This window comes from Phoenix dactylifera, unplaced genomic scaffold (assembly GCF_009389715.1).
Source record: "Phoenix dactylifera cultivar Barhee BC4 unplaced genomic scaffold, palm_55x_up_171113_PBpolish2nd_filt_p 000444F, whole genome shotgun sequence".
Taxonomy (NCBI): Eukaryota; Viridiplantae; Streptophyta; class Magnoliopsida; order Arecales; family Arecaceae; genus Phoenix; species Phoenix dactylifera.
The window spans coordinates 147,376-219,464 of NW_024067877.1; the positions used below are offsets into that span (position 1 = coordinate 147,376).

Here is a 72,089-nt window from a genome sequence, read left to right on the forward strand (position 1 = left end):
CAGTCATTCTATCAGGTAAATTCTAACCTTCAGCCTTATTATCCTTCATACAATCATATTTAATGCATTCACGTTGAAACATTGGGGACAATGTTGAATTTAAGTTGGGGGGAGAGATTACTGTATTTTTCTATATATCATACCAATTGTCATATCATTTCAAAAAAAAAATATTAAAAAAATAATAAAAAATAATATATATATATATAATAATAGTAATAATAATAACAAAAATATATTTTGTTGCATTTAATTACCACTTTAATTTTCTAAGCAAATAAACATGTGCAGCTATTAAGGCAAGGAGCGCATTATGACTTATCAGAGACCTATTACTAGATCCCCACATAAGTATTCAATGACAATAGGAAGGCCTCAGGAGTTCACTTGTGTTATCTATTTGTTTGTTGACCTTATTCGCAAGAGAAGTACGAGTGTCCTTGTCTTAAAGTTCATGATTTGGTTTTCACATAAAGATAGAGTTTGAAATTTCCGGCTAGATCACCTGGGTACCTTATGTTCTGACCTTGGTTGACCTATAGTCACAATACAGTCACGTTACATAAAAAAAGAAAAAGAAAAAAAAAAGAGAGAAATAATACAGTTTGTCTTCACTGAGTAACCGGGCCTCTTGCCTACAAAGCAGCGAGTGTTCGCGTAAAAAGGTGAAAATGACTGAAATAAGTGACTAGTCTGGCCTCGTGGCGTAGTTTGGTTTGAGTAATTAAGTCCGAGGGGTGTTTCACCTAATGCCTTGAGCAACTGGATCAAGAGTCATTGACCCAAAGCTCGTTACATGGACCTTACTAGAGCCTAATGGAGTTGGACTGTTGTAGTCACTGTGCGGAAAAAAAAAAATATTTTAAACATGAGTGGGTTAGTTAAATTAAAACCAAGTGACTTGTGGATGACTGGTTTGACTCCATTGTTTTGGAACTCTGTGTACCTGAGATGTCTAGTTGGGATTGATAGCTTCATTTTTATATGCGAACCATTCTGGGCAAATAACATGTGATATTCGGAAAATTTAGTAGGTCGGGAGCTAACAAATGGTAGTTAACACTTGTGAATTTGAGTAGTGCACCTAGAACTCAAGGGGTACCCAATTGTGGTGGAGGTATAGGTATTCTGAAACGTGACATTTACATTTGCCTTAAGGATTGCTATGTCTTAGAGTATCTTTTAAAATGATGTTTGTGGGTATCATCACTGCAAACCCTCACGAGACAACACTCGTCCACTAGGGTAACCTAGGGGTTTAACGGCTTGTTGCACGTGCTAAGTGCAATCGTAATGCTCTACGAAAGTGAGTATTTATTTTAATTCATGCATATTGATATATAAAAATGAACAATACTTTTGCACTCTCATTTTATCATTTTCACACTAAATTGCTAGAAACTAGCAATAAGCTAGTTGGGGGGTGTGATGAGAGCACAAAAAGTACAATTTTCATACCATTTTAATTAGCATTATAGCTAATCATTATTGATAAAATTGATTAATTAATATTTTTTTAATGTTTGAATGCAAGTATTCCAAGAAACCCAATAACATTGGGTTTGAGCCCAATGACCAGTAGCCCAAGCTCAACAAATTCACAGCCATCCGAGTCAATTCAAGCATCTCCGAGCAGGCATCTCAACTCCCCAAGCTCTTTGACTCAAAGCAAAACTTCCCAAAAGCCATCCATCTCACCTCCTCTGTTTCAGAACAAAGCTTTCATGCATCAGAACACGTCCAATCCGATGCCAAGAGGAGTCATCCCAACGGTTCACATTTTCTTCCCATTCCAAGCCGAGTTCTCCACTTCCTTTACAGCAAATGAATTTCAGCCATCAGAGGAGTCTTCTCAACTTCCCAACATCAATGTCTCCCAAACTCCCAAACCGGCTCTTTCATCCGTGAAAAAAACTCCCCGACGAACAGAGCATGCGTCCGTGAGGAGCTTCCCAACGTTCGTCATCTCCGAGCGTTTCTCACCCGCGTATTCCATGCATTCCAAGCAGCGTCTCATTCGTGGCTTCCGTCTCCCCTGTTCCAGCAAGGGAACTTCGAAGCCAAACCGTCCGCGTTCAAGCCATCAGCCGAGTCACCTCTGCTCTCCACGCTCCCCATCCGTTCCGTGATCTCTCAGCATCAGCAACCATTCGTCTTCCACGCGTTCCAGACTTCATTCATCCCACGTTTTAGCCTCCTTCCAGACGTTTCAGCCACGTTCTCCATCCATTTAGAACGGCGATCTTCCAGCGTCCTTCCATCTTCCCAGCCACACCTTCAACACGCTGAAAGTGTCTATAAAAGCAGCCGACAAGAGGTGAGAGTGAGGGGGGAATCACCGAAGCACAACATCTACACCTTCTCTTCCGATCCGTCTTCTCAACCGAGCGAGGGAGGAGAGAAGACAGCCGGCCGAATTCATCCAAGTTCCCAATAGCCGTTTGACTTCCCATTCTTCCCCGCTTCGGAACGAAGGATCCCAAGTCTTTGCTGCCCGTGGAGACAAAGGGGAGCCGGGGACGGAACGAGAGAGGAGGGGGAAGCCAACATCCGCATTTTCCCAGCCGGGCGAGAGAGGAAACCAAGGCCACGGAAGGGAGAAAGCAGCCGGGAGAAGAAAACAGAGCACCCTGTTTTCTGAACCAAAGAAAAAAAAAAGGGATTTATGTTTATTTTAAGTTATTCTTTACTAATCCTTTTATAAAAATGTTTGCATCTCATATGGATAGCTAAATCTTTTTTAGCTAAGGCTAGGGAAAAGCCTAACATTTTCTTCATGTATTTTCTTTAATCATCAATGGGATTTTAATGTTTTAGATTTGTGGTGCAATAGATTGATAGAAATTATTTCAAACTTATATATTTCCTTTGATTTGTTATTTCCCCCGGGTATAACAGATGCTTAGAAATCCCTGTAGTTTAAAATAGAATTACTGTAATGCTGCCCATAAGACTAAATCTATTTTATTATGATTAATAGGTGATTTTAAGAAAAGCATGATGAAATGCTAGGCTGAATCCTGATGCCTTAGTTATATTTTTGTCAATCCGAATATTATTCAGCCTTTAGTTTTTTGTTCACTGTCAAATCCCTGTGGATTCGACCTCGGACTCACCGAGAATATTACTTTGCTACACCCTATACTTGGGGTATTCTACATTTAATTTTTCTTTTTAAAAGAGCAAGATTAAAGTTGTAGCATATAGAACCTATTCACATAGAGCCAGTACACATAGTACCTCCTCCACCTCGTAGATCTAGTAGGGTCTCCCATCCTCCCGATAGATACTTAGGTATACTAGTAGAGGACACCGAGGAAATGTTTCTCATGGGAGATAGGGAACATGTACAGGATTCCAATACCTACAACGAGGCGATATCAGATATCGATTCGTTGTAGGCATATGTGGGATCCTAACAGTGGTATCAGAGCCATGGTTATGTAGATTAAGATTAGAATTAAATTTTTCAAGGCATTTTAGATATGAAATTTAAGGGATTATGCTTGCTGAAATTTATGTACCCGGAGGCGTCCATGCCCTCCGCATCAGTTTCTTCAGCGAGCAGTTCATCCGTCCGCGTTCACAGAGCAGATTAGCACCCCATCTTCTGCGATCAACCCTCTCCATGAATCAAGCATCTCGTGTGACATCCTTTCCTTCCGTTCACAGTGGCCATTCCTCCGCTCTAATCCTCTCAGGCAGAAGATCGTATTCTCCACTTGATGGGTCGGGAAGGCTATAAAAGGGGGCTAGGAGGGATTCAACGGGGCACCGGGCGATTGAGGAAAAAAAAAAGGAAAACAGAGAAGGGAAGAAAGAAAGAAAGAAACAGGGTATGCCCCGTTTCTGAAAAGAAAAAAAAAGAAAAAAAACAAGGGAGTTGATGTCAAAGGATTTGATGTTTGTAATGACTTGCTAACTCCCTTAGCAATGGGTGATGGATGAACCCTTGTCATGTTGCTTTCTTCAAGTACACTCTAAACTTTTATTCTAGTTAATTTATATCCATTGGTATGTTTTGGACTCTTGCATATTTATTTATTAGATAGATCTTGTATGGTTTATATATATTGATGCATGGATTGTTTCGATTTTTGATTTGTCGTAGACGTACCCAGCACGATAAATACTTGGATGTTTAATTCATATTTTCAAATTATATATTCCATGATTAGAACTATTCTATCTAATTATCCTTAATCAAGAATCGCAGAATTTAATTGTTGAAAACAACATTATCAAGGGGGAATCCAGATCCCTAGCTTTCTCTATATTCTTGAACTTTGTTTAAATTACCTATTATTCTCTGCTTTTAATTTCTGAAAATCAACGAAAAATTGCATCTAAAATTATACTAATAATTCATAGACCGCTCCCTGAGGATTCGACCTTGGACTTTCGAGTATACTACTTGTGCATTCTCCTGCACTTGGGAGAGTATTTTTGCGAACGCACCAAGTTTTTGGTGCCATTGCCGGAGAACGGCTGAGTTATTAGTATAATTTTAGATTTAATTAGTACCTTAGTAGTTAGTCTTTTTCTTTCGAAAAAAAAATTAAATCTTTACTACTGTTTTTATTCCCTACATAGTCTGCATCAAACTCTGATATTAGAGAAATTCACCGTCTGATTGGACTCAAATTTGGTCCACTTGTGCAAGACACATTTTTCGATAATCTGAACGGTCAGATTGACATTCGGCTACTTTTAAGACCATTAGATTAATACGAAACCTTGCTACTTTCTGTTTTGAATTTTCTGCATTTAATTTTTTTTTAGAATCAGAATTTATATTGTTATCATATCTCATTAGCCCTTGTTGCTAATTGAAAATTGATAAATAAAAAAAAAACTTTAAGAAAAGATGAAGGGTGATCATTCAAAATAAAAAAAAAAAGAGAGGGAAGAACTCAAAATTTCAAATTTTAAATTTTCAAATTTCAGAATTCAAATTTGAAATTTAAACTGAAAAAAAAGAAATAAATAATTTGCTTGATCAACTATTCAATATAATTTAATGTCATGTCATAAAACATTAAAAAAAAATTTTGATTGTTGCATATAGTATAAGGCATCAGCATAAAATATTCTAAGGGCTGAACCCATTAAAAAAGATAAGGTCGGAATTTCATCACTCGTCCTTAGCCCAAAATTACCCCAGTGCATAAATATCCTAAGCTTAACTAAAATCAACTAGACGTTGGCCCCTAAGGATATTCGAGCTCAATAGGACGAAGACCACCGAAAGTTGCACCAATTTCGCTCTATGGCCCAGTCGATGTCTAGGCAAGCTTTGTCCCTTTAAGGGAGACAGTCTCTGTTCGAGGAAAGTGGGTTTTAAGTGGGACCCTTGCTAAATACATCGTGACCCCTCCACTTACCTCGGAGCTTACATGGTCGACTAGGTTACTAGACCGGATTGGAGGCTTAGGTGTCCTCTTCAAACCAGTTAGGAGCTGTCTAGAAATTTAAGAAAAACATTAGGAATTGAGGTGTAATGTTTTGATGCATGCTTGATTGTGAATAGATTTTTGTATTAGGGTGTCGTTTTAGGGTATCTTTAGGTGGTACTTATTTTTTATTTTTTTTTAAAAAAAAGATAGAAAAAAATTTTGCATGCTAAAGTGGAATAGGGACGACACCGGTCGATTGAGTCGTACAACTTTAGATCATCCCTTAGGACATACCTCTGAAATTCCTTCGCAGTATCTCACACCTTGTGAGATGGCTGATTTAAATGAAGATGCGGGGAGTCACCACGATCGAGAACGTGAACCCCATGTTATGACCCTAAGACAATACCTACAACCGGCTAGGACTAGTCAGCCTTCAAGCATAATTTTTCCTGATAATGTAGGACATTTTGACATCAAACCAGGGGTAATCCAATTGCTGCCCCAAGTTTCACAGGTTAGAGTCCAAGAGTCTGTATCTTCATCTAAAGGATTTTGAAGAATTGAGCATTATATTTAGAGTGCCAAATGTCACCGAGGATGTCCTCAAGCTGACATTGTTCCCTTTCTCTCTAAAGGATAAGGCCAAAATATGGCTAAACTCCTTGCGACCTAGATCAATAAGAACTTGGCAAGATATGCAAAGAGAATTTTTTAAAGAAGTTCTTTCTCGCACAAAGGACCAACTTTTTGAAAAGACATATCAGCAATTTCCAACAAAAAGATAATGAAACATTTTACGAATGTTGGGAAAGATTTAAAGACCTTCTTCTCTCATGCCCTCATCACGGGTTCGAAACTTGGAGAACTATTAGCTTCTTTTATGAAGGTTTATCTCCACAGTTAAAACAGTTTGTAGAGACCATGTGCAATAGTGGATTTTTAGAAAAACAACCTGATGAGGTATGGGAGTCTTTGGATTCCCTTGCTGAAACTGCCCAACTTTGGGATAACGGAGATAGAAACAACAAGTCTTTGGCCTAAGCCTACTAGCTCTGTACAGGGAGGCCTTTACAACCTCAGAACTGAGGATGATCTTCATGCTAAAATGGCAGCCCTCACTAGAAAGGTAGAAGAAATTGAGCTTAGGAAGGTTGAGCCTGTCAAGACTATAGAGCTTAGAAACGAGTGTTGTGGTATCTGTGATATGTCGGATCATACCACTACAAATTGTCCCACCATACCGGCATTCAAAGAAGTCTTGCACGATCAAGCAAATGCTATGAACTCCTACCAAAAGCCTTATAACGATCCATACTCGAATACCTATAACCCTGGTTGGAAGAATCATCCAAATTTTAGGTGGAGAAACGATCATCCTCAACAGTCACACAATTCAGCTCCTCCACCTGCACATCCTACTTTTGCATCACCACCCTCTCAAAAGCCGAATATCGAGGATACCTTGCAATCTATACAAATTTTTCTATAAGGTCAAGCTAATATCAATACTCAAAAATACTCGAAATTTTGAAGTTATAAGGAACCAATTGTCAATGTTGACTACCGTCCTAAGTACCCAAGAGAAGAGTAAGCTTCCAGCTCAACCCCAACCTAACCCACAAGTGCATGGTAGTAATAATACGGCTCCTTCTAGTTCGCATACAGAAACATGCAAAGAGCATCATGACTTTGCGTAATGGAAAAGTCATTAAATCAGATCGCCCCATTGAGACCACAGGTCACTTCTAATTTTGATGCTCCCAAAGCCGATGAAAGGGACAAAGAAGAAGTTGAGGTCCCAACTTCTACCGAGAAAGTTGAATGTCCTTTTCCTCCACCTTTTCCACAACGGTTAAAGCCGTTGCAAAAGCTCGAACCTAATTCTGAAATTCTTGAGCTTTTTAAGCAAGTAAAGATCAACATACCTCTTCTTGATGCAATCAAACAAATACCCTCATATGCCAAATTTTTGAAGGACTTGTATACTGTCAAGCGCCGATTAAATGTTAAGAAGAAGGCATTTTTAACTGAAAATGTGAGTGTTATTTTGCAGCACAATATTCTTCCTAAATATAAAGATCCAGATTGCCCAACCATCTCATGCATCATAGGTGACTTTAGGATAGAGCGAGCATTGTTAGATTTATGGGCGAGTGTGAATTTGTTGCCATATTCTGTATATGAGCAACTTGGTTTAGGTGAGTTGAAGCCAACCTTCGTCACTTTGCAATTAGCTGACAGGTCAGTTAAAATTCCAAGGAAGATTATCGAGGATGTATTAGTCAAGTAGACAAGTTTTACTTTCCTGTCGATTTTATCGTATTGGACACACATCCGGCTTCGAACTCACAGTCTTAGATTCCGGTCATTTTTGGACGTCCATTCCTTGTAACTTCTAATGCATTGATTAATTGTAGGAATGGTGTCATGAAGCTTTCTTTTGGTAACATGACCTTAGAACTGAATATTTTTAATGTGTGCAAACAATCTAATGATCCCGAAGAGAGTAAGGAGGTTGATTGGGTTGAAACCATCGCAGAAGAATATTTATTAACTAAAGCAATTAAACGAACCATCCGATGATAGCTTAATTGATTGGTGTCCTAATGGAACCGATGCTGATGATGTGGTCCCACCTGTTTTGGATAATTCGGATGCCATGATGGTCAATGGGTGGAGACCGAGGATAGAGGAATTCGAGCAGTTGCCCTCACAAAGAACAAAAATTGTACAATCTTGGAAACAAGCATCCATACTTGAGCTGAAACCCTTACCAAGGGAACTCAAGTATGTCTTTCTTGGACCCGATAACACTTTTTCCGTAATTATCTCGACTGAGCTCGATAATGATCAAGAAGAAAAATTACTTACGATCCTAAAGAGTCATAAAGAAGTGCTTGGATGGTCAATTACAGACTTAAAGGGGATTAACCCTTTGATTTGCATGCATCAGATATATTTGGAGGATAATGCGAAAACCACAAGGCAAATGCAGCGTAGGCTGAATCCGACAATGAGAGACGTGGTTAAAACAGAAGTCCTTAGTTGCTTGATGTGGGTATTATTTACCCGATTTCCGACAGCAAGTGGGTGAGTCCTAATCAAGTCGTGCCCAAGAAAGCGGGTCTAACGGTAGTCGAAAATGAGCAAGATGAGTTAGTTCCCAACTCACGTTCCGACGAGTTGGCGTATGTGTGTTGACTACCGAAAATTGAATTTGGTTACTAGGAAAGATCGCTTTTCCTTACCCTTCCTAGACCAAGTTTTGGAAAGAGTTGCAGGATACCAATTTTATTGTTTTCTCGATGGCTATTCCGGATACTACCAAATTGAAATTTCACCTAAGAATCAAGAAAAAAACTACTTTCACTTGTTCTTTTGGTACATTCGCTTTCCGACGAATGTCATTCGGGTTGTTGTAATGCACCTGCAACATTCCAAAGATACATGCTCAGCATTTTTGAAGACATGGAACGAGAAGTTTTTGGAAGTGTTTATGGATGATTCTCTATTTTTGGCGATTCTTTTGATGATTGCTGTCACATCTACAAGCAGTCTTAGCTCGATGTATTGAAAAGAATTTGATACTGAATTGGGAGAAATGCCACTTCATGGTGCCACAGGGAATTGTCCTAGGACATATTGTTTCATCGAAGGGCATGGAAGTTGATAGAGCTAAGATTGATTTAATCGCTAAGCTACCTGCACCCAAGACGGTTAGAGATGTTAGATCATTTTTGGGTCATGTCGGATTTTATAGCAGGTTCATCAAGGACTTTAGTGTTATAGCTCGATCATTATGTAACCTTCTATCCCTTGATACACCGTTCAATTGGACTGAAACATGTCAAGGAGGCATTCGAAAAGTTGAAGTCGTATGCTTAGCACTACACCCATCATGCGACCACCTGATTGGTCATTACCTTTTGAAATCATGTGCGATGCTAGTGACTATGCAATAGGAGTTGTCCTAGGACAACGCAAGGATAATAAGCCATATGTCATTTACTATGCAAGCAAAATCTAAACGATGCCCAAATGAATTACACCACCACCGGAGAAGGAATTGCTTGCAAGTAGTATTCGCATTAGATAAATTTCGCCTCTTATATCCTTGGTGCTCCTATTCTTATCTTCACGGACCATGCATCGCTAAAATATTTGCTGGATAAGAAAGAGGCCAAAACCACGCCTTAATACGATGGATACTTCTCCTCCAAGAATTTAACATCACAATCAAAGATAAAAAGGAGTAGAGAATGTGGTTGCTGACCATTTATCACAGCTAGTTTTTAATGATTCAGTGCCACAGTTTTCCATCAGGGACTCATTCTCCGAAGAGCAATTGTTTGCACTTTCAACTATGCCATGGTATGCTGACATTGTAAACTTTCTTGTCACGAACCGGATGCCGGAGCATTGGGGGAGTCGAATGATAAGAATAATTTTTTTGCTATGAAGTAAGGAATTATTATTATGATGCCCCCTATTTGTTTAAGTATTGCAATGATCAAATCTTTAGAAGATGCATACCGGATCATGAGATGCAAAGTGTACTCTCTTTTTGTCATGCCAGGTACTTGCGGAGGACACTTTGCATCTAAGAAAACGGCAGCTAAGGGTGTTGTAATATGGTTTTTATTGGCCTAATACTATTTAAAGATGTCCACGATTCTGTAGGACATGTGACCCATGTCAACGTGTTGGGAGTCTAACTCGTAGGCATATGATGCCTCTTCAGCCCATTACTGCTATTGAAATTTTTGACCATGTAGGGCATCGATTTCATGGGCCCATTCCTACTGTCTTTTGGATATGAGTACATTTTAGTCGGTGTTGAGTAGTGTCTAAATGGGTAGAAGCTATCACCTGGTAGAACCAATGATCACCAAACCTATTTTGAAATTTCTGAAAGAAAATATTTTTTTCACGATTTGGAATAGCCTAAGATCATAATTAGTGATGGTGGAAAGCACTTTTGTAATAAAGCCTTTCGAGACCTTATTGAAAAAATATGGTGTCACCCATTAGAGTTGCTACCCCATATCATCCGCAGACTAGTGGCCAAGTAGAGTTAGCCAATCGGGAGATTAAACGAATTTTAGAGAAAACGGTGAACCCATCGCGAAAAGATTGGTCCTTGAAAACTATCAGGATGCATTGTGGGCTTATCGTACTGCATATAAAACTATTCTTTGGTAATTTCCCCGTATCAGCTAGTATATGGAAAAAGCATGTCATCATACCTATGAAAATAGAGCATAAATCGTATTGGGCAATTAGAAAATTGGAATTTTGATTTACAAGATGCCGGTCTAGCTTAGAAAATTGCAATTGAATGAGCTTAACGAGATTCGCAGAGAATGCGTATGACAATGCTAGAATTATAAAGAACGAATGAAAAATTAGGCACGATAAATCAATTCTAAGAAAATCTTTTGAACCTTCACAAAAAATTCTTTGTTATGATGCTCGCTTACATCTATTTTCTGAAAAAGTTACGATCAAGAATGGACAGGTCCTTTCATTGTAAAAACTATTTTTTCACATAGGGTGGTTGAGATTGAGAATCCACAGGATGGTACGATATTTAAGGTGAATGGACACAGACTTAAACCTTTTTCTTGAGAATTTTGCAGATGAGGAGGACTCCCTTTCCTTGGAGGAGACTTCTTATAACTGAGCATGGAGGCAAAGGTATGTGTATATTAGCTAGAATTATTTTTTTTCTTTTATTTCTAGTTTTCTTCTTAATTTGTAGGTCTTATTTTCTATATATCAGCAACTCAAGGTATTCCTCTTCTCTCCAATATTATTTCTCTACTGTCCTCTCATATATAGTTTTCTTGTATATATTACATTGAGGACCAATGCAATGTTTAAGTTGGAGAGGGAAAATATTAAAAAAAAGAAAAAAAAAACTTGTTTTTGCATTTGATTATTACAAATGCACATGTATTTTCATATTGAGTTTTGTGCAACTATTAAGGGCAACGAACACATGCATACTATGACTGGATCAGAGATCTATTATTAGATCCCCGCACATGTACTTAATGATTATAGGAAGGCCTCAGGGAGGTTCACATTTGTTCAATGCGATTTTTATTAAGCCGTATCTGTAAAAAAAGTACGAGTAATCCTTGTCTGTACTATAAGGTTCATGATTTGATTTTCACATAAAGATAGAGGATTGATACCCTGGGCTAGAACACCTAAAATACCTTACGATTCGACCTTGGTTGACCTACAGTCACGATGCAGTCACGTATATAATAAAAATATCTATATGGTTCAGTCTGCCCTCTCTTTTCTTGCAAAATTCTTATAGATTAAAAAAAAAAAAACTTATGATGACAAGTCTGACCTGTGGCGTAGTCTGGTTCGAGGTAATTAAGTCTGAGGGGTGTTTCACCTAATGTCTTGAGCCAAGCTGGGATCGGGGGTCATTGACCGAAAGCTCGCTACATGGACCTTAACTAGAGCCTAATGGGGTTGGACAACTGTAGTCGTCAATATATATATAAAAAAATGATGATGAAATAAAAATAAGCAAGAATGAGTTGGAGGTCTGAACCCAGGTGACATGTGATAATGGCTGGTTTGAACTCCAATTGTATTGGACCTCTGTGTACCCGGGTTGTTTAGTTGGGGATTGATAGCTCTTTCTTTACATACGAGCCATTCTGACGAATGTAGACTGATAGTCAACTTTAAAGACCACGCAATAGCACGTATCTGGTAGGATAGTGATTACGGGGTATCGATCCACAGGGATGGGGTATAGTTATTTTCTTAAAAATAAAAATGTTTAAAAGGAAGAGTTTGTGAAGAAAATTAAACTAAGGAATTTAATAAAGAAAAGTGCAATTTAAAATGATATCAATTTGGGAGAACCTAAGGCAAGGAATTCACCACTAACATCAGAACAAGGGTTTATTTATATTTTAATTTATTCTTGGGATAAACATGCAAATTGGCACAAGCCTAATAAGCATTTAAATAAAATTTTACAGAAGTAATTTAGGCATAATCCATCTTTAGTTTAGCATGAATGTCTACCCTAATCTAGGTGGTAGCACATCGCATTTCCTTAAGCATGAACTATCTTATTTTTACTTCAATGATCATGAAGAGCAGTTTATACATTTAAATAAATTTCACAAAAGTAATTGGGCATAATCCATCTTCAGTTTGGCATGAAATGTCTACCCTAATCTAAGGTGTAGCACACTGCATCTTCCTTAAGCATGGACTATCTTATTTTACTTAGTGATCATGAAACAGTTGTACGACATCATACTTAAAATCACAGAAATTAAATATGATTCAAAGAAGATATTCATTAAAAACAATAGGTTCATACAACCCAAGAATATAAAATTAAAAATATAAATCCTTATCCTTTGTTAGGCTGCATCCAGCCTTAAAGAGAAGATCCCTGCATGGAGTTGGAGACGCAGCAGCAGCACAGCAGCGGGCTCCCATCTTCCCTCTTGCGATTTCCTGAGAACGGCTCCTTCTTAGCTCTTAGGGAAAGTTATTCCCAAATAACCAAGAAATCTTCTCTCTCTTTTCTTTCTCTCATGTTTTTAATTCTCCCGTGGAACATGGCGTGAACCGAGCTCTTCTTCTTCCGTCGTGAATTTGGCCTCTGAGGAGAGAACCTCCCCCCCGGTGGGGGAGAAGAATGGGATCACCCCCTCCCCTGGTGGGAGAGGAATCGGAAGAGGAATGGACTGGAGCATGAGTTGAGTTAGAAGATGCTTGGGTTTGGGTTCGGAAGAAGAGAAGATGGAGATGAGCTAATCCGGAAGTTGGGATATGTTCTCGGAATGGAAATGTATGATCGGAGGACGTTGGAGAAGATCTCGGACGCGGGAGAAATTTTGGAATGCAGACGAGATTGCTTGGTTCTGTTCTGGAGCAGCTGGGAGATGAACTTGATTCGGTAGAACAAATCTTGGATGCTCACGAATGGAAAGATCTTTGGGGTGCAGATGAAATCTGGAGTGGTCGTGGAAGATGAACACGGAATGGACTCGGTTCGGTTGAATGTCGTGGAACAGGAGTTGGATTTGGTTCGGATCACGGGAAATGGGATTCGGGGTCAAACGTGGAAGTTGAACAGGGGAGAAGAACTGCATATGCAAAGGGAGATGAGGATGAATACGGTTGCTGGTTCATGGATTTTGTTTGGATACGGAGAATGAAGAGGAAGCTGAGCTGGGGATCTTGGACTAAGGCTTGATGCTAAGAAAACTTGGTTCCGGGATGCATGATTAAGATGGATGGTGTTGAAGACTCGGACGCGCGTTGAGAGGAAGGTATATGAAGTTGCTGGAATCGAGCGGAAGAGGAGCAATCCATAGAGGTAGATCGATCCTGAGTTCGTAGAGGAATAGCATGGATCTCGGATGGCTGCTAACTTCCAGACGTTGTGAAGAGAGCTGATATGCTTCAACGAGGAGATGAAACGTTGAGAATCTCGCTGGACAGAGAGATAACTCATGGATTCGTTTTACGGATGAAGCTGAACTGATGATTGCGCGTGAAACAGAGAGTAGCTGGAATGGATGCTTGGCTTTATCCGTGGTGATGGAAGAGATTCTGACTGGGTGAATGTCGGACGAGATGAGCGCTGGCTTTGTTGAAGGAAGATTTGATCTGTGGTTGTGTTCCTTGTTCCAAAGGGTACACGGCTTCGTTCTTGCGGAGGAAGCTTCGTTCTTCGGACATGACGGAGGACGTGGAACAGGAATATTGGAATGGCTGAAGACACGTGGAAATAAGGCGGGAGGAGAGAACATGCACGAGATATAAAGCAGGAATTAATTCATGATGAAGATATATGATGATGGAATGACATGGCTGATTTCAACCGAGATGAAGACTATTCTACGGGCTCAAATAGTGCAACGGGAGTTTAGGAAGAAGGTTGAAATATAAACGAAAGGTTAAACTCGATTGGTGTGAAAGAAACAGATGAGTTAGACTGAATCGGAAATCTGAGAGGGTCCGATTCACGGGTGCATGCGATTCAGGTTCAGTGATCATCCCAAATAAGTTAGACTCGACCTGCATAGATTAGATTCGATCAATAAAAATAATCAAACTTGAATATTTCTAATTAAAATGCAATGATGAAGGTAACACAAATTTTTAGTTGAATTTACAAAATATGTGAATTAAAATAATGATAAGTGCTATGAATAAGATATTAATTTATGCATTATTTAGCACTTATCATCGACAACATGTGATATTCTGAAAATTTGATAGATCGGATTCTAATAAACTGTAGTAAACACTTGCGAACTTGAGTAGTGCATCTAAAATTTAAGCGGTACCATGTTGTGGTGGAGTATTAGTGCTCTAAGAAAGTCATTCTGTTTATGCATACTACACTTTAGTATTCCCCTTGCTTTGATAGTTGCCAAGCTTGAGAAAAATATATATCACATGTGTATTGACTTAGATTTCATTGTATATCATTTTATGAATGATGTTTGTGGGTAACATTACTGCAAACCCTCACGAACAACACTCGTCCACTAGGGTAACCTAGGGGTTTAACGGCTTGTTGCACGTGTTAAGTGCAATCGTAATTCCCTACGAAAGTGGCATGCATCTTTATTTTGTATCTTTAGCTTCAATAAAAATCATAGGTTAAACCACAGCTTTTTGCTCTCATTTTATCGTTTGCTCATTAATTGCTAGAGACTAGCAATAAGCCAGTTGGAGGTTGATGAGAGCACAAAAGTGCGATCTACACATCACTTAAATTGGTATATTGCTAATAAATAATAATAAAAGTGCTACATTAATATTATTTTTGGTGGATGCAGTTGATCGTAAATCAGAGTTAAGATACGAATTTTGGTACAGATTTGGATGATGCATAACCCCGAACTTGATCATGTTGGAGCATAATTAATTTGATCAATTACACTTGCACTCGAGCAACACTTGGCAGTCATTCGGAGGCACCGCATAATGGATTTGCCAAGGGCCTTGTTTCATTATCCGAGAGGATCCAAAAGCCCGTGGGCTCACAGCAGCGGATCCGTCATCACGATCCATCCGCGCCTCCCAGCATCATGTTCGTGTCCAACTCATCTCGTCCATGTCTGCCTCTCCCAAACTCCAGCTCCTGCGATCGTGAAGCGTCCCAAACCGTCCACGAGTCCAAGCTTCATCCCCAACGATCTTCTGGATTCCCAGCATCTGCATGTCGTCCGCGTTTGCGATCACCTCCGGCATTCGTCTCGTCCGCGTTCTCCTCCTTCTCAGCCTCACAACCCGATCAACGCTCCCATGCTTCAGCCCATGATCATGTCCCAGCATCAGCGTCGGATCCGGCCGTGATCAGCTCACGCATCCTAGCATCTCGTGAATCTTCCCAGCGACCGTCCGGAAGAGATCGCGCTCCTCCATAGCGTCCGCGATCCCATTCCTTCTTCCGGTGTCCGCGTCTCAGCCTTCCTCTTAGCCGAGCCCAACGCCCATTCATCCGCCTCTTCCAGATTAGCAAGCAACTCAGCCGCGTGCATCCGTGAGCTAGCGATCAGCCCCTCCAGCGTCGCGGCTTCATCCGTCCGCAATCTCCCAGCCGAGATCAGCGTCCATGCCCTCCGCATCAGTTTCTTCAGCGAGCAGTTCATCCGTCCACGTTCACAGAGCAGATTAGCGCCCCATCTTCCATGATCAACCCTCTCCATGAATCAAGGCATCCCGTGTGCCATCCTTTCCTTCCGTTCACAGAGGCCATTCCTCTGCCCTAATCCTCTCACGCGGAAGATCGTATTCTCCACTTGATGGGTCGGGAAGGCTATAAAAGGGAGCTAGGAGGATTCAATGGGGCGCTGGGCGATTGAGAAAAAAAAAGAAAACAGAGAAGGGAAGAAAGAAAGAAAGAAACAGGGTATGCCCTGTTTCTGAAAAGAAAAAAAAAAAAGAAAAAAAACAAGGGAGTTGATGTCAAAGGATTTGATGTTTGTAATGACTTGCTAACTCCCTTAGCAAGGGTGATGGATGAACCCTTGTTATGTTGCTTTCTTCAAGTACACTCTAAACTTTTATTCTAGTTAATTTATATCCATTGGTATATTTTGGACTCTTGCATATTTATTTATTAGATAGATCTTGTATGGTTTATATATATTGATGCATGGATTGTTTCGATTTTTGATTTGTCGTAGACGTAACCGGCACGATAATACTTGGATGTTTAATTCATGTTTTCAAATTATATATTCCATGATTAGAACTATTCTATCTAATTATCCTTAATCAAGAATCGCAGAATTTAATTGTTGAAACAACATTGTCCAGGGGGAATCCAGATCCCTAGCTTTCTCTATATTCTTGAACTTTGTTTAATTACCTATTATTCTCTGCTTTTAATTTCTGAAAATCAACGAAAAATTGCATCTGAAATTACACTAATAATTCATAGACCGCTGCCTGAGGATTCGATCTCGGACTTTCGAGTATACTACTTGTGCGATTCTCTGCACTTGGGAGAGCATTTTTGCGAACGCACCACCTGATGATCTATCTAGGTTCCTGTTTGAGCCACACAATTATCCGGCCTCTACAGTATCCACACGAAGATCTAATCATCTGAGATAGGGTCTTACCGGAGTGCTAGCTCCTTGCAAAGATCTCTCATGACTATCATATAGATTAGAAAATAAAAATCTGTAACATACCTCCTTAAAGAAGAACCCTTTTTCTTCAACCTTGCTCGCGATGGAGGAAGAGGAAGGAGGAACCTTGCACGTGGATCTTCATTGCTTTGCTACCATGGAAGAAGAGGAGGATGAAGACCCCTTGCTGCCGTGGAGGAGGAAGAAAGAAGAGGAGGCGTGGAGAGGAAGAGGAGAGAATTAATTCATAACTTCTCCCTTGCTACCCTTTTATAGATTGGGTTTAGGGCTCCTCCTAATCTTATTAGGAGTGTGGGACTATAACCCACCCTTGGATTAATGCAAGTGTCCAATCCTTGTGCTCATAGATGCATGACATGTGTCTATTTAATCAATTGATTAATTTTCTAATCATATTAGGATTCCTAATCTTATTAGGAGAATTAATTGATTTGGGAGCATGCATCCTACGACGCCATGTGGACTTTAAAGTTCGCATTGTGTGAACATGACTTAAGTCATATTCATCCTACAACGACATGTGGTCTTTAAAATCCGCACAAATTTTGGTTTAATCAAATTGACCCAATCATGAACCCAAATCAATTTGGGTCGAACCCAATTTGATTTGGCTCATTAAATCAGCCCAATTGCAATCCAATTGTAATCAATTCCATTTAATTCTTCTTCCATTAACTCACTAACACTTAGTGGGTTAATTCAATCACCAATCATATTGATGATTGATTTCTATTATGATTCCAAATCACAATTATAATAGTCTGACTAATTAAATCCTCTATGTGTGTGACCCCGTAGGTTCTATTCTGACTGGTAGTGAGAAATATTGAGAACTTCATCTCAATATCACTGAAACTCCTTTCAGTGGACTGAAACGATTTCAGTTCTACTCTTAGGGTTCACTGATCATCAAGTGAATGCCTTCGACTCTCACAATCCACTAGTGACACCTAGCAGTATGTGTGGCAACCCAGCAGAATAAAATATCTGAACCTCTTGGTGCAGTTAGCGTATGATACAGTCCCTCTATCATGAATTCCGATGTGATGGAGGTTATGGATATCTCGTCAAATTCCATCGTCTGTCATATGTCAAATTTATACGACTTCCAGTTCGAGATATGGAAAACTCTTTTTCCAAAATACCTGGCCAGAAATTTATCGAGCTCAGTCTCATAAATCACATAGGATCACTCCTAATCTATCAAGGTCGATAGATCCCATCTAAATGCAATCCTATTCCAAAATGAACCTACTGCAGCCAATTCGCACTACAAGTACCCGAATGACTAGGGTCCAAGTTCACATGCTCGTCAAACTACAGCAACCTCACAGTGAATAGCCGAGGCATCGCAGGTCAAAGGATCAGTCATACAACTGCAGCATAAGTAGTCACTGACGAGTGGATAGACATCCATGTGACTACTATCTTTGGTCATGCTCAGTATCTTGTTCTCTAATAAGTACTTGCATAATCACTCCAGTGTCTCTACACCATGGACTCGAGACTCGTCCATCTGACTAAGTGATCTGTGCACTAATCTCAGCGGATCGATCACCGTCCCTTGTGATGTATCCATCGATCAGGAGCATTTAGAAATTAATCCCTAATGACACATGCCTCAAATTCTTAACTTCTTGAAATTATGTGCCATCATCTATTAATTTTTGGACGATTCATGGACACATACAAACATGAATGAAAAATAAATTGCCCAATCTTATTTATTAATAAGTATCAAATTATAAATTTATACCCCAGATTACAAATATGCGTCAGCCACATTGGCTTCTAGGGCATACTTCTAACATGGACTACATGGGACGTAGTCCGACCGCCTATAGGTTCATGAGGGATCTGAAGGAGGATACAGATTTGGTTCAGGTCTCCTTATTGAAGGCGACTAAACAGATGAAGAAGTGGGCTGACATAAAGCGACGGGCAGCTGAATTTCAGGTTGGTGATCGGGTATTAGTGAAGCTTTTGAAGGGTTTTAACATTTCATAATGCGCAGCGGAAGCTAGGAATTTTAAAAATTTCTTAATAAAGTCCCTTAACATGAAACCCTTATAAGCCTAGATCACCTTAATGGTAACAATCAAACAATATAAATATAAATACTGAAATAGAAAAATGCCTGTAACGCTAAATCCAAGTTTGTAAAATCTCCACGAGGCGTCCAAGTATCCGCCCTCCAACAGTGATCCACACGAAAAACTTGATCAAGACTTTAGCTCCAAAAACTTTTGATCCTTAATGCAGAATTTTTCTAAAGAACTCTAATGGCTTGCTTTCCTTCCTTTCTAATTTTTTTCTTTTTCTAAATATCTTTCTAAGCTATTTGTCCTAAAGAAGACCTCCTTGTCTTAGATTAGGACAACATAAGAGGGATGTTAGAAAGAAAGAAGGCTTGTAAGAAAGAAGGAAAAGAGAGAGAGAGAGTTGGATTGGAATCAGGATGAATTAAATCACCGGAAGCGATTTTCTTTTATAGATGGCGTGGGGATGCATCACCAAAGGATGCATCCCATCCACACATCCTTCAGATGGGGCGTGATAAGAGGAGAGGAGGCGCCACAAAAATAGGGAGAGGCGTATTCATGAAGAGGCGTGATAAGATGAAGCGCTAAATAAGGCGCTTCATTCTTATCCAACGCCATGTGGTCCCCTCCCTTCTCACGCATGAAAAATAGGGGTAATCCTTGTCCATTGATCAAAGCCTTGATGGTGATCCAAAGGCCTTAATTGATGGCGCCATATATCCCTTAGAAGTGATGAAGAGAGAGGAATTAAATGGATAAGATCAAAGGGTGTCTTTCATCCTTATCCATTTAAAGCTCACGCCTCACTTCTCTTTACGCCATTAGATGTTGACCAAGTCAACATCACAAGTCCATCATGCCTCACATCTTTTGATGCATCTCCATATGATCCAAGGGCTTAGGATCAAGGCGCCATCATGAAGGGGAATTAAGTGATCATCCAATGGCTCTAGGATGATCCAATGGTTCTCCTTCATGGCGCCATCCAATCATCCCATTATATCTTCATCCAATGGCTGATGAAGATCCAATGGTCATGATTAAAAGCCACATCTAACCCAATCCAATTGGGTTCAAACCAAATCACCATATGTCTTCATCCAACGGTAGATCAAGATCTAATGGTCTAAATTGAATGATTTATCAAATCTAATCCAATTAGACTCAAAACAAGCTAATTAGATCCCAACTCTTGGCTAACCTATATTAGAACATGATCTAATCAAATTAGATCAATTAAGAATCAGATTCGAATCCAATTCGAATCAGGAGCTAAGGGTTTGCAACACCTGCTAGGATGTCTATCTTACAAACATGATCTAATCCAATTAGATCCTTGATAAGTTTTCTTGTGTGTGACCCATTGGGTTCCATACTTAGCCAGCAATAGGTGTGAGTGCGAGTCGACCCAACTTGATTAGAACTCTTCTAATCGATTTAGGTCCAAACTGCGCGATCCCGAACTTAACAATTAGAATTCTTTCTAATTGGTGATCGAATTAATCTCTTTAATTCAATCAAACTTATAAGACAAGATTGACGTCTAGCAACGTGTCATGTCTACCGAAAAAATATGAAACTTGGTGGAAATACCAAAAATACCCTTTAGTGGCAAGTTACCATGCAATTCAATCCTTTAATCAAACTGCATCCCGAATATATATATGAGTATGAATATATGTCAAACTCAATTTCATATTCATATATATTTCTCAATCTTCTAATGATAATTCGAATAATGAAATATTAGAAACTCTTTCTAATTTTCATTGTGCTTTGATCAAAGGCTCTCTGAATTATCATATGATTAGTATAAATAGGATGCAATCTTCTCTTACTAAAAGTGATTAATTCCTTATTGACCTACTCATAACCTTCGTACACAATCCACCATATCCAGAAGATCTCGTACACAACTTATTGTCATGAATGAGTGTAAACCAAAATATGGATTTATGTGCATAAGATACTATGGTGATCTCAGGTCAAAGGATCAGTTGTACAACTTCTACTAAGAGAATCATCTTTTGATATGTAAGTAAGACTTCCTAAGATTTCTCTTTGTAGGTCAATTCAGTGAATTCATTCCTCTAATGAGCACCCACATCTTTGTATTAGTGTGTCCACACAAGTGATTGTAAGATCAATCACCCTCTGCACCGAGCATACATAAGATGTGCCAGTCTTTCCGGTAAACATTGATCTCCGACTCAATGTATCAATGACTGGAAATATTTAAGATTAGGATTTTAGGATTTTAGGTCTCACTAGTATGATCTCATCATAGCCTCAAAATCATTGCTCTAATCTAAGGGGTTTATCACAAATATAATCAACAGCATATGATAAAACACAATGCCTTTATTTATATTTAAATTTCATGTATATGATTTGGAAAATCAAAAGAAAACCCTTCGCAATACATATCAAAAGTGGCCAAGTTCATTAAAGACAAAAAATCTGCAGATATGGAGTACCGCACGATTGCGATTGGCTTGTAGGGCATCTACTCTTTCAGCTTTACCATCACATGAAATTGAAGTCGGGCTACCACAAAGCACTCGTGAGGAGGTATGAAGGTCCCTTCATCATCACACATCGAATTGGAGAAACAGCGTACCAATTATTGCTGTCTTCCAAGCTGAAAGTACATCCGGTGTTCCACGTGTTCCTGTTGAAATCGTTCAAAGAGGACACAATTGACTCTTCTCGGGCTCAAAGCGGGCGAGCTCCAGTGGCCGTACGAGTTCATTACACCAAGAAGGTTTCTGAAATCAAGGCAGACAGGGAAAGGGTAACCATGTGCAATCTTAATCCGATGGAAAGGAGCAAGCTGGAAATATGGTAACGAACTATAGCAGTTCAAGAACATCATCAATGAGTACCACCTAGCTTCATCGGGGGCGACATCGGTTTAGATGGGGGAGGGTGTCACGACTCCTCGAATCGGGGCTGGACCGGACGTGAATCAAGGTGTAAACCAGATCGGGTCGCTGGACGGTTTCAAGGTCTGACCGGGCTTTCTGGAGATTTGGGGTAACTTGGAGACCAAATCTGGGCCAAGGATCACCTAGGGAAATATGTGCAAGATCTAGGAGGAATACCTAAGAGCATGGGGCCGGGGGCACGTGCTCCAAGGCATGTATTGGCAAGAATACATGCTGGTTCATCATTAGGAGGAAAGCTGCTGCAACGAGTCTGATCAGTATTGTGGGCTTATGTCGAAGCATGGACTGAATCCGAGAAATTGGGATGCATGAAAATGTGTGCCACTGATGGAGGTACGTGGCATAAGTCTTCATAAGGCAAGGGACACGTTTTAACACGTTTTCATAACTGAAAGATGTATGGTTAGAAAATGTGGCTGTAACGTTGTTTCCACGCATTCTCATGTTGTGGGGCATTTCAGAAACTCTACAGAAGTCTGTTCAAAGTGGGAAAGGTGCCATCTAGAAGGATTTTTCGTCTTGAATTCAACAAATCTAGTTTTGTGATAATCCGAGTTTGGTTGGGCACGAACTTGGCCGTTTCATCTGATTGTACAGAATCCTACGGGAATGGGGTTTTCCTATCTTAGCTAGGATTTATCCTTATCTTGTACATGGGAAGTGGAGTTCATGAGGGACTTGTAATTGGAGGTTGCTCCTCTATAAAAAGACCCTCAAAGGGGAGGGGTTGGTATCAGGTAGAGCTGGAGAGACCAGAAGAGCTTATTGTAATCAGTTGAGTGGTTATTCAATAAAGTTCTCTTCTCCTGTATTCTCCTTCTCCTTCGTGGTATTTTTTGATATCGTGCTTCGCTGCATTATTGTTGTTAGGCGTGACCTAAGTCATAGAGACTAGGTTCCCATGCGAGGAAGGCTGATCAGTTTCTCTTCGGTAGACCGAGCCGCACGTTGTTGGGATCCGCTCTGAGATCCCTTCGTATGTGACACTGTGCCTCTTGAACTCTTCAAGGCTTCCTCAGTTATTACCAACATGTTTAACAATTCAAGTTTGGTGCATTCAATCTTGTTAATGTGGTAAATTTACTATAAACTGCCCATATGAAGAAGGAAGAGATTGCAGGATCAAATCAGTTTGCAATTTCTTGTGCATGTTCATGTCGAGCTTCTCAAGCTCTTCCAAGTCCTTTATCATGGTTAAACCATGATCATGGAGAGACTGCCCATTGTACATCTTGGCCTTAAAGAGCCTCTTGGATACTTCAAACCGAGCTGTGCGACTCTATTCACCATACAACTCTTGCGGGTGATTCAATATGTCCATGGCAGTCTTCATGTTCTCATTACTGGCATTGTAGTTCGTTGGACATAGATGCCAATATGTAGCACCTAACTTTATTGTCATTGTCCGTCCACTTAGCATGCGTCTCACGCTGTGTAATAGTCAGACGGCTAGTAACACCAGGGTGTCATGGTCCAGTACATACCCTAATTTCTCACAACTTAAAATAATTTTCAAGTTGCAGAGCCAATCCTTATAATTGGGTCCGGTCAATCAGTTGTTCTCAAGGATGCAGGTCAAGAGATTAGAGGCCGACATTTTTATCTACAGAGAATAAAAATTCTAGTTAGAATTTTGTACTTGAATATGAATTTTTATTTGTTTTAGGAACTTTTAAAACAAACATCTTCCACTATTTCCTCGAATCTCCTACACTCCTCTAGTAGAGAAATAAAAACTGCGCCTCTAGATTTCAAGTGGGGTGCTACAGTCCCACCAATTTACATGTCACCTCACCTAACAGTTATTGGTGATACATAAACGATGAGTGTACAACTCTTTGTATAATACTTCTTAAGCAAGTTGTAGCCCACTTGGTCTCCAAGTCATAAGGCCTCACCTAACAGTTATTAGTCTTATTCCTTGGTTAAGTCAGACCCACCATAATTTCCGCAGAAGTAAAGTCGTCATTAGATCATCACCTAACAGTTATTAGTCCCCAACCCTATTTTTATCCCCATAACATCGCATGCCAATAAAGAGGTCCAGTTCTCTAATGCAACTTGCCTACTGTGTCCAACTGAGATAAATTAACGCCGGAAAGACCTTAGCAACTCTACTATGGTGGAAGATCTCTAGACTTAATATTAGGAAATCTAGTCTTAGTGATTCCAACTTTGAACTTTTCATAGGAGGTAATCGATCAATTGGCCAGGTAAGCAAGTGGAAGGCTCCACTTACTTAGAGAGTAAGGTCCTAATTAAGTAACCACATTTGATACTTTCCTAAACACTAATTAGATCAATTAATCAAATATGGCTAGCTCAATGTATCGTTCACTCTCGACTGATTGAGGAGCTTTTAGGTCTCGATTAGGGTTTACATCTTATGTAAATGTCATAATTGTTTTGGTCTTTTTCATATCTTATGCGAATATGAAACTCCTTTCATATGTTATGTGTTTACATCTTATGTAAATGACATATATGTTCAAGTTTACATCCTATGTAAATTTGTTTAGACCTTATTCACATCTCATGCGAATATTGTTTAACATATATATACATCTCATGCATATATCAATTTTATTTTAAGCATAAGCCTAAACAAAATTATCCTTTAATGATCATGAATTCATAATTTGATCATACCTCATGCATCTCATGCATGTAATTTTCAAATCTGAAAGTTTTAATTAAATATGCTATCAACTAAAATTTTGATCATGCAAGATATGATTTCAATTATTGTAATCTTATTGTAATAAAAATTAATTATGCAAGATCTGGATTTTAAAACAAAAATCAGCATGCTGAAATCTAAAATTTCAGCACACAAAATTTCAGCAAGCATATAAAAATTTTAGATCTAAATTAAATCATAATCAAATCTATTAATCTTAATCTAAATTTTCAAAAATGCGGCTCTGATACCATTGTCAGGTTATCCCCACACGCGTTGCGACGATCGCAGTGGAAAGCCACGCGTGGAGTTGTTCATCTCATGAACATCCTAGAGAACGTAGATTTTAAAAAAAAATTCTGAGTTCTCTAACTCAGAAAATTATGAAATCTTAAGAAAAGATTAAAATTAAAGACTAGATTAATTTCAGATCTACTATCAGAATTATAAAGATCATATCTTTATCTTTGAGCGGGTAGAATTTCACCGCTATCTGATGACTCGTTGGATTTGGTTCGTTTTGAAGCCGCACAAGCGTCTGGCCTCTAATAGGTATCTACACGAGGTACAGATCATTCCAAGATCTTATCAGGGTGCTAGCTCTTTTGCAAAGATCACCTTTGATGGCTGATTTCCGCTCTCCTTAATCAACCCTTTGATTGCTTTGAAAGGAAGAAGAGGGCGCAACTCTTCTTTTCTTCTTTCTTGCTTACGGCTGGAGGAGGAAGAGGAAGAGCGTGGGCGGCCTGAAACCAAGGGATCTCCAATACTCTTAAGCCCTCATGTCCCCTCTCCTTTTATAGGCATCTAATGCCCATCTTAAACAAGTAATTAATTTCAATGAGAAATCACTCCCTTGATTCATCCCTCCAAATTCTACCACACTCTTTACTTAATTCTTGCACACCCCTTACTTAATTCTTCTACATCCCTTACTTAAAGAGATTGGAGAGAATCAAGGGCTCTCCTTGAGCCGTGTGGCGATCGCAGGGGAGAGGAGAAGAGGAGGGGCGGATGCCCCTCCATGTGGCATGTGGAACCAAAGAAGAAAACGAGGGGGGATGCCCCCTCCTTCCTTTGGGCGTGAGACAAGGAGGACGCCCCTCCTGTTTTTCTCCCTATTATGGCCTGCATGAAGGAAGGATACTCCCTTCCTTTCATGCTAAATTTTCTAATCCAATTAGGAAACATTTGGTTCCTCTTGATTAATTGAATCCTAATCCAATTAGGACCCAATGTGTCCTCCATATTAATTTATATGAATCCTAATCAATTAGGATCCAAATTGAACTTCATGAATTAAGTTCCTTATCTAATAAGGAGTTCTAAATTGATTAAGCCTAATTGAATCAATCAAAATTACAATCTAATTGCAAATCCTTCTTCTTTAAACTCACTAACTCTTTAGTGGGTTAAATCAATTGTCAATCAAATTGACAATCAAGATCTTATTGTGATTCTAAATCGCAATCCAACATCGGAATGATCAAAACCTCTTATATGTGTGACCTCCATAGGTTCTATTCTATTTGGTAGTGAGATATATTGTGATCTCTATCACAATAATCATTGAAACTTCTTTCAATATGTTGAAACAATTTCAACTCTTCTCTTCAGGATTCACTGGATCATCAAGTGAATACATTCGAGTTTCATAATCCACTAGTGACACCTAGCATCATATAATGGCAACACAGTAGAACGAATGATAAACATCTAGATGTAGTTAGCGTATGATACAGTACTTCTATCGTGGATTCTGACATGACAGAGGTTATGGATAACTCGTCAAACCCCATTGTCTGTCATATGTCAAATTTATTTGACTCAAGTTCGAGATTGGAAAACTCTTTTTCCAAAAACTGTCCTGACCAAGATTTTTCGAACTTAGTCTCATAAATCACATAGGATCACTCTTAATCTATCAAGATCGATAGATTCCATTTAGATGCAACCTTAATCCGATAGTGAACCTACTGCAGCCAATTTGATACCATAAGAATTCTTAGGACCCATATTTATGTGCTCGTCAAACTATAGCAAACTCACCATGATTAGCTGAGGCATCGCAGGTCTAAGTACTAGTCATACAACTGCAGCATCAAGTAAGTCACTGACGAGTGGATAGTCATCCAAGTGACTTCTTGGCTTTCGTTACACTCAGTACTCTTGTTCTCTAACAAGCACTTTGCCACAATTATTCTAGTGTCCTCACACTGTGGACTTAAGACTCGTCCATTAAGAAAAATGATTTGTGCACTAATCTCATCGAATCGATCACCGTCCTTCGTGATGATCCATCGCATCAGGAGCAATTTAGGAATTAACTATCTAATGACACATATCTTAAATTCTCAACTCTTGAGAATATTATTTTATCTTATTAATTCCTAGGATGAATCATGGATACATAACAACATGAATGAAACAAAATGCCCAATTTTATTAATCAATAAAAAGGTCAAGTACAAATTTTATGTCCCAGAACAATTACAATGCGTCTGCCAAAATTGACTTGTAGGGCATACTTCTAACATATAATAGGCTAAAATTTGTTGCGTAAATGATACAATGACTTTTTTGCATAACCAATAATCTCCATGCATCCTTGTGTCGATTTATTTGCAAATAGATGGAGAGTTAGTGCACTATAACAAAGGCCATCGGATGTGATCTTAATACATATAAGATCATAATAATTTGCATTCTACATCCGGATATATGTTAACCGACACACAACATGATAATAGCTAAAGAATTGTCACCAATTATAAATCTATTATGATTAAGGATGCGTTTGGTTCACAACTGGAATCAAAACTAGAATTGAAGTGATTGAAATCGGAAATCGAAATGGTCATCTTCTTCGACATATTTGGTTCATTATTGGAATCAGAATTGAAATTGGAATAGAATTTGAATACTAAATGAGAGTCTAATTAATTTACAGAAATTGAGCTTTTCATTTTTGTCTAAAATCAAAATAAAAATAATTTTTTTTATCCCATTTCTGTCAAAAATCGAAATAAAAATATTTTTTTAAATAAATAGCTGGAATGAAAGTTGACAATTTTTTTATTGACGGCTCAAATAGTTATTACCGTCCCTATAGCGGCCGTTTTTCCTTAGCCTGCTTCCCCATGTAGACCCAGCGCCATTTCGGGACGGAGATTTAGGGGCACTTTGGTCACAAAAGACTATGAGATCTTCGTAAATCGGCGCCGTCTATCCCTTAGTTTGAAAAAATTCGGTCGCTTCTCCACCGTCGATCGTTTTTTTTTTTTTTGGTTGGTTTTGGGGGAGAGAGGTGGTTGCACGGCAGTGGAGGTGCGAAGCGAATTTCAGATCGCCGACAACCGGAATTAGGGTTTGCGAGAAGGGGAAAGATCTCTATGCCGAGGGAAGTAGAGAACCTTCTCGGATCGTTAGATCCGATTTCCTGGCGCTTCGAATCTATTTGGCCAGTTCACGTCGTGGCGGTTCTCGCTTCTTCCGCTAATCGCTCGAGGATTTTCTCTCTCTGACGCTGTAATTCAGCGATTGAGCTCCATAGGTATGTCAGGATCTATTCTTACTGTCCTGATCTGTTTGTGCCTCCCATTTTTCTCGATTTTTGGAGTTCTCAGCGTGGATTTGAGAAAGGCGGTGTTTTCACTCGATCACAAGTGTTTTTTAGTCGGGATCTATGTTTTCATGAAAAACATCGATGTATGTCTTCCAAATGTTGACCTGTTCTGATTTTTTATGGTTATGTTGGTCCAATTCGGTAGAATTAGGTTGAGATGCTAGATCATATCGAGTGCGATTGATTTGAAAGTACAATCGAGACACATTCCGTAAAGGAAGTTGGAAGTTAGTCTACTACTAGTAGAAGAAGAAGAAGAACAGAAGTAGAGGCTTTGTTTGTTGTTAGATTTGTAGTATGTTTCTAGTTGTCATGTAGTTTGTTATTAAGGCTTGTGCTTGTGCCAAAGATGTGACTTTTGAAGTGAACAGGTTTCAGAGTGGTTGGTTCTAGGTTTCCATAGTAGTACGATGGAAGCTGGCTATGGTTGTTGAACTGAAGGTCGATAATGGGACTTGGGAGAAGCTCCAGAGGTCAACAGATTCGGGTTCAAATGTAAACAAGGATAACAAGTTATTGAAAATGGTTCCAATGCTGTGCAAGCCAATGGTGTCCTGATTGAAGATCCATTAAACGAAGATGATCTTCAGACATCTGGAGCAGGGAATGAAGCCTCTGAGGCTATTTTGGAAAACAAAGTCTCGAATCTTTCAAAGGTATAGGACTGTTACTTTCTTCTTTCCCTTCTTGTTTCCAGCTCTGTGAGAAGTGTAAATTGAGTGATGCAAGGTGAGGGATTATTTTGTAGGAAACCGGATCTGATGGAGATAATCGATTGAAGAGTGTCAAGGTGCAGAAGGATCGAGATGGTCAGAATGGTGCCCAGGTCAAATCACAAAACAAAAAACCTAGCCTTCACAGGGTCTTTCATTCCCTGCCAGAGGTACTCTTGCCAGCAGTCTGAGGAAGAGTACACTTCTGGGAAGCAGGGGAAAGCAGATGTAAAAGGCTTGGGCTCAAATGGATCAGAAGATCCACCTCAATTACCAATGGTTTGCTTTCATCTTTCTTCATCTGATACATTCTGATGCTCAACCTTCTTCCGGGCTTAATTCTGTGGGATGGAATGCAGGTGAGCTTCCTGCTAAGCAATCCAACTCAGCTGCCGCATGCCAGTACTCGGCCGATCATTGGTGAGTCTCTGAATGCAGGCTGACACACTGCTCTTTGTTAAAGAACTGCTCCAGAATCTGCATAATGCTGTGTTTTTACCCATGGCATCCTCCTATTCTACTGACTCTTTCCAATCCTTGCTTGAAACCAGCAAGTAAATATGGCTCAGTGGGATGCAACCATCAATGGTACTTCTTCTGAAGCCATGAAGTAAGTTCTTGTCTGTTAAGCAGGCTAAACTAGTGCTTTTTTCTTCAGTTCTTTCTCTCCTGGCGCTCATCAAGGTCCTCTTTACTCTTTATCTTATGGCTATAATAGTAATGAAGTTTATAAAGATCTTAAACATTTGGTAACTTTAATTATGGGGCTGTAGTGTTCAATAGACATATCAGATTTGTATGAGAATATGGAATACTAAATATTTAACAACTATGATATCGGTCAAAGTCCAATGCATGATATATATGCATCGATATGAATAAAATAGCATAATTACTGCCAGTGCAGCGCATCCATTGCACGTTTCAGGCTTTATAGTTTGCCATCTCAGTTCCCTTCTATGATTGAATGACTACTACCTGACCAAACTGGTTTGACATGATAGGTAGATTACTTTCATTTGGTTTGCAAGGATTAGCACATTATAACAGGTCACATGTTGGAAATACAAGGCCCTTGAGATGCTCCTTACCAGCAAAAAAGGATGATGATGCCCACTGCATTCATATGTAGATTGATACTTTCTTATATATGTTTAGAATTTGGTTTTTCATGCTTTGTCATTTATCCAGAATTAGTGCAACTTCTTGTGCAATGGCCCAACAAAAGAGCACTAGTTCTGGTTTTAACTTCAGGTTGGTATGAGCGTGCCAAGAACGCAAGGAGGTTGGTTAATAGATTGTGTTCTTGCTCTTTCTTGGTTTGGTCTCTCTTAGTTAGCATGTAAAGAATCGATAAATGTTGGTTTCTCAGTTTTCTTGAAGTTAGAAGAGAAGATCCAGCAAAAGGATTGGAAAAGACTAACTTGCAGGCAAGATCTAAGGTAATCTCTCGTACAAATATTGAAGCTTTTCTTAATTGTTCTTCTGAAAGCTTTTCCACGTTAACTGTTAATTGAGTTCTCTAGAAATGTTATATTCCAGGAAAACCAGGAGGCTGAGATCAGACAAACTGAGGAAAAGCTTGACTTTTAAAGCCACACCAATGCCAAGCTTCTATCAAGAACCCGGTCCTCCAAAAGTTGAACTAAAGAAGGTAGTGGCGTAATTATTCTTTTTACCCTTCACGTTCAATTATGCATGCATGAGAAGGTGCATTTCCTATCTACATCTTAAATTTAGCATCCTACTGATGACGTTGTGATAGCTGGGAAGTGTATTGTGGCATTTCTTTTTATAGTACTCTTTGAAATAAGTCTTGAGCTTTCTTGTATTTGCATTACGGCAATCGTAATTTGGTGGATACCTTCTATTCTTGTTTTAGATTAAGAGTTTGTAATACCTCCTCATCTTTTTAAGATTGCTGAAACAAAATTACTAGGTCCATTTTTGTTGCATCCAATATGTTGCAACTTTGTATAGCATTTGTACCTGTTTAGTTGTCAAAGAGAAATGTGTGTTACAAGAATAAGTGTATAGGGCATCACATAGCAATCACACATGATTTCACGGGTTTCTTGACAGTGTGATATTCTGGTGCAGAGAGTGCTGATGTAATGCGCTATTTCTAGTGAAACTAATGACTAAGTATTGTTAACAGAACAATGGAAAGAACCCTTAGGTGGCAGTCTGATTGATTTATCATAAATAAAACTTGATTGTCGGTCGGAAAGGCATACATTCTAGGACTTCAAAACATATTGGTGTAAAAAGAACAGCAATGGCACATGATTCAATGAGTTTCTTGCCTTGCCCAGGGTTACCTAAGTTGCTTGTCGCATAAGCATTTTGCAAATCAGTATGTTTTGGATCCATTTGCAGTACATTTTTATGGAGAGTTTGCAATTCTTACATTTTGTAAGGCTCTAAAGCGGAGGGTACTTAAAATTGCATGAAAGCTGCTGAGAATGGGATTCTAGAATAGTAGGAGATTTTGTGCTGTTGGGAGACAAGGAAGTGAGGGGTCACACCGGGAAACATGTGAAAGTGATATGCTTCCTGAAATCTGTCAAGCGGAATGTTTTTCGAAACAAGGGCATGATAGTCCTATATAAAACTCAATGGATGTATAAGCTTCAATTTTTCGCATGTTTTAACTTGTCATTTTTTATTGCGTCAGAGGGTTTTATTATTTTTTTCATTAACTTTGTAATCATAATCAAAATTAGAATATATTTTTAATATTTACAAAATTTATTTTCGAATCCTACCTCTATCATATTGGGTTCATTAATTAGCAACGAATTTAAATTACAAATCAGAATCTGTACCAAGCAAACCAATGAACTAGGAAACATAGATCTTGATAGTGATTTCTGAATGCAGATCGACAATACTCATTCATATGTTACAACTGTTAGATGTATGCCCTAGAAGCCAATCTGGCTGACACATTGTTAATTCTAGGGACATAATTTTGTACTTGACTATTTATTATTGAATAAATAAAAGGCATCTTTTCATTCATATTATTTATGTGTCTATGAATCGTACAAGAAATTAATAAGATGATGATACATATTCTCAAGAGTTGAGAATTTGAGCCATGTATCATTGGTGATTAATTTCTATATGCTCCTGATCAATGGATCATTACGAGGACGGTGATCGATCCGATCAGTGCACAGATCACTTTCCTTCTGGATGGATGAGACTTGAGTCCACAGTGTAGGGACACTGAAGTGATAGTGCAGGTGCTTGTTAGAGAAGAAGGGTACTGAGCGTGACCAAGACAAGAAGTCACTTGGATGTCTATCCACTCGTCAGTGACTTGCTTGATGTTGCAGTAGTGTGACTAGTCCTTTGACCTGCGGTGCTTCGGCTACTCACAGTGAGGTTATTGTAGTTTGACTGCACACATACATGGTCTCTAGCCATATGGCTCCATGCAGTGTAGATTGGCTGCAGTAGGTTTCACTGTAGGAGTAGGGTATGCACCTACAAGGAATCTATCGACCTTGATAGAAGAGGAGTGATCCTATGTGATTTGTTAGACTGAGTTCTAAGACCTTGGCCAGGGCAGTAATATAAAGTGGAGAAAGAGTTTTCCACTATCGAACTCGAGTCGAATAAATTTTGACATATGACAGACGATGGGGTTTTGACGAGTTGTCCATGACCTCCGTCCTGTAGGGATCCACATAGTAGGACTGTATCACATGGTAACTGCACCTAGAGGTTCATCTTTCTATTCTACTGGATAGCCACTACATGCTGCTAGGTGTCACTGGTGGATGGTGGGACTCACAGGGATTATCTCGATGATCGATAAACCCTAATGAGTTGAGTTGGAATCGTTCCAACCCATTGAAAGGAGTTTTCAATGATATAGTGATAGAGATCACAATATATCTCACTACCAGTCAGAGTAGAACCTATGGGGTCACACACACTAGAAGTATTGACCGATCCGATGGTTGAAAGTAATTATGAATCACAAGTAATCAATTCGATTGATATTCAGTTGAAGAAGGAACAAAGGGAATTAATTAATTAGACTTGAAACAAGAGTCCTACTTCGAGTAGGATTCCTAGAGTCCTAATTGGATTAGGACTGGGAATCCTAGTTGGAGTAGGACTGGAATTCCTACTTGGAATAAGATTCCTGCAATCCTAATGAGATTAGAAGTTTTGAATCAAAATTGGATTCCTACTTGGAGTAGGATTCCTAGAGTCCTAATCGGATTAGGACTTCGGATTCAAATAGAGTCCTAATTGGATTAGGACTAAAATTATATATGTCCTAATTTGGATTAGGGTTTCTTAAGTCACAATTAATTATTAATCTAATGAATCAATAAGACTCCTAATTGGATTAGGATTGAAGAGTTCAATTGAGTCAAAATTGATTTAAGTTCTAATTGGATTAGGACTTACCTAGATTGGATCCAAATTGGTTCACCCTTGGGCTAAGCCTAATTGGATTAGGGCTTGACCACATTAGGGCATTCCAATCCCTACCTAATATGGATTAGGGTTTACCATGAGGAAGGGGATAAGCCCCTCCCCTTTCCACGTGGAGAAGGGAGAAGAGACGGCGCCCCCTCTTAGGAAAGACATCAAGAACTCCTAAATGTTAGGAGCTCCACATGTCTATAAAAAGGGACTTGTGGGCGGCACCTAGGGCATAGAAGAAGTCCTCTTCCTCCTTGCCGTACGCCTCCCTCTCCTCTCCTCTTGGTTCAGCCGCAAGCAAGGAAGATAAAAGCCAAAGGTGTTGGCGGCATCCTCTTCCTCCCTTCTTCCTTCCAACGCAGGGAAAAGAAAGAAGGCTGCGTGGGGATTCTTCTTCTTCATCTTCTTCATCCTTCTTCTTCCTCCTCTCAAGCACAATCAAGGGTTGATTGAAAGAGAGGAAATCAGCCATCAAAAGAAGTCTTTGCAAGGGAGCTAGCACCCCGGGAAGACAAGAGAGCTTTGATCGGATCACTGCTTTGTGTGGATACCCGTAGAGGCCGGACACTTGAACGGCTTCAAGCAAACCTTCATCCTAGACCACGAACTTCAGTTTGCGGTGATCATCTACCCGCACAAGGTGAAGATCTGATCTTCCTAAAGGTTATTAAAAGTTTTTAATCCTTATCTATCTACGAACGATTCATGAAACAACATTCATGCGATGAACGTCGATCCCAGCTTATGCCGATTCCGCTGCCATTTGAATTTTTTTGAAATATCAGCGGCATGGGCGGGTTGCCAACAACAACTACCGAGTATCTTGCGAAGTTTGAGTTTTAGGATTTCTTTGGCAGAAATTGAACTAATATTTGATTAAGTTTGATTTAAATATTAATTGAAAAGTATGCAATCTAAAGCAGCAAATATATTGATGTCTAAACAGCTGTAGAATAAATATATTCTTGTGCTTATTCATCTCCAATTTAAGCCATATGTAACTTGTTTTAGCATGGCGTAACATATAGACTGCCAAAGTGAATCATTTGAACAAGTTTAGCATTTTGGAGTTAGTCAGTGTGGACATATAACTTCATAAATATATCAGTTTAGGTACCTTATATTTGACAACCATAGAAATTTTAGGTTTCGAAAGTTTGGGCATGCTACCGAGGAGATGGAGTTACCTGGACAAAATGTATGCGTAAATAGTAATCCTGCTGGAGGGTAATTATATAATCTCAAGGTACTCCTTGTTCTTTATATTTTCGCCTAGCTCCTTCAACTCCATGCTAACCCATTCACCACTATATGATTTGAACTTATATTCGTCAGAAAACCTGTTGAACTTGGAGTAGAAAATATATTCTGTTGTCTTCCAAGGTTTTCAAGGTTTGTTCTGCAATCTGTTGCCCAAAAAGACAACCCAAGAGGGGGGGGGGTGAATTGGGTTTTAAGTAATTATTGCAATTAAAAAACCTTGTGAGTAACTAATTAAAACTTATTTCAAGTGGATTAATTAGTTACTATATGCAGTGAATGAAGGGAATGGAAGAGACAATGAAACAGTCACAAACACAAGAGATTTTATAGTGGTTCGGAGCTAACCCTTGCTCCTACGTCCACTCCCCAAGCTTCACTTGGGAGTTCACTATAATCCCTCGGATTACAGCCGGTTGTTTTACAAGCTCACAACCAAACTTGTTGTTTTATGAGATCACAACGAACTCGGTCGGTTTTCACAGGCTCACTGACTAGAACCACCCGATTGTTTTTCCGGAATCACAATCGAACCCTTACACGTTGGTTTTACCCTAGGCTAACCAACCAACCTTAACACCCTTGATTCAATCCCTTGATTGAATCAAGTAAGAGAAAACAGTTTGAAACAAGTAAAAAGATAGCTTCTTGAAAGCGTATTTAAACAATATAAACAAAGAAGAGTTAGAAGCCCTCAAACAGATTTTTGGAGGTGGAGAAAGGGGCTTCTCAAACTCTTCAACTCCTCTTGAATGTGCTGAAGATTTGCTGTCAGAAGGGGAGCTTTGAATGCGAAGGAGAACGTTGGTTGGATGGAGTTGAATGCGCTTTTTCCTTCTTTCTCTTGTATTTACTCTTGAGAGCTTTTGGTAGATGGAAATCCCTTTTTGTTTGAATGGAATAGCTTTCTTAGTGTCTATTACCGTTCAATCTGGCTATTTAAGCAATCTCCATTGAAAACTAGTCGTTAGACTCACTTTTAGGGCCGTTCTGCACAATCTGCAACTCCTGACACAGTGTCCGTTCGGATCGGAGTCGACTCGCTCGATCTGGAGTCGACTCATGCTTTACTGGAGACGACTCGCCCACTGTTCAGGATTTGAATTAAAGTGCTGTCCCGTTCTGGAGTCGACTCGGCCAAACTTGGAAGTCGACTCGCCAATATCCGGAGACGACTCCTGCCTTCTGGAGACGACTCGTTTTCAGGGATCCAAAGATCTTTCTTTCGGGTTTACTTCCTCGAGTCGACTCGGCTCTCAGAGCCTGAAAACTGGTCTTCTGTCTTTTGGAGTTGAACTGCCTCGGAGTCGACTCAGACTTTGCGGGAGTCGACTCGGCTCTCAGAGACCGAAGTTGGCTCTCTGATTTTTAGTCTTGCATTCCTCTGAGAGTCGACTCTTGCTTTCTTTGGAGTCGACTCGCCAACCGTTGGAGTCGACTCGAGTTCTTCTGGAGTCGACTCGGTTCTAAGAGTCCAAAAACAACTTCTCTGTCTTTATGTCTGTTACTCCTTGGAGTCGACTCGGAACTATCGGGGGTCGACTCGGCAAGCATCGGAGTCGACTCGAATTCTTCAGGAATCGACTCGGTGACAGGGTCTGAGATTCATCCTTCTGTCCTGTTGTCAGTTCTCAGTCGGAGTCGACTCGTAGTGTGCCGGAGTCGACTCGAGTCTGTGCCAGAGCTTCTGAAACACTTGGAGTCGACTCGTAATCTTCCGGAGTCGACTCGCGTTCCAGACTTTGGTTCAAACTGAGTTCCATACTTAGCCAAAATGTATTGAACCAAGGCTAGAGATAATTAAACCTAAATTCACAAATATTTGGCTGAAACACTAGATTGAATTCATTAGTATAACATAAGATATACTCAAATGCTTTGAGCTCATCAAAATAAAATAGGGTTATAATCAATCACTCCACAATCTTCCCCTTTTTGATGATGACAAAACATTGAGTATTTGTAAAGTGAATTGCTCAACCAAAAAGAAGATTTATAATAAAGTTTTGAAATGAATTCAAGTGTCTAGTCATTTAATTTATCCAAAATTGAAAGGTGTGAAACAGTAAATCCTGAAGTTAAAGCTCCTCCTTTCATTTGGAATTATATAAGCCTTCATGTCATGCAATCAATTGTTTGGCTTATATGTGTTTAATGAATTTGCTTTCTTAAGATTTCAGATTCTCCCCCTCAACATATGCATTCAATTTTGTTTAGATTCTCTGAATTTTCTTTTAATGTCTTGAAGCTTTTGAGCTTAAATTTTTGGTTTTAGAGGGAAAATCTGCCAATTTGTTCTTGAGTATGATTCAACTAATCTCCGAATATCCCTTGAATAGATTCTGGAGATTACTCCTTTAGGAGTCCCAACAGAGAGATAATGAGCCTTCGAGGTATCGAATCCACTTAGAACAAATTACTTTGTGCTTTAAGAATTTTCTTTTTATTGATTCCCTTTACATTTCAATTCAATATATTTTCTCCCTCTTTTTGTCATCATAGCAAAAAGGCAGAAAGCACAGAAAAGTACAAGAACTCAAGAATGCACAATTTTGAAAGGAAATTTCTACTCATTGTATTAAATTCAAATTTGAGTACAAGTGTGATTACATATCAAAGAAGTCCTCAAGGGACTGTACATCATAAAGTAAAAAGAACAAAAAACACTAGGGTTTCTTCGTGGTGGAGGATGTGGCTTCCTTGCTCAGTCTAGTGTGTTTGATGACCATGCTTAACCTCTCATTGATGTTCCCCAGTTGTTCAAGAATCTCCGAGGTGGTTCTAGACTGAATCGTAGAAATGTTGTTCACACTCTCCTGGAGGGTGTCAAGTTTGAAGATCAGTACATTGGCTAGTCTCTCTGCACCCTGACTCTGGTTGCCTAGTTCATGTTTGATGCTATCTCGCATCTCCCTTGTGTCATTCTTGACGTCACTTATGTTCCAGTATTGACCTTGAACTAGGCTTCGAATGTTGAATATCTCCTCCTTCAGATTTGCAACCATCTCTGTCACGACTGCTAAGGAGGGAACTAGCTCGGTGGAGGGAGCACTCTGAGGACCTCGGAGCTCCCTCAGCAGATCATCTCTCAGATCCCTCACTATCTCCTGCCGCAACTCTCGGAGCTGCTCAGAAGATATGCGGACCTCCAGTGGCTGCTGCTGAGTAGATGGGGCAGTGGAGGTGGAGGGCTCTGTATGTGCAGGACCAGAGGTAGAAGGATGGGTGGGTAGATCTGTATGGTGGTCCTGGTCATGGTCAGAGGCAGGAGAGTGATGAGTGGTTGGCTCAGATGAAGTGGATGGTCTCCGTACCCAGACTCCCTCTACTCTATGAAATCCCATCCGATGAAGAGTACCCTCACCCATGCGATCTGTGTGACGCAGTGAGCGAGAGGGTTCCCCCTCAGGAATAGGTTCATCTAACTCCCTAAAGATGAGAGTGAAAAGCATACCGTAGGGGAGACTCAACCTTGGCTTATCTAGGGGTTCACAGATATATTTGTAGATAAGTTTAGGAAAGTTGATAGGAGTGTCCTGGAGTATATGGTACATCAGGGCTAGGTCCCTCTCGGAGATAAAGTCAAACCTCCCAGTCTTTGGGAAGAGAGTCCTAGAGATAACACTAAGGAGAAGCCGCATTTCAGCCGACAGCTGATTTGCGAACACCTCCTCTATGGGGGACTGTGGAGGACTCCCTAAGACTGCTGTAAGGACTTCAGTCCTATCAAGAGGGTGACTGGGAGAGATCCCTTCTTGGGAAAGATGGAGGACTTGAGCAATGAAGTCCTCCGAGATGAATATAGGGACACCTGCTACGGTTCCCTGGATACCACCACTACCCTGGGCTAGTCCCATAAAATTCCCTAACTAACCCCGGGTAAGTTGGGAGGTCTAAGGAACAGAAAAACTCTAGCCCTTGTACCCTAAGACGGTGCCCTAGGGTGAAGCCTTCCCGGGAGAGGAAGTCAAAGTTGACTTTTCTTCCGGTGGAGACCGCCCTCCCGGCGCACGGACGCGAGGGAACCGGCCTAGGCGGGGAAGAAACCGGAGGTGGTGGCCTCGCGGGTTCGTTCCGAGCCTTTGACCGTCGCTCGGCCCCGCTCGCAGAGATAGGTCTCTTCCGGCTTGGGACAACTGCTTTCCTAGGCATTTTTGACCTAAACACGGGAGAAGAACTAGGAAAATGGAGGAAAAACTCGATGGAGAAGACCTAGAATGGGTCGGAGACGAGGTCGGAGACGGCTCTAGGGTTTTGGAACAGTGTCGGCTGTGAATAGAAGTGGGGATTGAACGTTTCGATTAGGGTTAAAACATCGGATTCCCGACCTCGAGTCGACTCCAGTAAGTCGCGAGTCGACTCGACCTCGAGTCGACTCCAAAATATGCGCGAGTCGACTCCCCCATGAGCCGACTCTAAAATGTGTCCGAGTCGACTCGAACTCTGGCACACACCCAAAATCAAGTTATTTTCGTGCCACAAAAGAGAGTTATGGACTTATCCAGGATTTAGGAACTGATTTGATGATCGTAGATAAGAAGTCCTATGTCCACCATAGACTAATCCTCAAAATCTATGAACTAGAGGAGAGTATCACGAGAATGGATCAATCACTCCTAATCCTCTTCTAAGTATGCAAAATCGATCCTCAGAGGTTTTGTGAAGATATCAGCAAGTTGATTATCAGTACACACAAATTGAAGTGTCACATCACCATTCAGTACATGATCTCTTATGAAATGATGTCTTATCTCAATGTGTTTAGTTCTTGAGTGCTGAATTGGATTTTTAGTTAGATTAATGGCACTTGTATTATCACAGTTAATGGAAATTTTATCTTGTTTAATGCTATAATCTTCAAGCTGTTGTTTAATCCACAAGATTTGAGCACAACAACTCCCGGCAGCAACATATTCGGCTTCCGCCATAGATAGTGCAACCGAGTTTTGTTTCTTGCTAAACCAAGAGATTAAATTTTTTCCTAAGAATTGACATGACCCGCTGGTGCTTTTTCTATCAAGTTTACAACCAGCAAAATCTGAATCTGTATACCCTATTAAGTTTATGCTAGATTCTTTAGAGTACCATAAACCTATATTTTTTGTTCCTATTAGGTATTTAAAAATTCTCTTAACTGCGATTAAATGTGATTCCTTAGGATTAGATTGATATCTAGCACACATGCATACACTAAACATGATATCAGGTTTACTTGCAGTGAGATATAATAAAGATCCTATCATACCTCTATACATCTTTTGATCTACTGATTTACCTGATTCATCTTGGTCTAGTTTGCATGATGAACTCATGGGTGTGCTGATTGACTTGTTTCCTTCCATATCAAACTTCTTAAGCATCTCCTTGATGTATTTAGCTTGATTGATGAAGATCCCTTCTTCAGATTGTTTGATTTGAAGCCCGAGGAAATAGTTCAGCTCTCCCATCATGCTCATTTCAAATTCACTCTGCATTAGGTCAGCAAATTCTTCGCAGAGGCGATTGTTAGTAGCACCGAAAATAATATCATCTACATAAATCTGAACTACTAACATATCTTTGTTTTTTCTTTTTAAAAATAATGTTGTATCAACGTTCCCTCTAGAGAATTCATGGTCTAACAGAAATTTGCTAAGTCTTTCATACCATGCTCTAGGTGCTTGTTTTAAACCATAAAGTGCTTTGTTTAATTTATACACATGATTGGGGTATTGATGATTTTCAAAATCAGGAGGTTGTTCTACATACACCTCCTCATTAATATACCCATTCAAAAAGGTACTTTTTACATCCATTTGAAATAATTTGAAGTCTTTAGAGTATGCAAATGCTAGTAACAATCTAATTGCTTCAAGTCTAGCTACAGGAGCAAAAGTTTCATCAAAGTCATATCTTCTTCTTGATTATAGCCCTTTGCTACTAGTCTAGCCTTGTTCCTAATCACGATTCCATGTTCATCAAGTTCATTTTTATATATCCATTTGGTTCCTATTATTGAGTATTCAGAGGGTCGTTCAACTAGGTTCCACACCTTGTTTCTAGTGAATTGGTTTAGTTCTTCTTGCATTGCATTTATTCAATTTACATCATTTTCAGCTTCTTCTATGTTTTTAAGTTCAAAGTGTGAGACAAATGCTAGATGATTATTTAAGTTCCTAAGAGATGCTCTAGTTCTAACAGGTTGAGATGGATCATCTAAAATTAATTCCTTAGGATGCCCATGAGCATACCTCCAAGCCTTAGTCAGCCCATGATCCACAATTGCTTCTTGGCTTGTTGATGCATTTCCAATTAGCTTTTGTTCATCTTCTTGTAATGTAATCTCATCAATCTTTTCTTCAAGAATTTCTGCATCATCATCAGGAGCAACTATCTTGCTAGAAGAGATATCATTAGTATCATCAAAAACAACATGTATAGACTCTTCAATAACAAGGTTTCTTTTGTTAAATACTCTATATGCTTTACTTGATGTAGAATATCCCAAAAAGATACCTTCATCAGATTTAGAATCAAATTTACCTAAGTTATCCTTGCCATTATTATGAATGAAACAACTACATCCAAAAACATGAAAATAGTTTACTTTGGGCTTTCTATTTTTCCAAAGTTCATAGGGTGTTTTCTTTATAATGGGTCTCAATAAAACTCTATTTAGTATATGACATGATGTATTAATGGCTTCTCCCCAAAAATACTTAGGGAGGTTACTTTCACATAACATGGTCCTAGCCATTTCCTCTAGGGTTCTATTCTTTCTTTCTACAACTCCATTTTGTTGTGGTGTCCTAGGTGCAGAGAAATTATGAGTTATCCCCTTTTTACTACAAAATTCGTCAAATAGATGATTTTCAAATTCCGTTCCATGATCACTCCTAATAGCTATAACTGAAACACTTCTTGAATTAGTAACTTCTTTATGAAATTTCTTAAACATAGAAAATGCTTCATCTTTATGAGCTAAGAACATGATCCATGTGTATCTAGAAAAATCATCTACAATGACAAGGCCATACTTGTTTCCACCAAGACTTTTAGTTCTAGTTGGTCCAAATAGATCCATGTGTAGTAGTTCAAGGGGTCTAGTAGTAGTGACACAATTTATGGATTTAAAAGAGCTCCTAGATTGTTTGCCATATTGACACGCTTCACAAATTTTATTTTTCTCAAATTTTAGTTTTGGCAAACTTATTACAGAATCTCTTTTAACTAGTTTTGATATTGTATCCATACTTGCATGACTTAACTTACGGTGCCATAGCCAACTTATATCATTAGCCTTAGTATCACTAGCTACTAAGCAAGGGTTATTTTTGACAAGATCTTCAAGATCTACTACGTACACATTTTCACGTCTTATTCCTTTGAATACTAAGCTATTGTCAATTGAGTTGGTTATGATGCATAGGGTTGGCTTAAACAGAACATCAAAACTCCTATCACATAATTGACTTATGCTAAGTAAGTTATGCTTAAGACCATCTACAAATCGTACATTATCAACAAAGGTTGAGGAGGTGATTTGTACTTTACCTATACCAACGATGTGACCTTGGTTATTGTCTCCAAATGTCACTGCACCTCCCTTTTTAGGCTCAAGGGTGAAGAATTGGTCTTTGTCACCCGTCATGTGTCTTGAGCAGCCACTATCCAAGTACCAACAATTTTTGTCGACCTTGGCTGCAAGACACTCCTACACAAGGAAATCATACAATTTTAGGTACCCAAGTTTTCTTGGGTCCTTCATGGTTCGTAATGTTGGTTCCTTTTGGAATCCAAACCTTTTTAATTTTTCTTTTAGCTTTTCCTTTTTTATGGTCACACACATTAGCTTTATGTCCTGTTTTTCCACAGCAAAAACAGGTTATATTCTTAATTTTGCTTTCCTCTGCTTTCACAAAAAAATTACTAAGGAGCTTTTGCTTATTCTTAGGTTTATACCCTAAACCAGCTCTATTGAACACAGCTCGTTGATTATTAAGTATCATTTCCAATTTTTCAGAACTATATGTAAACTTTTCTACAAAAGGTTTGTATTTTTCAAGTTCTTGTGCCAACTTTTGTTTTTCTGTTTTTAGTATGTTTAAGTCTTTTGTGAGATTATCTCTTATAGTTTGTTTGTCATTTTTAAGTTCTGAAATTTTCTTGGTTAGTTTTTCGTTATCTTTAATTAAGGTATTAGTTTTTTGAATTAACATTTGCTTGTTTTAAGTTCTAAATTTTCTTTAATGATAAAATCCTTATCCTTAACTAATTTATCGTATTTATGGAAGTGAGATTGATTGGTTAGTTTTAGCTCTTTATTCTTAAGATTTATTGTCTTATATTCATCCATTAATTCATTAAACGCATCATACAATTCATCAAAGGTAAAATCTAAATGCGTTTCAGATGTTACCTCATTTTCGTTTGCCATAAAACAGAAGTTGGCCTTTTTCTCTTGTTCCTCATCCGATGATGATGATGATGAATCGGAATCCGATAAGGTGGAGACGAGGACTTTCTTTTTCTTATATTTGCTGGCCTTTTTGAGCAAAGGACAGTCAGCTCTGAAATGTCCCGGCTTCTTGCATTCATAGCATCCGATTCCTTCATTTTTCCTTTCCTTACCTTTATCCTTGTAGTAGGAACTTGAGGGACCTATCCTCTGATGAAAGAACTTCTTTCGGTTGATGAATTTTCTGAACTTTCGCACGAGAAGAGCCTCATCATCATCTCCCTCATGATTTTCTTCTTCACTGCTGCTACTGCAAGATAAATCCTTGTTAGAAGAAGTAGATTTGAGAGCTATTACCTTTTTCTTATGAGAGGATTCTTCTTCGCTGTGTTGTTTCATTGTGAGCTCGTGCGTCATTAGGGATCCAAGAAGCTCCTCAAGTGGAAGCTTGTTCAAGTCCTTGGCTTCTTGAATTGTCGTTACCTTGGCCTCTCATGATCTTGGCAAACATCGAAGAATCTTCCTGACAAGGTCACTGTTAGTATAATTTTTGCCAAGGCTTTTTAGGCCATTGACAATATCAGTAAATCTAGTAAACATGCAAGTGATAGTTTCATTAGATTCCATCTTAAATAGTTCATATTTATGAACTAGTATGTTTATTTTAGATTCTTTTACTTGATTCGTGCCTTCGTGGGTCACTTTAAGCCTATCCTATATTTGTTTTGCAGAATTATAAGTTGAGACTCTATTGAATTCATTACGGTCTAAGGCACAATAAAGCACATTCATTGCTTTGGCGTTTAGTTGTGCCTTCCTAATATCATTGTCATCCCAATCTTTTTCAAGTTTGGGTATAGTAACACCCTCTACAAAAATAGATGGGGTGTATGGTCCATTAACTATAGTGCTCCAAATCTCATAGTCTTGAGCTTGGATAAATATCCTCATCCTAGCCTTCCAATAGGAGTAGTCGGTTCCATTAAAGAATGGAGGTCTATGGGTGGATTGCCCCTCAATATGAGAAGATCCAAATGGGGTTGTCATTTTGATCTTTTACTCTTTTGATAGAAGAGTTCCGGCTCTGATACCACTTGTTGCCCAAAAAGACAACCCAAGAGGGGGGGTGAATTGGGTTTTAAGTAATTATTGCAATTAAAAAACCTTGTGAGTAACTAATTAAAACTTATTTCAAGTGGATTAATTAGTTACTATATGCAGTGAATGAAGGGAATGGAAGAGACAATGAAACAATCACAAACATAAGAGATTTTATAGTGGTTCGGAGCTAACCCTTGCTCCTACGTCCACTCCCCAAGCTTCACTTGGGAGTTCACTATAATCCCTCGGATTACAGCCGGTTGTTTTACAAGCTCACAATCCAACTTGTTGTTTTACGAGATCACAACGAACTCGGTCGGTTTTCACAAGCTCACCGACTAGAACCACCCGATTGTTTTTCCGGGATCACAATCGAACCCTTACACGTTGGTTTTACCCTAGGCTAACCAACCAACCTTAACACCCTTGATTCAATTTCCTGATTGAATCAAGTAAGAGAAAACAGTTTGAAACAAGTAAAAAGATAGCTTCTTGAAAAGCGTATTTAAACAATATAAACAAAGAAGAGTTAGAAGCCCTCAAACAGATTTTTGGAGGTGGAGAAAGGGGCTTCTCAAACTCTTCAACTCCTCTTGAATGTGCTGAAGATTTGCTGTCAGAAGGGGAGCTTTGAATGCGAAGGAGAACGTTGGTTGGATGGAGTTGAATGCGCTTTTTCCTTCTTTCTCTTGTATTTACTCTTGAGAGCCTTTGGTAGGTGGAAATCCCTTTTTGTTTGAATGGAATAGCTTTCTTAGTGTCTATTACTGTTCAATCTGGCTATTTAAGCAATCTCCATTGAAAACTAGCCGTTAGACTCACTTTTAGGGCCGTTCTGCACAATCTGCAACTCCTGACACAGTGTCCGTTGGGATCGGAGTCGACTCGCTCGATCTGGAGTCGACTCGGCTGTTGCTGGAGTCGACTCATGCTTTACTGGAGACGACTCGCCCACTGTTCAGGATTTGAATTAAAGTGCTGTCCCGTTCTAGAGTCGACTCGGCCAAACTTGGAGTCGACTCGCCAATATCCGGAGACGACTCTGCCTTCTGGAGACGACTCGTTTTTAGGGATCCAAAGATCTTTCTTTCGGGTTTACTTCTTCGAGTTGACTCGGATTCTCTTGGAGTCGACCCGGCTCTCAGAGCCTGAAAACTGGTCTTCTGTCTTTGGAGTTGAACTGCCTCGGAGTCGACTCGGACTTTGCGGGAGTCGACTCGGTTCTCAGAGACCGAAGTTGGCTCTCTGACTTTTAGTCTTGCATTCCTCTGAGAGTCGACTCTTGCTTTCTTTGGAGTCGACTCGCCAACCGTTGGAGTCGACTCGAGTTCTTCTGGAGTTGACTCGGTTCTCAGAGTCCAAAAAAAACTTCTCTGTCTTTCTGTTTGTTACTCCTTGGAGTCGACTCGGAACTATCGGGGGTCGACTCGAATTCTTCAGGAGTCGACTCGGTGACAGGGTCTGAGATTCATCCTTCTGTCCTGTTGTCAGTTCTCATTCAGAGTCGACTCGTAGTGTGCCGGAGTCGACTCGAGTCTGTGCCAGAGCTTCTGAAACACTTGGAGTCGACTCGTAATCTTCCGGAGTCGACTCGCGTTCCAGACTTTGGTTCAAACTGAGTTCCATACTTAGCCAAAATGTATTGAACCAAGGCTAGAGATAATTAAACATAAATTCACAAATATTTGGCTGAAACACTAGATTGAATTTCATTAGTATAACATAAGATATACTCAAATGCTTTGAGCTCATCAAAATCAAATTGGGTTATAATCAATCACTCCACACAATCCAATCTAGTCGCAACATTGGATGTGTAACAAGATTTTTTTCCTCATGGCTTTCAGGATTTGATTTCCATCAAGTATTTTCCTATGATGATCAGCTAGTTGTACATACAAGCACTGGATTGGGTCATCAGCAATATAGTTGGTCAATTACTCTGTCATGCCCTCGACCCAAGATCACGAGATGGGGGTCACGGCAGCCGTCGCAGACTCCTAAGGAGCTCTTCTTACGAGCATGCAAGGCATCTCAACGTGATATCATTAATATGCAGCGGAACAATTTAAACATGATATGCAATCATTATTTCATTAACTAATTCAACTTATAATGTCTTACAATTCTAACATTAGTCTAAGGTAATACATCAATTTAAATAAACTCTAATCTAAGATAACTTGTACCACAATTCTGCTAGTCGCTCTCTCAAATTGAAAAATTCTGGGTTGAGCTAATTTTTTGAATATGTAAAAATAGTAAGAAATCGTATAATGAGCTAGACAATCCAGTAAGTAATGAATATCTTAACTAGACAATCATATAATAAAATATAAATGTAAATTATGATGAATCAGTATAAAGAAATTAATTTTGTTTTAAAACACATCCATTAAAAATTCATGTCTTTCAAATATTCGTATATGTAAACATAAATCTAATTTGAAACAAATCACATTCAACTCAACAACCTTTAACTATGGCCACATTTGCACCCTGTGGCTCGGCTAGAAATAGAACCACACTTATATCTTACGGAGTAGGCAAGAATACCGCACTTATACTCTGTAGAGTGAGATAGAATATCGTACTTATACCTTGTGGAGTAGGCTAGAATACCGCGCTTATAACTTGTAGTGGGGCCAGAATCAGAGTGGCAATGTATAACCCCCAATTGGCAGGGTTTAGAACATAGGCTAGGAGTTTCAAATCTGATGCACATCAAATTTTTTTTTGTAAAATAATAAATATATCATAATCCGATCAAATATGTATAGTATGATGCAAGAACCGTAAATATAACAATAGTCCAAAAAATATTACTCCAAGTTATATATCTATTTTTAGTCAAATCATCATCTCGTAAAATTCATAAATCACACATATATTCATTAACAATTTATTCGATATAAAAATAATATTATATAAATGAAGAATCTAGAAGAAGCAGATTATTACTTATCTTGCAAATGTGATTCAACTAAGAGATCCAATTAATTTCGAAAATTCTTCTCAGAGCCTAATATTCCAAAATTATATTTTTTTCTTAAAATTTTATTAAAATAAAAATTCTATTTCCAACATTCTCATAAAGTTGATCAAGCAGGAGTGCCTGACATTCTGATCGGTCTGATCAACGTGAAATTCATTGAATCATGCTCAGACTAGAGCACAAATAGTTCTATAAATATTGGAGCGATCAAATCTAACAGTATTTGGCAAGAGCCAGAGTGGGGTTGACATGTCGCCCGATGACTCCATATTAGGATCCTTCATTAGGGTCAATTCAAAATTACTGCAAAGAGTCCCTACTAGATCCAAATACTCTAGAGAGTAGAGAAAAAGTTCAGATGGAGAGAGAAACAAAAGAAAAAAGATGGAAAAGAGAGTCTCAGTTCGATTCAATTAGGGGTCTGGGTTTGGTCGTCAATGGCATAAGTCAACTGGATCAAGCAACGTGACTAGCATGAGTCAAGAGAGAGAAAGTCCAACAACAAAGAGAAGAGAGAGGAGAGAAAAGAAGAGAGACTCTTTCTCTTCTCCAAACAGGGGATATGACGAAGCAGGCTCAGCCAACCCCGGCCGCCGACGGTGGCGAACAAGGCCGGCGGCGAAAGAACACAGGCTGAAATAGAGCACCCTGTTTCGCATCAATTCCGGCAATTTGCTGGCTCAAATTCACGACGATTCATGGCCAAAACACCAAGAGAGGAAGATGAGGAACTCTTACCTCGATTTGGCGAGGTTTCGTCGGCTCTCTAGCAACAAACCGAGGAAGAAGAAGATCCGAATCCTAAGAGAATGTTGGACTTCGGTTGGTCAACCTTGGATGAACTCGGAGGAGGAGGTCTCTAAATAGCGGATTTCGGCCTTATCGGTCGGTGTCCGGATTGCGATGAACCTCATCCTCATCGCGATCGGGGAGGAAGACGACTCCAGCCAGAGTTTTCCTCCCTGTTGCCCTCATGTGCAACGCACATGAGGCCCAAGCCAAGGGGCTGGGCTGGTCAAATGAACCAGGCTCAGTCTCAGCGTCTCACATACTCAGTTCAATAAATAGGTTGAACTATCTGATTTTTGTTTCTCTTGTTGTCCCATTTCCATTTTATGCGAGCAATGTGGCTACCGTCTTCTGACCCTTCTTCATTGCCTTCAGCTCTATATGACTTCTGCTACCCTTTCCTACCCTTAAATACTCCCACCACTATCATTTGTCTTCAGCTCCCTAACCTTCCTGCCCATGTTGTCACCACTTTCATGACTACTCTCCTATCACCTTTTATAATAATTACCCCTTTCTGCTAATTACCCCTTTGAGCAGCCAACAATTGCCCTTTGTTGTTGCTACCCATCATTTTTGTAAGCTATGATGATGCTGATGCTGAATATTGTTTAGATAAGTTTCTAATCGTGACTGGTTGGATGGATTGGAAATGAATAAAGTCCTAGTGGCATTGTACTGAACAAATACAGATGCATCATAGTTATCTCAAGGTTGTTTTGCCCAAAGTAGCATTGGCCAAAAATTTGGCACCAATTCCAAATAGGATGATGTCAGATTGAGAGTTGCTCGTAAAGCCTTTCCAAATTCCTGGGGTATATGGTGATCCATATATAGATTCCACATAGTTGTTGAGGTTTGTTGTTTATAATTGTATCTTGAATATGATGCTACATGAGGGTGCTGCATGCTTTTAATAATATCTCCTTAGATATGACCATTCCAAAGCCATATTGTATTGGCTTGTGTAAGAATCTCCTAAATTTGAGATCATTGAATTGACATCCTTTGGACTTCGTTATAATGAGGTTTGTACAATATTTATTCATCCATTAAAGAGCTGGTCAATGGAATCCATAAATGCCATGGCTGGTGAAGTTATGGAACATGAATGTTGGCTTTTGAAAGTTGAAATGAAACATTCGTAATCATTACATGTATTCTTTCGATTCTAGGGCTGAAATCAGATCGGATACAGATCGGATACTAGTATGTCTATCTCCATATTTATTTTGTTTAACGAATACAGATATAGATGTCAGTTGGATGTAAAAATCTATATTCATATTTCTTTTAAATGGATACAAATACAAATCGGATACTGAAAGTATGGATATAAATATGGATATAACTAAACTTTATGACTATAGAATCAAAGATATTACTAAGTGGCTGATAAATTAAGTTAATACAATGTTAATGTGGTTATTTATTTTTCTTAAAAGTTTACGAGTGCTATGTAAAATTAAAAGGGGTTACAAATGGAATTGGATATTCAGATAGAGATCGAATGGTTGTCTATCCATATCCATATCTATTTTTCTTTGATAGATATGGATACGGATATTAGTCGGATGCTCAAATTTCTTTCTATATCCAAATAATTTCGGATAAGAAAATGGATTCAATCTACTTTCACCACTATTCGATTTTGAATATCATGCACTTCATCATAATTTTCAATGATTTGGATATTGTTTTCACTTGCTAGTACCCCAACCAATCACCTGCTGACATGGCATGTGCAGTGCTAGCATTTGGTGCCATTCTATACCAGGAAGGAAAAAAATCTGTTGTAAATCAAAAAATCTTAAAAATTTATTAGTGCATGTCATGCCAATCCGTGTCAGGTGTCAATACTGGCCCAGCACTTGAAATTATATATTTGTGAGCTTATTGCAACTAATAGAGTACACCAATAGCCCTGAAGAGGTTCACAATCATGTTTGTCAACTGCAGATGTCTAAATTTTTCTTGATTTCTATATTTCAATATGTTTTTTTAAGATCATGCTCTACATTTATTCTTCATTTCTCATATTAATTATTGTATCAGTAGGAGGTGGCTGCCTTAGAAGCTTTGTGATCATAATGCTTACATTAACATGTATTGCTTGTTGATGTATGCTTATATGTTGACCTTATTTTTAAATAAAGTTTTACGTTATAAGAACATGATTGCTTGTTACTGCTACTAATTGTTTGATCATGTAACAGATCCCACCAACACGTGCTAGGTCGCCAAAGCTTGGACGGAACAAGCCATCCATCGCTGCTGCTGACAACCCTTTGGAAGGTTCAAGTCAGAACCCACACCCCTCTTCTGGCACAAACAAGTCAAAGAAAGGTGTAGCAAACAATAAAGGAGCCTCCACAGCTTTGAAGAAACCGATTCAGAAATCACTTTCGAGGCTGCCGACTCAGAAATCAACAGCTGCAAAGGTTGAAACCGAACCCCTTCGCACAGAGCCAAAAGCATCAGACCAGAAACCCAGAATTGAGAAACCAATGGTAGGGGAGAGTGATGGCAAATCGTCAGCAGTCCCTCCTGAAGCAGGTGTGGCAGTGGAGTCGGTCTCTCTGGAGAACACAAGTGAAGAAGCTAATGCTGTTCCAGAAAATGCTACTGAAGAAGCTAAAGCCATTCTGGAGAACACATTTGACGAAACTCAAACTATGTGTAACCTTTCCTTTCCTGGAAATGCTCCCAATGAAGTTTCAGTAGAAGGTTGATGAATTGAGCCACCTGTCCTATGTATTAGTGCTGTGCACATTTGTGAATAGTGAGGATGGATGCTTGGAAAGTATAACGCTGTTTTCTTGTTTATGCATTTCATTGTTCCCTGAATAGATACTGTTTTGCTGGACATAATTTGGTGTCTGATGTATATTATTGATAATTGTGTTTGATTCATATGTATAGTTGGCGTCCGATTGTGTTGATTGAAGCTTATAAAGATTTTGGATCGGATGGCAGTGTGGTGCTAAGCTGATCATGGGCTGGGCCTCGGGCCAAACTGTATTTATTTGTCGTGGCCAAGGTCCCAGCCTATTTAAAATTCAAGATGCTCCATACCCAAACATGATCCGTGATTAGCTTTCTGGTGAGATGTTGATATTGCATGGTAGCCGGCCTTTGCTATCTATGCTGATTCCTAAGACTATCAGATTGGAAAAACCTTCTGGCCTTGGTGACTGAATTGAAATTAGGTTTGTTTATGATGGTAGAATACCTGCTGGAGCTATCCTGGTTCGAACTGCGAGTGTCCGTTGTGCTGAACTGAGTGGCGGATGGGAAGGCCTTCAAGCTGCAGCGGACACCGTGGTGCGTAACCTGCTTCCCAAAGTACTGTCGCTTCCTTTGGGGCTTCCATGCCAGTCATATGTTCCATAACAGTGATGAACCTGATGATTGTCTAGCTCTTACAGCCGCTTGATCTGTTCCCAAATTCCTTCAACTGGATGGCTAACTTCCATTGTGATGTTTGTCACTCTGTTTCGGCTGATGCATCTAATGTTCATTTCATAAGAACATAACTGGGTTCTTTCCCCTAAACTACCGAAAATAAAAAAAAATAAAAAAAAAATGAACTACATTGCTTGTGAGCTAGATTGGATCCAAGTTGACGTGGTGAATAATCCCTGGTTTCTAGCTGTGTTTATTGATTTATTAATCTTCTATTTTGTCATTTATTGTGCAGCTTGTGGAGATCGTTCCAAGCTACATCCATTATCTGCAGACTTGGGTGAAATACAAATTTTAAAATAATCAAATAGACAATTAGGGTTTGGACATTCTCAGGCAAGACTTCTTTCACCATCCATGACTTTGTTATGTGTTGCTGTCCAAAATCCGACCTGGAGGAGTTGGCGCTATGGTGGAGACTGGGCTGCTCGGCTTAGTTGAAGTTGGAATGCGCAGTGTAAGAGATGACTCGCAACCAAAATGAAGCGATCACAGATTGTCGGAATGTGCCCGATAGGACATCCTTCTGACACGTACGAAGGGATTACAAAGCAAATCCCAACAACGTGCGGCTCGGACTATCGAAGATAACCGATCAGCCTTCCTAGCGTGGGTACCTAGTCTCTATGACTTAGGTCACGCCTAACAACAATAATGCAGCGAAACACAACACCAAAAAATACTACGAAGGAGAAGAAGAAATGTAGGGGAAGAGAACTTTATTGAATAACCACTCAACTGATTACAATAAGCTCTCTTGGCCTCTCCAGCTCTACCGGATACCAATCCCTCCCCTTTGAGGGTCCTCTTATAGAGGAGCAACCTCCAGTTACAAGTCCCTCACGAATTCAACTTCCCATGCACAAGATAAGGATGAATTCTAGATAAGATAGGAAAACCCCGATTCCCGTAGGATTCTGCGCAATCAGATAAAACAGCCAAGTTTATGCCTCAAACGAACTCGGATTACCATGAAACTATATTCGTTGGATTCGGGACGAAAAACCCTTCCAGATGGCACCTTTTCCACTTTGAACGGACTTCTGTAGAGTTTCCGAAATGCCCCTCAAAGTGAAAGCGCGTGGAAACAGCATTACAGCCACGTCTTCTAACCATACACGTTTTCAGTTATAAAAATGTGTTAAAACGTGTCCCTTGCCTTCTGGAGACTTATGCCACGTTTCTCCATCAGTGGCACACATTTCTATGCATCCCAATTTTCCGGATTCAGTCCATGCTTCGAGAAAAGCCCACAACGCTGAATCAGTCTCGTTGCAGCAGCTTTCCTCCTAATGATGAATCAACATGTATTCTCAACAATACATGCCTTGGAGCACGTGCCCACGGCCCCATGCTCTTGGGTATTCCACCTACATCTTGCACACGTTTCCCTAGGTGATCCTAGGGTCCAGATTTGGTCTCCAAGTTGCCCAAATCTCTAGAGAGCACCGTCAGACCTCGAACCTGTCCAGCGACCTGATCTGGTTTATACCTTGATCCGCATCCGGTCCAGCCCCGATTCGAGGAGCCGTGACACCCTCCCCCACCTAAGCCGAAGTCGCCCCTGACGAGGCTAGGCGGTACTCGTTGATGATGTCCTCGAACTGCCATAGTTCGTCATTATATTCCCAGCTTGCTTCTGAATCTGATAGTCCTTTCCATCGGACTAAGTATTGCACATGGTTACTCTTTTTCCTGTCCGCCTTGATTTCAGAAACCTTCTTGGTGTAATGAACTCGTACGGCCACTGGAGCTCGCCCGCTTCGAGCCCGAGAAGGGTCAGTTGTGTCCTCTTTGAATAGTTTCAATAGGGACACATGGAACACCGGGTGCACTTTCAGCTTGGAAGGCAGCGACAATCGGTATGCTGTCTCTCCAATTCGATGTGTGATGATGAAGGGACCTTCATACCTCCTCACAAGTACTTTGTGGTAGCCCGACTTCAATTTCATGTGATGATAAAGCTTCACCAATACCCGATCACCAACCCGAAATTCAGCTACCCGCCGCTTTATGTCAGCCCACTTCTTCATCCGTTTGGTCGCCTTCCACAAGGAAACCTGAACCAAATCTGTATCCTCCTTCAGATCCCTCACGAACCTGTAGGCGGTCGGACTACGTCCCATGTAGTCCGCTGCGATACTTTCCGGAGTGTCTGGTTGCAGGCGTTGCAGCCCTGTAATCACCTCGAATGGTGATTTACCTATCGACTCTGATCGCTGTAAGTTGTAGCTGAATTGGGCTTGGTCCAAGAGTCGCACCCAATCCCGCTGGTTGGCACTCACATAGTGCCTCAAATATATCTCCAGTAATGCATTGGTTCGCTCTGTTTGGCCATCGGTCTGAGGGTGGAAGGCCGTGGACATCTTCAGCTCCGTTCCGAGTATCCGAAATAACTCCGTCCAGAACCTCCCCGTGAAGCGAGCATTGCGATCAGAAACGATACTCCGCGGTATCCCCCAATATTTCACCACATATGTGAAGAACAACCGCGCCACGTCCTCCGCATGGCAAGTAGTAGGTGCTGCAATGAAGACTCGTACTTCGAGAAGCGATCCACCACTACCATGATAGAGCTGTTCCCATCCACCAGAGGTAGCCCGATGATGAAGTCCATGGAGACACTCTCCCATGGACGCTCTGGTATAGGTAATGGCTCCAACAACCCTGCAGGCCGTCGATGTTCAACCTTGTCTTGTTGGCATAGTAGACAAGTGCGAACATACTCCTCGATGTCATCCCGCATCTTCGGCCAATAGTAGTTATGTTCTATAAGAGCTTGGGTCCGATGCACCCCCTGGTGTCCCGCCCACATAGAATCATGGTGTTCTCGCAACACCTCGTGCCTTAGCCCTCCACCTGAAGGCACATAGACACGTCACCCTCGTGTCAAAATCAGCCCTCCTTCGGTCCAGAAACGGCGCGCCTTGCCGTCTTTGATGAGTTCACCCATGGAAGTGGCCCATTGATCCTTCTCCATCTCGGTCTTGACCCTCTCCATTAGGTTACTTGCTGGTTTGGAAAAGGAAGAGACTGCAGCCAGCTGTGCCTTTCTACTCAAAGCATCAGGGACTGAATTAGTTCGGCCCGGCTTGTACTCGATGTCGAAATCGAATTCAGCCAGAAACTGCTGCCATCTCGCCTGCTTGGGGGTGAGTTTTGGTTGGGTCTGAAAGTAGCTTGTGGCCACGTTATCCGTGCGCACCACAAACTTAGATCTGAGGAGGTAATGACGCCAGGTTCGAAGACAGTGCACAATCGCTGTCATCTCCTTTTCATGAACCGTATACCTGCGTTCGGTGTCGTTCAACTTCCGACTCTCGTAGGTCACTGGGTGCCCTTCCTGCATGAGCACCCCTCCAATGGCGAAATCTGATGCGTCGGTGTGGACTTCAAAAGAAATAAAAAAGTCCGGTAGCACGAGGACCGGCTCTACTGTGACCGCCTACTTGAGACGATCAAATGCCTCCGGAAATTGGTTTGACCATCGCCATGGTCGATCCTTCTTTAACAAATTCGTCAGTGTGGCGCATAACTTCGAATATCCGGTGATGAACCTCCTATAGTAATTTGCCAAGCCAAGAAAAGAGCGTAAGTGTATAACACGTGTAGGTACCTCCCACTCGACTATGGCTGAAATTTTTGAGGGATCCATCATGAGCCTGCCATCCCCAATGATGTGCCTGAGGAACGGCACCCTCCGCTGCGCAAACGCACACTTCTCCCTCTTCACAAAGAGTTGGTGCTGCCGTAGGGTAGAGAATGAGGATGATAGTGTTATTTTGATGATTAACAAGCAATAATCGAGAGTATGTTATAAGTTAATTCGATACTTCATTTATAAGTCTGTTACTCTCAGTATATTTGTATAACAAGTTAAAGATGCATTTCATTGTTTACTTGGATGAATCTAACCTTGAGTTGCAGCAAAGTGTGGATTGAGTCGACCCCAAGGTTGATTGGGTCGACCCCGGCACATCAAGAAAGCATTTGGCACACTTCTGCAAAAATGGCACAGATGAACAGTAAGTTAGGTCGACCCAAGGAAAGCATGAGTCGGCCCAAACTTCAAGCTTCTCAACAACTCAGAAAATGGTTCTCTGGAAATACTGAGAGGGTCGACCCAAGATGAAGTTGAGTCGACCCAAGCTTGAGTCGACCCAAACCCTGAGAGGGTCGACCCAAAGGCAAGACAGAACAGATGACAGAAAAGGTTCTCTGGAAACCCTGAGAGGGTCGACCCAAGAAGAAGTTGAGTCGACCCAACTGAGCCTTGAGTCGACCCAAAGAAATATTGGGTCGACCCAAGTGAAGGAAGGCTGAATTGCAAGTTTCTGTGGTTCTGAGAGGGTCGACCCAAGGAAAGTTTGAGTCGACTCTAGTGAAAGTTGGGTCGACCCAAGGACAGGTTGAGCCGACCCAAACACGGACAGAAGCATAACGGCTAGTTCTGCAGAAGTACTTTTTGTCCTTCCAACAGTGAGTAACGGCTAGTTTTTGAATTCTAACCATTGGGGCTTGTCCAATGGATGAAGAAAACTATTTAAAGTGGCACTATTCATCAGAGAGAACATCCTTTCCAAAGAATATCAAAGTGTACACAAGAAAGAGAAAGTGCCCTAATCTTCTTCATCCAAGTGCTTCATTCAAGAGTCAAAAGAAAGTGGTTGAGCAGATTCAAAGAGTCATTAAGAGCTCCATCCACCCTTGAAGAGTGAAGCATCCTTGACAAAGAAGAGAGAAGTCACATCAAGCGATAACTATTCTCTAAACTCTTCTTTGTAGATTATATTGTTATATTTGCTCATCTAGGAGCTTAAATCTTCTTTCTTTGTTTATTAAACTCCTTGTAAAGGTTAGTTGGTAAGTCCGCAAAACCAACGGTATAGGTTGATTGGTGAACCCGTAAAACCAATTGTAAAGGTTCGTTGGTGAGCCCGGAAAACCAACATAGGTTCGTTGGTGAGCCCGTAAAACCAACATAGGTTTTTGGTGAACCCGGAAAACCAAAGTGTAAAGGTTTTTGGATTGTGAGCCCGAAAAATAATCCAACTGTAATCCGCGGGATTATAGTGAATTCCTAAGAGGTCGCTTGGAAAGTGGACGTAGGTGCTAAGGAGAGCACCGAACCACTATACTTCTTGTTGTTTGTATTATGATTTGTTTAATTCTACTAACTCATCATTTAACATAAGTAAGATAGTTAAAATTAAGAGAAACCAATTCACCCCCCCTCTTGGCTTGTCACCTTGGGCAACAAGTGGTATCAGAGCAGGTGCTCTAATATTAATTATTGATCTCAAGATCAAGAGCCAAAGATCATGACAACTCAAATAGATAGTTTTCTAGGAGAGGGACAATTAATTGATAGACCTCCACTTTTCATTCAAGCACATGACTATGATTTATGGAGTATCATAGTCAATGGACCACACACAAGCACTAATCATGATAAGAAAATGGATCAGCAAAATGCAAAAGCCATGAATGTGCTATTTTGTGCATTAGATGATAGTGAACTTAATTGCATATCTTTTTGCACAACTGCTAAGGAAATATGGAATATGCTTGAAGTTAAATATGAATGCACTAACAAATCTGAAACATCATGTGTAGAAGAAGAGCAGCATCATATTGCAAATTCATGCTTAATGGCACATGAAGATGAGATATATGAGGTACATGCTAAAACTAAAAATGATTTTACATTTGATGAACTTCGTGATGTCTTTTCTGATTTATATTTAGAACATAAGAAACTTATTTTTAGGAACAAGAACTTGAAGAATGAAAATCAAATTCTAATAGATGAAAAACTAAAACTGACTAATGAAATTGAAATCTTAATTAAAGAAAATAAAGAACTAAATCAGAGAAATCAACTTCTCACTGAAAGCCATGATAAACTTAAGAAAAACAATGAGTTGCTTTCAGAAGATAATGAAAAATTAACTAAAGAAGTTGATAATTTGAAACCTACTATTGAAAGATTCACTCTCAGCTCTGAAAAACTGAATTTAATGATAGAAAATTCAAGAGCTGTATATGACAAAGCTGGATTGGGATATCAACCTTGGTACACTCAAAAATCTTTCGAGAATATATTTCTTAAATCCTCCACTATTCATCCTAAAACAATTTTTTACAAATCTGGTGAAACTAATAAACAAAAACAGAAAACTGAAAATTCATTATCTGTTTTTGCTAAATCTATGTTGTTTAAATTTAGCAAGAGTATGCAGAAGTATATTACTTGTAATCCTAAAACCTGCAAACTAAGAGACAAAATGGTAATTAAGAGAATATGGGTTCCAAAAGAAACAATTATAGCTAACCTGCAAGGACCCAAAAGAGCTTGGGTTTCTAAGTTGAAAACATGATCATTTTTAGCAAATGTGTCTAGCTACCCAAGATTCCAATGAAAGATGTTATCTGGACAATGGGTTCTCTAGACACGTGTTAAAGAATGAAACTTAAAATATAATTAAGAAGAGTGACCAAAATGGAAGAAATAATGAAATTAGTAATCCTTGCATCCTCTCATATTGAAATTGTAGCTAGTATTAATCATTTCTGTGATATAAGTGATACTTTTGGTATGAAAAGAAAATATATCCAAATCACTCCATCTTCCTATATTATGCTTTAGTTATTGATGGATAATTTACTTAATCAATACTCTTAGAATAACTCTTTGAATTCTCTAAATACTTGATTGAGAGTTCTTATCCTCGGCATTATCTTCTATTGATCATAAACACAAGAATGTCTACTTGGTATATTTTTTTTAATATATACATTAAGAATACCAAGATTAAATAGACTAGTTTTGGCATATAAAATCAACTCATACTAGTATGGACTTAATCTCAAAAGACCTTGTCATTGGTTCACTTAGATTAATTTTTGCAAGGTCAAAGTTTGCTATGTATGTCATCTAGAAAAACAAACTAGAATCATTTCTAAATCTGAAAATATTGTTTTCACCTTTAGCCTTTGAAAATTCTCCATAAGAACTTATTTGGATCTCTAGGATTGTGAACCTAGGAGATAAGCTTTCTGATTTTGTAATTATGGATAATTTCTCAAAGCTAATATTGGTTTTGTTCTTGGCACTTAAATTGAAATATTTTCTGCATTAGCACAAACTTACAAAAGATTTCAAATGAAAAAGGTTTGCAATTTGTTAATAAGGTTTGCATAGAAAATAATATTGAATACAATTATTTTTGCACCAAGAACACTATTGCATATAGGGGTTATAGAAATAGAACCTTGGTTGTGTAAGGATAATGCCTTGTGATAGCAGTTGATTAATGCTATCATCACAACTTGTCATATTATAAGGTTTCTATTAAATCTATTTTTGAAGAAAACCCTATATGAACTAATGAAAAACAGAAAATCAAATGGTGCATACCTTCATGTTTTTCAGTTATACATATTATGTTCTCAAGAATGAAATATATGCCAAATCTGATAAAACAAGTGCTTCTTTGGATATTACTCTTTAAGCAAGGCATACAGAGTATTCAATAAAAGAACTCTTGTAGTCGAAGAGTCAGTTAATATCATATTTGATGAGTCTGATAGTGAGTCTGCTAGGAAAGAAAATATTCTTGATGATGATACAGGAATTATTAACTTTGAAAAGTTGAATATTGATGACGTGCCAATTCAAGATAAGGGAGATGATTGCGTGCCACCACAATCTCAAAACTTGCCAAAGAAATGGAGGTATGCATATGGACACCCTAAAGATTAAATTAAGAAAAGATGAAATAGATCTTGATGAAATTCTTGCATAGAAGTAAAGATCACCATTATCATTTGCTTACTTTATGAGCTTTATATTCTGTCAAATGAATGTGTAGAATGCACTCCTATGTGGTTATTTCATTAAAAAGATCTATGTAAAATAACCACCTTATTTGAAAACACTTATTACAAATATGATAAAGCAATATATGATTTGGAACAAGCATCAAAAGCATGATATAAAAGTTTGAGTAACTTTTTGATAAAAAGTAATAATGATAAATCAATACATTAAAAAGAAGAATTTGTGATATCTTGCTTGCTCAAAGCATACATTGATGGCATCATTTTTGGTTCTACTAATGAAAATTTATATGGAGATTCTACTATGCTCATACAAAGTAAGTTTGAAATATGTATAATGAATGAATCAACATTTTCTTTCGAACTCCAAATTAAGATAAACAAGGAAGGGGATCTTCATTGACCAAAGTTAGTCCACAAGAAAACTCTTATAGAAGATTGGCATGAAGAAGGTATGTCTATGACCCCATCTTGTAGAATTTGAAAAGGATGAGCAAAGTAGATCTATTGTTTTAAAGCTATATTGAAGCATGATAGAATAATTATTTTATCATACAGCTAGTAGACCAGATTGTATGCTCATTATGTGCCCTTATGCAAGACTTCAATCTAACTCTAATGAATCATATTTTATTGATAACAAATGAATCATAATCTGAATTTTGATAGAAATAATTGTTTAAGACAATTTGATCAAAACTTAGCTAGCATGCCTTATTGACATTTATCTTAAGCAAATAGAATCTAAGCTAAATTGATTTTGAAAATAAGAAATTGATTTGATCTTGATGAATCTTTCTATTGCCTCACATGCTTGTCCTTGAACTATCTTGGTTAATGAAACTATCTTTTTAGTTCAAGTGATATGTGCTTGCTTATATTTAGGCAATCTCTTGAGTAAAGTGACTCAACATTCAACTATTGTCATATCTTATATTGAGTCATCTAGTTAAAAATATGTTGGATGAATGTTTTGTATCTTGAAGAAACTAATGACTTTCTTTCAAGAAAGAAAAGGAGTTTGTTAATAATGCAGGATCCTTGAGCAAGAAAATGAGAGATTTCAACTTGAAGGACACCTCCACATAAGATACAATAAACATTCACATGCAAACAAGAGAGAGGACCTTCTTCAGCCAAACGTTCACACATAAAAAATCTAGTTTGACTTTGAAGAATATAAAATGAATCGGTAATTTTAGATATCTCTCTCATAAATTAGCTGAGCAAAGTCAATAACTTAAATCTTATTGTGGCATGGTTAAAATCTTTAATTATTAATTTCTTGATATCATGTCTATATATGTATTAATTGACTTATGCTTTTAGAAATTGATTCATGGTTTGCTCAAACTAAAATGTTCCTTTGCCTATATCATAACCATGAAATACACAAGTATATGCTTAAAATGCTGATTTGAATTGACTTATGAGAAGCTATGAATTCTTGAGCATAATGAAAATGTTGTTTGCATGATATACATCTATATGATACATAAGATTATTTCTTTATTCTGCTCTTTCATGTAAATTACTTGAGAATAACAAAAAGAGAGAGAGATAAAGAAAAAAAAATGGATATTATTCAAGAGAAGTAAAATCTAAGTAAAGGCAAATACTTCAATCTTAAGGAAAAGCAAAACAAGCATAATACATTCGGCACATTTGTGAGACTTGTGAAAGGGATAAAATCCGTAATTAATTACACTTAAACAGGGAGAGTTTGAAGTGAACATTTTAACATTTCTATATTGCTCATCATAGGGATGGTGCCAATGGGAAGGCTAGTGGTAGTACCCGGCACTATTTGACCCAACTATTCGGTGTAGGGTATATTAGGGACGGCACAAGAGGAAGACTAGTGGTAGTACCTCGTGCCCCTTCCAACTCCACCGGATAGGGAGCAAATAGAGTATAGAGCATAAGAAGGTAAAAATGAAAGACAAAATAAATGAAAGTATATAAGAAGAATCAAGTCAAATTTTTTAATCACTTGAAAACACACTTTAAGGATGAAATCAGTGCAAGATTATATTTAAATAAGGGGAGTTTATTTGAAAAGAATTGATTTTGATCCTTGACATGCTTGTTTTTAATATTTTAATGCATGATTTAACACATAATATATTTTGCATGTGGCATGATGTTTTGAATTATGGGTTTTCAATATTTTGTAATGCTCCATGCTTGGATAAGTTGATTGAAATATGTTTTAACTTTGCTCACAAGTCTTTGCTTCACCCTTGCCTCAAACTAACTTGTGTTCCAATGCTTGAATGTTTGAAATACTACATAAATTTTTTTTAAGTAATATTAAAAAAAAGAAATTTCAGTTTTATCATTCACGATTATCTTTGAAAGTTAAATAGATTTACAAAAAGAAAAGGTATCTTCATTCATCAAACTAAGTATACAAAGGAAATACTAAAGAAGTTTGGGAATGAAAATCATAAGGGAGTAGGCACTCCAATGAATCCTACTAGTAAGCTAGACAAAGATGAGAAAGGAAAGAGTATTGATATTAAGCTTTATAGAGGACTAATTGGATCCTTGCTCTACCTTACTGCTAGTAGACCAGACATCGTGTTTAGTGTAGGAATATGTGCTAGATACCAATCAGATCCTAAGGAGTCACATTTAAGTGCTGTTAAAAGAATCCTTAGATATTTAAGAGGAACTACGAACATAGGATTATGGTACTCAAGAGACTCCTGTCTAGATTTGTTTGCATACTCAGATGCTGATTTTGCTGGATGCAAATTAGATAGGAAGAGCACTAGTAGAACATGTCAATTCTTAGGAAACAACTTAGTATCATGGTTAGCAAAAAGCAGAATTCAGTGGCATTGTCAATAGCTGAAGCTGAATATATAGCTGCTGGCAGTTGTTGTGCTCAAGTACTATGGCTTAAGCAACAACTAGAGGACTATGGAGTTAAGCTAGATAACATTCCTATTAAGTGTGATAATACTAGTGCCATCAACCTCACTAAAAATCCGGTTCAGCATTCTAAAGCCAAACACATAGAAATAAGATATCATTTTATTAGGGATCATGTGCAAAATGGAAACATATGTATTGAACATATATGCACTGAAAAACAATTAGCTGACATATTCACAAAACCCTTGAGTGAAGATAGATTCTGCATGCTAAGGAGGGAATTAGGCATATGTGATCCTTTTTTTATTGAAGAAATATAAAAGGGAGCAAGCAGTCTCATGATACATTCCTCCCATTTCTAGAAACCCATGAAACATGAGTCAAACTTGTAATCTATAGATTCCTTACTCATGTATCATTGTCCCAGAAAGAATTTGTAAGGATTGGAAGCAAGGAAAATTTTTAGAAGCGAAAAGGAAGAGAAAGAAAAAATTTCTGAACTTGGGTCGACCCAACCCAGAATAGGGTCGACCCAACGTTGAGTCGCACCCAAGAAAATTCTTGAGTCGACCCAACGTTGGGACCCCACTGTTAAAAGGGGGACCCGAGAGCTTTTTTAGGGCACTGTTTACCCTTTGTCCTCTTCCGAAAATCCTATTCTCCACTCTCAAATCTTCTCCAATCATCTCCAAACAGTAGATTACTTCAAGATCTTGGAGAAATGGAACCCAAGAGAGCCGTAGCCAAGCGATCCGGAAGAGTCTCACGATCTTGTTTAGAGCCTAGGATATGTATCTAGTTTTCATATGTATTTTGTGTTGATCATGTATTTTGAACCTTGATTGAGGAACATTGTATTTGCTTTTATTTTTGGCATGATTGTACTAAAATGTTCCTATTCTGATCAATGAAATTTGAATGTTTGTTATTTATTGTGTCTATTCTCATGCACCTATTTGATGATAACAAAAAGGGGGAGAAGTAAAGAAAGAGAAATAAGCTGTGTAAGAAAAGAGAAATAAGTTGTAAAACAAATTAAAAATTATAATGGAAAAGCATATACATTTTAGGGGCAGCAATTTGTAACAATGAAAATGATCAAATCTAAATTTTTTATTAAATTTCAGAATTTGGCACATAGAATTTTAGAATTTGGCACGCACCTTTCACACCTCGATACATAACCTGAAACTCATGCTTTATCTCGAATTTTTGGAGTTTCATCTTTAATAAAATATAAATGAAAGGGGGAGCAATTCAAAAAGTTAAATTGGAAACATTTGAATGATATAGGGGGAGACTTCACTCTCATATTTGAAAAGCTGAAATTCAGCAACTTGAGCCCTTTTAAAACTGATTATAAGACAAGTATCAATAGGCTCATACTCTATATTTTGTAATCATCAAAAAGGGGGAGATTGAGGATGATAGTGTTATTTTGATAATTAACAAGCAATAATCGAGAGTATGTTATAAGTTAATTCGATACTTCATTTATAAGTCTGTTACTCTCAGTATATTTGTATAACAAGTTAAAGATGTATTTCATTGTTTACTTGGATGAATCTAACCTTGAGTTGCAGCAAAGTGTGGATTGAGTCGACCCCGAGGTTGATTGGGTCGACCCCGACATATCAAGAAAGCATTTGGCACACTTCTGGAAAAATGGCATAGATGAACAGTAAGTTGGGTCGACCCAAGGAAAGCATGAGTCGACCCAAACTTCAAGCTTCTCAATAACTCAAAAAATGGTTCTCTGGAAATACTGAGAGGGTCGACCCAAGATGAAGTTGAGTCGACCCAAGCTTGAGTCAACCCAAACCCTGAGAGGGTCGACCCAAAGGCAAGACAGAACAGATGACAGAAAAGGTTCTCTGGAAACCCTGAGAGGGTCGACCCAAGAAGAAGTTGAGTCGACCCAACTAAACCTTGAGTCGATCCAAAGAAATGTTGGGTCGACCCAAGTGAAGGAAGGCTGAATTGCAAGTTTCTGTGGTTCTGAGAGGGTCGACCCAAGGAAAGTTTGAGTCGACCCAAGTGAAAGTTGGGTCGACCCAAGGACAGGTTGAGCCGACCCAAACACGGGCAGAAGCATAACGGCTAGTTCTGCAGAAGTACTTTTTGTCCTTCCAACAGTGAGTAACGGCTAGTTTTTGAATTCTAACCATTGGAGCTTGTCCAATGGATGAAGAAAACTATTTAAAGTGGCACTATTCATCAGAGAGAACATCCTTTCCAAAGAATATCAAAGTGTACACAAGAAAGAGAAAGTGCCCTAATCTTCTTCATCCAAGTGTTTCATTCAAGAGTCAAAAGAAAGTGGTTGAGCAGATTCAAAGAGTCATTAAGAGCTCCATCCACCCTTGAAGAGTGAAGCATCCTTGACAAAGAAGAGAGAAGTCACATCAAGCGATAACTATTCTCTAAACTCTTCTTTGTAGATTATATTGTTATATTTGCTCATCTAGGAGCTTAAATCTTCTTTCTTTGTTTATTAAACTCCTTGTAAAGGTTAGTTGGTAAGCCTGCAAAACCAACGGTATAGGTTGATTGGTGAACCCGTAAAACCAATTGTAAAGGTTCGTTGGTGAGCCCGGAAAACCAACATAGGTTCTGTTGCCCAAGGTGACAACCCAAGAGGGGGGGGTGAATTGGGTCTTTTAAAACCTTTTAAACTACTTCTAATCTTTTAGATTAATTATGCTAAGTTGTATGGATGCTTAGTGAAGCTTAACCTTAGCAAGAGTATGATTCTAATCTAATCAACTATTAAGCAGTGGGTTCAATAAAAGATTAGTCTAATTTTGCCCTAGTATGCTATTCAATTTAATGATTGAGTAAATTGATTATGCTTGCAACTAAAGGATGCACGAAGAAGAGTTAAGCAAGCTTAATATCTAAGTAAGTGAGTGAGGAGGTCAGTCAACAAAGAGCATCACAAACACAACAAAAATATAGTGGTTCGGTGCACCCCAGCACCTACATCCACTCCCCAAGACCTCTTGGGAATTTCACTATAATCCTAGCGATTACAGCCGGTTGTTTTACAAGCTCACAACCCAACTTGTTGTTTTACGAGCGCACAACGAACTCGGTCGGTTTTCCCAGGCTCACCGACTAGAACCACTCCGATTGTTTTCCCGGGCTCACAATCAAACCCTTACACGTTGGTTTTACCCTCGGCTCACCAACAAACCTAAACCCCGTTGGTTTTCCCTTTGGCTCACCAACAAACCTTACACCGTTGGTTTTCCCTTTGGCTCACCAACAAACCTTTACCCCTTGATTCAATCCCGTGATTGAATCAAGTTACAAGATATTATAACAAAGTTTAAGATAAATCAAAGCTTCTTAAACAAGCAAATATAACACTATAAGCAAATAGAGTAAAGTGAAGTCCTCAAACGAGTTTGGAAGATGAAGGAGCTCGACTTCTTCTTTACTTGACCCTCTTCTGATTTGGCACGAAGTGGAGGATCACTGAGGCAGCACACGGATGGAGAGGAAGCTTTGGGATTCACTTGGATGCTCTTCTTCCCTCTATTTCACTTTGAATGGCCCTTTTGTGCTTTTGGGAGATTTCCTTTGTAATCTCTTTGAGATCTCTTTCCTAGATGATCTCTCCCACTTCCATGCATTCTCCCCTAGCTCTCTTCTTGTTTTTATAGCTTTAGATGGAGTGGAAACAAGAATATAGCCGTTAGAGACAAAAATAGAGCCGTTGGAACCAGTCTGCAGCTCCTGACAATATGACCGTTGGGATCGGAGTCGACTCGCGCGATCAGGAGTCGGCTCGCCTGTTGCAGGAGTCGGCTCGTGTTTTACCGGAGACGACTCGGCCACTGTTCCAAATTTGAATTAATGTGCTTGCCTCGACTGGGAGTCGACTCGTCTTAACCTGGAGTCGACTCGCCAACTTCTGGAGCTGACTTGGCAATTTCGGAGTCGGCTCATCCACTGAAGTCCGTGGATCCAATTTTGAATTTTGTCCTCTCGAGTCGACTCGACTGTCCTGGGAGTCGACTCGAATCTCAGAGCCCGAACTCCCGATCCTCTGTCTTTTGGCTCGTCCAGTCTTGGAGTCGACTCGAACTTCCTTAGAGTCGACTCGGCTCTCAGTTTGCGAAACACAGCCTTCTGCCATCTTGGTGTAGCGCTGCCTTGGAGTCGACTCGAGCTGTCTGGGAGTCGACTCGAATCTCAGAGGCAGTAACTTGGTTTTTCTGTCTGTTGATGGTCGCGGAGTCTCGGAGTCGACTCGTGCAATGCGGGAGTCGACTCGAATCTCAGAGTCCCAAAAATGCTCTCTGACTTTTTCTTTGTGTTCCGCTGAGAGTCGACTCTTGCTTTCTTTGGAGTCGACCTACCAACCATCGGAGTCGACTCGCGTTCCACTGGAGTCGACTCGAATCTCAGACCCGAAAACTGCTCTCTGACTTTTCTGTCTGTGACTCCTAGGAGTCGACTCATACTTCCCCGGAGTCGACTCGGTAAACATTGGAGTCGACTCGAATTCCTCAGGAGTCGACTCGAAGACTATTCTTTCGAATTTTTCCTTTGATTTTACTCCTCCAATTTGAACCTTTTGAACTTTAAACTTGGGCCAATGAATTGTAGCTTTCTTCTAACTTTTCTTGAGAGCTTTTGGAGGCCTTCTTGTGTTCTTCCAACTTGCTATGTTCCTTGCAAAATAAATATCTTTCTCCTTGCAACATAAACATTAGTATCCATACTTCAAGGTTTTGTGATCATCAAAATCAATCTATGAATCAATCTTTGGGTCATCAATCTCCCCCTTTTTGATGATGACAAAACTTGGAGTATATGCAATATAAAAGATATTGTTTTCTAGAAGTAATACATAGCTAAGTTGCATGAAGTAGAAAACATATATATTTAAAAAAACATACTTCATGATAATGCTTTAGATTTAATCAGCTTAACACAATCAACATATTTCAATTTAAGCTGATTTGTATTCAATTCAAAGCATAAAGGCATTATGAGCATATACTTAGATATTTCTCCCCCTTTTTGACAACATCAAAAGATAGTGAAACATTAAGCACAAAGATCAGAATGCTCATATATTTCTTTTCCTTATTGTACTCTGATTTGCAAGTCAAATTATTGCAAGGATATGAATCATATAACTCAAGGCAATAATATTAGAATCAGATTAATGAGCATAGATCAGAGCCAATTAAGATAATTTCAGAGCAGAACACATCGAATGTGATACCACAGATAGTTTTCTAAGCAAGTGTAGGTGGAATCTTTCTTAAGTTAATTCAAGAAGTACCACACGAATGGAAATCTAACCTCTCTTCAATAATAAGTATGAAGGCTTGTTCATTTAGGACCTTTTGCCCAATCTATTAAGTATTTTATCAACCATGAGAGCAAATTAATTAATTCTCTTAATGACTTCAAAGTTCTTTTATGATAATAGGAGCATTGGGGCACAAATATCAAAATATACATTCATGCAATTTTTGATACATCTTAGAGCTCTTTTAAAGACTTTCTTTTATTTCTTTAGAAAATAAGCACAATTTGATACATAAAATAATGAATTTGCACAAAATTGAAGTTCCAAAAAGCAAGCCAATTAGAGCTCATTAGTGAAGTTTAAAAAAAATAGATTTTCTAAGAGATACTCAAGAAAATTTAACACATTATTCTCCTCCTTTTTCATTAAATTAGAGGCTCTTAAGATTTGCAATTTGGTTCAAGAGTGATGCATGAGATATACTAACCAAATAACACGCCTCAAGGTGTATCATAAAGATTTTCAGATTTAAATTTCAGATGATACATATTGGAGAGTATTAGAATCACTTTTCATTTAGTATTCTTTCTCTCTCCTTTAGTTATAGATTTATGCGATTAAGTTCCATAAGACCTTTCCTTCTGAAATTTTCTTTCTCCCCCTCAAATGATCATTCCATTTAAGAGTTTAGAATCCTAAGATAATGTTCAATAAGATTGTCAATCTCAAAAATATATTTCAGCTTATTTTCATAAGACTCAAGGTTTGAGATAAGACAACCTTTATAGAACTCATCTCAAGGAAATTAAAACATGTCTTGCAATATAAGGAGGTTCATCAAAATCAATCCATAAAATTCAAAGTATGTATCAAAATAAAGTGTCTTTGGGATAGGATACTGAATATCTAAAGCTCCCCCTCAAAAGATGCATTCTTCTTTAATCATTTTAAATTGTTGAATTTCAGATTTTAGTAATAAACGTGAATAACACTGAAATTCTGTAATATCGAGAATGTAGAGTGATCTAGAATTATTCAGAATTTATAGTAATCACTCTTTCTAATCCTTTAAGAACAAGTTATGCTTTCTCCTAATCTTAGAGAAAATGTATAAAAGTATTAATCATAAAATGATTCAATTGAAGCTCAGTTTCTTTCAAACGCATTTACATTTTCTTTCTTTTAGAGTCATTTGAGTGAGGTGAAATGTTTCTAGCTTTAAGATCATTCACTCTATTGATGGAAGTCTTCAATAATGTAGAAGAGAAAAATATATAGATGATCATTGAGGTATATATATTTATAGAACTCAATTTCTTAATCATAGTTTTTCAGCAATGTATACATGAAGCACAATAAATATATTTTTTTTTTATATCAAAATAGAATCATATATTTAGAAATTTTTGTTTGCAATCAAGATCATCGAAAGACACATCATTTGAACCAATATTAGTATACTTTGAAGATAAGAAATGATATGTTTCGGATGCGTATCGGAGCAATCATCAAAGGCATCAAAATTAATTCTGTTTTTCTTAAAGTAAGACTTTATTTTAAAAATCACATTTAGTTTAAGCTTTTATACAAAATCAGATTCGGAATTACATAGGATTTTCAATCATACTTTGAGATATGTATCTTCCACATTATAGCTCATCTTAAATGATTACGATTGAAAATACATATTTCAAACATATAAGAGCATATTCAGAATCTTTGTATTAAATGTTGAGTTTTGGTACGAATTTGAACATTATATACCAAATTTAGGCAAGTTGAAGGATAAAACAAAATCAATTTATTTTCCCTAAATAGAGATGTTCTTCTCTTCTCCTTTCTACAATTTTATTTAGCTTTCAGATTTTAACAATGATTGTGAATGACAAATCTGAAATTTCTTTTCAATAAAACTAGACAAAAGATGTTATGTAGCAATTCAAACATTCAATCAAATTGTCCAAGTATGAAACATTACAAAATATTGAGAATCCATAAATCAAGACATCATACCATATGCAAAATATACCATGTGTTAAGTCATGCATTAAAATACTAAGTACAAGAATGTCAAGGATCAAAATCAATTCTTTTCAAATAAACTCCCCCTATTTAAATATAATCTTGCAATAATTTCATCCTTAAAGTGTGTTTTCAAGTGATTAAAAATTTGACTTAATTCTACTTTCATTTACTTTGTTTTTCATTTATAACTTTCTTATGCTCTATACTCTATTTGCTCCCTATCCGGTGGAGTTGGGAAGGGGCACGAGGTACTACCACTAGCCTCCCTCTTGTGCCGTCCCTAATATGCCCTACACCGAATAGTTGGGTCAAATAGTGCCGGGTACTACCACTAGCCTCCCCATTGGCACCATCCCTATGATGAGCAATATAGAAAGGTTAAAATGTTTACTTCAAAACCTCCCTATTTAAGTGTAATTAATTATGGATTTTATCCCTTCCAAAAGAATGCTCACACAAGTCTCACAAATGTGTCGAATATATTAAGTTTGTTTTGCTTTTCCTTAAGGTTGAAGTGTTTGCCTCTACTTGGATTTTACTTCTCTTGAATAATATCCATTTTCTTTTCTTTATCTCTCTCTCTTTTTGTTATTCTCAAGTAATTTTCATGAGAGAGCAGAATAGAGAATTAATCTTACGTATCATATATATGTATATCATGCAAACAATATTTTCATTATGCTCAAGGTTTCATAACTTCTCACAAGTTATTTTACATCAACATTTTAAGCATATACTTGTGTATTTCATGGTTATGACATAGGCAAAGATATATTTTAGTTTGGGCAAACCATGAAATAATTTCTAAAAGTATAAGTCAGTCAATACACATATAGACATGATATCAAAAATTAATAATTAAAGAATTTAATCATGCCATAATAAGATTTAAGTTACTGACTTTGCTCAACTAATTTGTGAGAAAGGTATCTAAATTACCTATTCATTATATGTTCTTCAAGCCAAACTAGATTTCTTATGTGTGAACTTTTGGCTGAAGAAGATCCTCTCTCTTGTTTGCATGTAAATGTTTAGTGTATCTTACATGAAGATATCCTTCAAGTTGAAATCTCTCATTTTTCTTTCTTGAAGGAAGGTCATTAGTTTCTTTAAGATACAAAGCATTCATCCAACATATATATTTTTTTAACTAGATGACTCAATATAAGATATGACAATAGTTGCATGTTGAGTCACTTTACTCAAGAGATTGCCTAAATATAAGCAAGCACATATCATTTGAACTAAAGAGATAGATTCATTAACCAAGATAGTTTAAGTCAATTTAGTTTAGATTCTATTTGCTTAAGATAATTATCAATAAGATATGTTAACTATGTTTTAATCAATTTATCTTAAACATTTGTTTCTATCAAAATTCAGATTATGATTTATTTGTTATCAATAAAATATGATTAATTAAAGTTAGATTGAAGTCTTGCACAAGGTCACATAATAAGCATACATTCAGGTCTACTAGCTGTATGATAAAATAATTATTCTATCATGCTTCAATACAGCTTTAAACAATAGATCTACTTTGCTCATCCTTTTCAAATTCTACAAGATGGGGTCATAGATATACCTTCTTCATGCCAATCTTCTATAAGGATTTTCTTGTGGACTAACGTTGGTCAATGAAGATCCCCTTTCCTGTTTGTCTTAATTTGGAGTTTGAGAGAAGATGTTAATTCATTCATCATATATATTTCAAACTCACCTTGTATGAGCTTAGTAAAAATATAAATCTTCATTAGTAGAACCAAAAATAATGTCACAAATTCTTCCTTTTGATACATAGATTTATCATTATTACTTTCTATCAAAAAGGTTGCTTAAGCTTTTATATCATGCTTTTGATGCTTGTTTCAAATCACATATTGCTTTATCATATATGTAATGTGTAATTTTTAAATATGGTGGTTATTTAACATAGATCTACTTTTTAATGAAATAACCACATAGGAGTGAATTCTACACATTCATTTGACAGAATATAAAGCTCATGAGTCAAGCAAATGATAGTGGTGATCTTTACTTTTAATCATGCAAGAATCAAGATCTATTTCATCTTTTCTTGATTCAGTCTTTTAGTAGTTATCAATTTTTCTTCATTAAGTGCATTTCTGAAAAACTCAATTTTGTTATAATTATTAACAAGTTTTCAGATTGTTATATGTAAAAGATTAACCATATATAATTTGATCTTAGTATTTTGATAATAAATCATTAGTCTCATAAAGAATAAAATGAATTGATACTTCTACAACTAGAATTTTTCATGAATGTTCTATATGCATTGCTTGATGAATGATATCCAAGGATAGAAGTATCTTTATCAGATTTGGCATTATTTTCATAATAACATGTACGACTGAAAAATATGAAAGATATGCAATGGTTCATTTTCCATTTTTCAGAAGATCAAAATTTTCATCAAAAATAGAAATCATATGTATGACAAGCAGTGATGATAGTCTTTTAAAAAT

At 38.5% G+C, this 72,089-nt stretch overlaps 1 protein-coding gene, 1 long non-coding RNA gene and 1 other non-coding gene across 3 annotated transcripts; 2 read left to right on the plus strand and 1 right to left on the minus strand.

Moving 5' to 3' along the window:
- Positions 1-6,141: 6,141 nt before the first annotated feature.
- Positions 6,142-6,250, minus strand: LOC113461488. Its single transcript, XR_003383764.1, has one exon. It is a non-coding gene; the product is annotated as a small nucleolar RNA R71 (small nucleolar RNA).
- A 21,767-nt stretch (positions 6,251-28,017) lies between these two features.
- On the plus strand, positions 28,018-29,536 carry LOC120106059. The gene is made up of 4 exons (XR_005508284.1): positions 28,018-28,294; positions 28,738-29,022; positions 29,115-29,358; positions 29,439-29,536. It is a non-coding gene; the product is annotated as an uncharacterized LOC120106059 (long non-coding RNA).
- Positions 29,537-30,436: 900 nt separating this feature from the next.
- On the plus strand, positions 30,437-51,028 carry LOC120106060 (protein WVD2-like 5). Its single transcript, XM_039118908.1, has 3 exons — positions 30,437-30,521; positions 30,622-30,733; positions 50,330-51,028. The coding sequence occupies exons 2-3, from the start codon at positions 30,683-30,685 to the stop codon at positions 50,843-50,845; spliced, it is 567 nt and encodes a 188-aa protein (XP_038974836.1). The 5' UTR covers positions 30,437-30,521; positions 30,622-30,682; the 3' UTR covers positions 50,846-51,028.
- Positions 51,029-72,089: the final 21,061 nt, after the last annotated feature.

Bases quoted from the DNA above. Each gene is read 5' to 3' on its own strand.
- LOC120106060 (XM_039118908.1), top strand. From the start codon at position 30,683: ATGCCAAGCTTCTATCAAGAACCCGGTCCTCCAAAAGTTGAACTAAAG. The intron at 30,734-50,329 runs GTAGTGGCGTAA...ATCATGTAACAG, and splicing joins CAAAAGTTGAACTAAAGAAG to ATCCCACCAACACGTGCTAG.